General features: G+C 37.9%; 1 pseudogene; it reads right to left on the reverse strand.

The window, feature by feature from the left end:
- Window positions 1-22,377: 22,377 nt before the first annotated feature.
- On the reverse strand, window positions 22,378-40,744 carry LOC140699557 (cyclin-dependent kinase 16-like; annotated as a pseudogene).
- Window positions 40,745-72,089: the final 31,345 nt, after the last annotated feature.

A 72,089-nucleotide genomic window follows, 5' to 3' on the forward strand; every position in this document is an offset into this window, starting at 1 on the left:
TGATCACATGGTTTTTGTCCTTTCTCTTGTTGAAGTGGTGTATTACATTGATTGATTTGTGTATGTTGAGCCATCCTTGTGCTCCTAGGTTGAACCCAACTTAAATGGATAAAGCACATTTACAAAAAACCTACAATTAAAACCATTTCTTATGATCAAAGACTGAAAGCTTTCTCCCTAAGACTGGGAGCAAGGCAAGGATGTTTACTCTCATAATGCTTATTCTTTATAGTACTGGAAATTATCGATGCTGCAAAAGGCAAGGAAAAGTCACACCAGTTCTAATGGAAGAAGTAAAATAAAATTATTGCTATTACAGGTGACATGAGTATCTATGTAGATGGAGATAATCCAAAAAAAAATCTACAAAAAACTTCTAGAACTGATAAGTGAGTTCAGTAACATTGCAATAATAACATTCAAAAATCAACTGCACTTGTAAATAATAAAAACAAATATTCATAACACATAGTTTAAAAATGAAACACCAGTTGTAATTACTGAACCAAATGAAGTACTTAGGTGTAAATCTAATAAAATACTTATAGAATTTGTATGCTAAAAACTATTAAGTGCTGATAAAAGAGACCAAGAGGTTCTAAAGAAATGAAAGTCACTGTTTTTATGATTTGGAAGACTCAACAGAGTAAAGATGCCTGTTTTCCTTAAACTAATCATAGATTCAAAGCAATTCTTATGGAAATCTCAGCAAGCTTTCTCATTTTGTTTTGTTTTGTTTATATGTATATTACTAATAGGATTTACTTTTTTAGAGCAGTTTCATTTTCACACCAGAATTGAGCAGAAAATACAGAGAGTTCCCACATAGCCCTCCCCACCCACACGTGTATACTTCCCTACCCTCAAGATCCCTCATCAGTGTGGCATATTCGGTGCAATCAATGAACCAACATGCACACATTATTATCAACCAAAGTCCACAGTTTACATTAGGGCTCACTCTTGATGGGGTACGTTTTATGGATTTTGACAGATGCATAATGACATGTAGCCACCACTGTAGTATCACACAGAATAATTCCATTGCCCTAGAAATCCCTTGTGCTCCATCTGTTCATCCCTCCCTCCCTCTCCCCAAACCCCTGGAAACCACCATCTTTTTATTGTTTCTGTATCTGTGCCTTTTCCAGAATGTCATTTGGTTGGAATCGTACAGTTGGTAGCCTTTTCAGACTGGCTTCTTTCATTTAGTAATATGTCTTTTAAGTTTCTTCCATGTCTTCCATGGCTTGATAGCTCATTTCTTTTTTTTTTTTTCCCTGCACATATATTTCTTTAATTTACATGTATGTACTGTTCATTGTTTCTAAGAATGTGTAAAGCATTAGCTTTTTTAACTTCCATAGTTATTAGAGGAATAAAGCCAATGAGAAAATAAGAATTAATTCAGAAAGATACATACACCCTACCATTAACAGCAGCATTATTTATAGTTGCCAAGATGAGGAAGCATCTTAAGTGCACACCAATATTTGAACAGATAATGAAGATGCAACATATATATATGTAATGGAATACAGCTCACCCATAAGGAAGAAGGATATTTTGCCATTTGTGGCCCTTCATTCCCCTTTTTTTTTTTTTTTTGGTTCAAAAACCAGAATTTTATGACTGGCATAAACATTTCCATTACATCACAAACAATAAAATACCTAGAAATAAACTTAACCAAGGGGGTTACCTATACTCCAAAAACTGAAATGACACAAGGAAATGTAAAGATTTCTTGTGCTCTTGGATTGGAAGAATCAACACTATCTAAATGGCCACACTACCCAAAGCAACCCACAGATTCAACGCAACCCCCATCAAAATACTCGTGACATTCCTCACAGAACTAGAACAAATAATTCCAAAATTTTTATGGAACCGCAAAATCCCTGAACAGACAAAGCAATCTTTTGTAGGTCAGTTTTTTTTTCTCTTTCTTTTTGTTCTCTTTTCTTATGGTTTAATGTCTAGAGAAGGTCCTTTAACATTTTTTTGTAAAGTTGGTTTAGTGATGCTGAAATGTTTTAGCTTTTACTTATCTGTGAAGCTTGTGATTTCTCCATCAATGTACACTTAAACTTTAAAAAATTAAAAAAAAGAGAGAGAAAGAATGGATTTCAGATAATAATGTGTCACTATTGGTCACCAGTTGTGACAAATGGGCCATAGTAATATAAGATCTTAATATTAGGGGAAACTGGTTGAAGGGGATAGGGGACCTCTTTGCATTGTCTTTGCTACTTTTTCATAAATGTAAAATGATTCTAAAATAAAAATTTTATTTAAATAAAAACAAAGAAATAAAATGTACTGAAAATCATTGTATTGTCCCTTGTAGTAAGTGAACTTCATAGTATATAAATCATACCTCAATAAGCTGTTTAAAAAGTTAATAAAGTCAGAATGGGATCAGGGCTGGGCTCAGGCAGGGTCAAAGCCAGGGTCAGGGAAGGGTCAGGGCCCAGGCTCAGGGGCCAGACTCAGGGCTGGGTCAGGCCAGGGTCAGGCCAGGGTCAGGTGGGGGTCAGCAGCCTTGGAAATGGGCACGGAAGCGTGGATCCCCAAAGGCTGAGGCCAGCTTGGGGCCCTCCTCTGGCTGCTGCTGCTGCCGCCCACGGCCGCCCTGGAGCTGTGGGGGCCCACCCCCAGGGGTCCGGGGCGCAGCCCTGCCCTCCCAAGTGGGGGTCCTAGAGCCAGGGCTGTCTTCATTAGCCCTCTCCCACTTTTAGAAATGGAGGGTCCTGAGTCAGAGAGGGGGAGTGACTTTCCTCAGGCCACACAGAAACACAGACTTCTGCCTGTGAGCCTATTTCCCTGAGATACTGGGATGACATGGAGGGGGCATGAGCCCTTAGCAGCCATGACCTTGAGCAAGAAATACTGGCAACCTATGAGGCCTGTAGTTCATTGACCTGCAGAGCAGGCCCTGAGGTGTGCCGAGTGAGGGATGCAATGGTTGTGATGGTCCAGCCCTTGGCAGGCTCCCTCAGGGATGTCTGTCACCCTGGATATGCTGCTGTCACCTGCTGTGGCTGCCCTTGGTCCCCCTGCCCTGCCCACCGGGCCACTGAGCCCTCATCCCCACAGGGCTTAATCAGTTGTGCTCTGCTGTCCAGTTCTCAGTGGCACCCTGGCATTGTGGCCAGGCCTCTGGATGCTTGGCCTTGGTTTCCCATCTATGAAGCGGACAGGGCCTCCCCGGTAGTGGTACCTGGGGCACTACCAGTGTCTCTGTCATAGGAGACAGGGGCATCCCCACAGTGTGCGGGAAGCCCAAGGTGACAGGGAGGATGCACGGCGGCCGGGTCACGGCGGTGGGCCCGAGGCCGTGGCAAGCCCACCTGCTGGGCCCAGTCTCGCGTGTCTGTGGGGCCGCCCCCATCGGCTCCCGCTGGCTGGTTGCTGCCGCCCACTGCCTCCTCAAGTGTGTCCTCCTGCGGTGCTAGCGGAGGTGCTGGCAGGGGAGGGGTGTGCGGGGGAAGGGGAGGAAGGGGGTGATGGTCACCCCATAGCAGTCCTCTGGGGCAGTCTGTGGCCTTCACATGCACGTCATCCCTGCCTTTGCCCTGTGTGCCCTCCACCTGGACTATGCACGCCGCTCACTCGTCTGATCCTCCTCATGCTGTGCCCTCAGCCCTCGTGCCTGTCCCCCCACACAGATGTGCCCGAGGAGAGTGGCAGTGTCGGTCCTGGCTGCCATGTGGTGTGGACCAACCTCAGACCACAGCTTCTTCTCAGTGTCCCCACATTCCTGGCTGTCAGCCTCTAGGCGGGGGACTGGAACTGCGTGTATGGCCAGCAGCTGGGCCACTCTACTTGCTTGTGCAAAGTGACTTCCCAGGAGGAGCTGTGGTCACTGGTGTGAGTGGGGGGACCCCTGCTGCCAGGCTGCATAGGCGGGAGATGGGGCTCCCTGGAGAGTGACAGGAGTCTAACTCACTGCCCCTCCTGGGCCTGGCTCCGTGCTCAGCTTCTGAATGGATGAGGAGCGGTCTCCAGGGAGCAGGGGCATCACAGCCCAGGTCCAGGTGCTGGAGCTTTGACAACCCAGAGTCCTGTCACACCTAGTCTGTGCCACGCCCCATGGACACCTCTCTGTGGCATTGCGGGCAGCAAGACCCCACCTCACCCTGTCTCTACCCTGTCAGAAGAGAAAGCCCAACATGGGTGAGAAGGACAGACCACACGGTGGGGGGGAGGTCAGGAGAAGCCCTGCGTGCCAGTGGAGAGGGAGGGGCTTGCTGGAGTTGGGCACGGGGGAGGGTGTCCGGGTGGAGGAGCCACGCATGCAAGCTCAGGGAGGTGGGAAGTTTCACCACCTGTGTTCAGGGAACAAGGCAAGGTTCCTTTTCCTGTCTTCATTTGCTCATTTAACAAATCTTTTGTGAGTGCTTATAACTAGTGGACAAGCAGCCCTTGGGCAGGAAGATGTTTAAAGAAAGGACGGGTCGGGAAAAGTGCGGGCCCAGAAGGTGGAATGTGGGGAGCCCTGGGAAGGGTGAAGTCAGAGCTGAGACTGAACCAGAACTCCTCCTGTGTACAAGCACAGGGCCTTCATTTGACGACCCCCCTTCCCCGCCATCCAGCCCTAAGATTATATGCTCCTCCAATTCTAGGGTGTGATGAAGAAGCCATATGCTGAGGTTGTAAGCAGAGTATCAAGTAGCCTCAAGAAAGAAGGGCTCCTGACCATTAAAAATGGGGAGGCAAAAGCTGCCTGGCATGTGGGTTAGAGGGGTCCAGAGGCATGTGGGCAGTTAGAAGAGGACTCAGGGATAGAGAACTAGCTCACACTCAGACATGATGGTGACAATGCGTCTTTCCTCCTCCAGAAAATCTCACATCCTGGAGAATTACCAGGTTTTGTTAGGAAACCCCCAGCTGTACCAGCACACCAGGCACACCCAGAAGATATCTGTGAGCCGTATTATCATATACCCAGACTCTGATAAGTGTCATCCCTTTGGGAATGACATAGGCATGTTGCAGCTGCTCTTTCTTGTGAACTTAACCCCCTGCGTCATACATAGTACTGGAATTCCTAGCCACAGCAATCAGACAAGAAAAGGAAAAGACATAGAAATTGAAAGGGATGAAGTAAAACTGTCCTTATTTTCAAATGACATCACAATATATAGAGAAAACCCTAAAGTATCTATCAAAATATTAGAACTAATAAACAAATTCAGTAAAGTTTTCAGGATACAAGATTAATATACAGAAATCTGTTGCTTTTCACTAATAATGAGCTCTCAGGAAGAGAAATTAAGGAAAATGTATGATTACATTTGCATCAAAAATAATAAAATACATAAGAATAAAGTAGAAAAGTGAAAGACCTATGCTCTCAGAACTTTAAAATATTGATGAAGGAATTTGAAAATGATAACAGAGAAATGGAAAGATATCCTATGCTCTTGGAATGGAAGAATTTTTGTTAAAATATCCATTCTACCCAAAGCAATCTACAGATTGAATGTAATCTCTGTTAAAACACCCATGATATTTTTCACATAACTAGAACAAATAATTCTAAAATGTATACAGAACCATAAAAGGTCACAAATTGCCAAAGCAATTTTGAAAAACAGAAAGTGCAAAGCTAGGGCTATCATTCTCCCTGACTTCAGACTATAATACAAAGCTACAGTAATCAAAAGAACATGGTACTGGCACAAAAACAGACACAAATCAATGAAACAGAAATAAATCCAGGCAGTGATGATCAATTAATCAACAACAAAGGAAGCAAGAATGTACAACGAAGAAAAGATAGTTTCTTCAATAAGTAGTGCTGGGAAAACTGGAAAGGGGCATATAAAGGAATGAGATTAGGCCACTACCCCCACACCATGTACAAAAAATAAACTCAAAATGGATTAAAGACCTAAATGTAAGAACTCAAATAATAAAATTCCTAAAAGACAACATATACAGAACATATACATACTCTGAAATAAATTTAGAGCAATAATTTTTTGGATCTGTCTCCTAAGGCAAAATAAATAAAAGCAAAATAAACCAATGGGATCTAATCAAATTTGAAAGTTTTTGCACAGTAAAGAAAAATGTTAACAAAAAAACACAACCTATTGAATGAGAGAAAATATTTGCAAACAATTTGCCTGATAAGGGGTTAATTTCTAACATATATAAACAGCTCATAAAACCCAATATAAAAAAAAAACCCACTTAAAAGAATGAGCAAAAGATTTGAATATACTTTTTTCAAAGAAGAAATGCAGATGGTCAACAGGCACATGAAAAGATTCTCAGCATCATAGAGCATCAATCATCTGTCAGAATGGCTATCATCAAAAACAATAAATTAATGCTGGTGAAGATGTGAAGAAAAGGAAACGTGTACACTCTTAGAAGGAATGTAAATTGGTGCAGCAACTGTGGAAAACAGCATAGAGGTTCCTCAGAAAACTGAAAGTAGAACTAATACACGGTCCAGCAATTCCTCTCCTGGGTATATATCCAATGAAAACAAAACAGCTAATTGCAGAAGATACATGCACCTCCATGTTTACAGCAGCATTACTTAAGGGAGCCAAGATACAGAAGCTCTCCAAACACCCCTCTACTCATGACTGTGTGGAGAAGCTGTAACAGCAATGCAGTTCTGCCATTTGCAGCAACATGGACGGACCTAGGGAGTGTTGCGCTTAGTGAGATAAGTCAGACAGAGAAACATGAATTCCCTATGTTATCATTTATGTGTGGAATCTAAATACCAAATGAATACATATAACAAAACAGAAATGGACTCAGATATATGGAGAATACACTAGTGGTAACCAGTGGGGTGAAGGAAGGCGGGTGAGGCAAGGTTGGAATATGAGATAAAGAGATATTGATTACTATGTATAAAATACATAAATAACACGGTTATATTGATCACCACATGGAAATATATCCATTATTTTGTAATAATTCTTAATGGATATAATATGTAAAATATTGAATCACTATGCTGTACACTTTAATATAATATTGCAAATCAACTATATTTTAATTAAAAAATAAAACAAAGTTCACCTTAAAAAGGCAGGAAAACACGGGTTCTCTATTAGTTTCTTAGGGTTACTGTAGTAAAGTACCATAAACTAGGTGACTTTCAACAACAGAAATTTATTTTTTCACATTTCTGGAGGCTAGAAATCTGAAATTAGGATGTGCACATGGCCATGTTCTTGCTCTGAGGGCTCTGGGGGAGAGTTTTTTTGCATCCTTTCTCTTAGGTTCTGTTGTAGCTGACAGTCCTTGGTCTTTTAGGCTTGTAGATATATCACTCCAAACTTTGCACCCATCTTGACATGGGCTTCTCCCTGTGTGTCTGTGTCTCCTTTCTTTTCATAAGAACACCGGCCATAATGGATTAAAAGTCTGCTTTGCTTCAGTATGACTTCATCTTAACTAAACCTGCAATGATCCTACTTCCAAATAAGGTCACATTCTGAGGTTCTGAGGACATGAACTTTGGCAGGATATTAAGAACAACTTGTATCTCTCAACCTGTTTGTTGACTCAAAATCATTGAGAAAAGCAGGTACCACAAATTTAGTGGCTTAAAACAATACAATTCTATTGACCAGAAGTCAGCATGGGCTCAACAAGGTTTACTGCTTAGGGTCTCACAAGACCAAATTCAGGTTGTCATCCAGTCCGGGCTATTATATGGAGGGTCTGGGAAAGAATCTTCTTTCAAGTCATTTATGTTGTTAGCAAATACTGCAGAGTAGTGGAAAGGAAATTCTCTCCTGGAATTAAAAAGGAAGATTAAACTTAATTTCACTTGGGGTATTGTCAAAAGCAGAGATTGAGTAAGAACATGTATATAGGTAATTTGCTGGAAAAAAATCCCAGATAATGGAAAGGAGGCCTCTGGGAGATCTGCTATGGAATGAATCTTTGTGTCCCCTCAAAATTCATACTCTAAAGCCAAATATCCAATGTGATACTATTTGCAGTTAGGTCCCCTGGCAGATGATTATGTCATAGAGCAGAACTCTCATGAGTGGGACCAGTGCCCTCTTTAAAGAGACCCACATTATCTCTCTGGTCCTTTCCACCATGTGAGGGCACAAGAGATGATTATCTATGAGGCAGGAAGTGGGTTCTCACCAAATACAAAATCTTCCAGTGCCTTGATTTTGGTCTTTCCAGCCTCCAGAGCTGTGAGAAATAAATGTTTGTCATTTAAGCCGCCCAGCCGAATCAGACTTCAGACAAGAATGATGGAAGGAGTAAAGACTGAGGGCAACTAAGACTTGATCCCATGGGAAACTTCAGAGGAACTTATAGAGTGTCTCTTCCAGTTGCTTGTGTGAGAGCCACCAGGAGAGGTGTTCACCCATTGGCTCTGATAGGGCTGCTGCCCAGGGGAGTAAATCTCCCCACTACCGCTTCCAGATCATGGTGGTGCTTCTGTGCTTGACCGTGGGCTGCGGTCTCTGATATCAGTCTTTCTTTGTAATCTATTTTGCATCTATCTTTGTTTCTAGCAATCTATCAATGTTTCTAGAAACATACAGTTTTATTAATCCATAAAATATTTAACCTTGGCTTTGTTATATTTTTCTAATTTTATTTTTAAAATTATGAATTCATGTCTTTAGGACAGTTTTAGGTCCACACAGGGAAAATGAGGAGAATGTACAGATACTTCCCATATACCCCCACAGATGCATAACATATTGTTATCAGTATTCCTCACCAGGGCGGTACAATTGTTACTGTTGATGAACCTGCACTGAAACCTTAAAACCACTCAAAGTTCATAGTTCACATTACCATATACTCTTGGTGTTGTATATTCTATGGCTTTGCACAAATGTATAGTTAAATATGTCATACAGAGTATTTTCAATGCCCTAAAAATCCTCTATTCTCCACCTAGTCATCCCTTCCCTCTGCCGAGCCCTGGAGCCCACTGGTATTTTTACTGTCTCCATAGTTTTGCCTTTTCCAAAATGTCATATAGTTGGAATTGTGGGGTAAGTAGCCTTTTTAGATTGGCTTTTTTCACTTAGTAATATGCATTTAAGGTCCTTGCATGGCTTGGCATCCCCATTTGTTTAGTGTTGAATAATATTCCACTGTCTGGATATAGCATAGTTTATTATTTATTCACCTATTAGAAGACATCTTGGTTGCTTCCAAGTTTTGGGAGTTATGAATAAAGCTGCTTTAAATGTCTGCATGTAAGTTTTTGTGTAGATATAAGTTTTCAAATTCTTTGGGTAAATACAATTTCTGGATTGGATAAGAGTGTTTAGTTTTATAAGAAACTGTCAGACTGTCTTCCAAAGTGGCTACAGCAGTTTACACTCCCACCAGCAATGGATGAGATTTCATGTTACTCTACATCATCTTGGTTAATATTTAATATTGTCAGTGTTACAGATTTTGGCCATTTTAATAGATGTGTAGTGTCTCTAATTGATGTTTTAATTTGCATTTCCATAATGACTTATGATGTGGAGCATATTTTCATATGTTATTTGTCATCTGTTCACTTCCTTTAGTGAGTTATCTCTTTAGGTCTTTGGCCCATTTTAAAAATTGTGTTATTTGTTTCTGTATTTTAGGATTTTAAGTGTTCTTTGTATATTTTGGATAACAGTCCTTTATCAGATATGTCTTTTACAAATATTTTCTCCCAATCTGTGGCTTGTTTTCTCATTCTCTTGATCTTCCCTATTTCAAAATAGAAGTTTCTCAACCGTAGATAGTTAATACAGGCAGTTATACAATTGAAAGAAAAAAGAATATGCTTGTTGAAATGAGGGATTTCTTCCCAATTCCTGATGCTTCTTTCTATGCAGTCTCCTGTAGTTGTAACACATTTCTTTCTTTCAACCTCATTCACTCTTCTCCCATAGAGATGAAGGTTGGGGATGAACTTATGTTATTGGTGAGTTTTGAAGGAAAAGCTGAGCAGGTATGTCCCAATTCCTTTCTTTTCCCTTCCTCTTAGAAGTAATCTGCCCCACAGTTCTTCTCTGTTTCTCCAGTGGCAGGTCCCCTCCATAGGGTCACTTGTGCCCCCAACTACAAAGCAGTGCATTATAAAGCCCATTTTTCTGCACCCTCATCAGTACTGGATACTAGTGCACATCTGGGACTTTGCCATGGTATAGGCAACATCTGGGTCTTTCTCTTCTAGATAATTTAGAATGAATTGGATTTATCATGTGTGTATTATTGCTTAAAATTCTTCTTTTGTCATTATCTATTCCTATCCTTTGACCATTTTTTTAGTGTTTATATTTCACTTGTTGACTTGGATGAATTTTTTTACATATTAATAATATTAATTCTTTCTCTCGTATGCTCCCAAGAATTTTCAATATACAGAAGTTTAACATTTTATGTAGTTAAATCTATCATCTCACTATTTCTCCTTTTCCTTCACTTCCTTCTTATTCTTCACTTTTGTGTTTAAATTATTTGCCATTAAGAGATGAATTAGTCATCACACTTTTCTAGGATCTCATTGTCATATTTGACTCTAATTCAACAAGAATTTATTTTATGATATATTGTGAGCTGAGTATTTTTCTAAATACTTCAAATAACAACACTTTTTGTAAAGCTATATTTACTACATGTTAGTTTATTTCAAAACTATTTTTTCTATTATGTTCAATTATAATAATGTTATTTGAAAACGTTATCCAGATGATAAATCCCAGTATGCCAGCTTTCAAAATCATAGCCTTTATCTCAAAGGTAAAGGGAATAAAGATGTGCTAGCCTCCTCTGTGGTTTCAAGCTTCTTCACATGAGACAGACTTCAGAGGCAAAGCCACTGAACACAGTGACACAAAGACAAAAAGTGATAGAGAAGTGTCCTCTGTTGTCCTACTCCACATCCACTGCGTCTCTCTGCCTCTCTGTACAGACACAGGCTCTAATAAAATTAACTCCAGCACAGTTCAGTTTATCTCACCTCATGTCACTAACTTCATTGCATTTTCTCTAGCTTTAGGTTTTTCAAAGGGCCATGTCATCCTCATAGCGAGAGAAGTGGTGGAGAGAGATGGGAGATGGAATAAGATGCATAAATGTTACATGAGAGTTGTGGAGTAAGGCCTGATAAGCTCTACACATCTCCAATTAATCAACAGCGTGTACTATAAGTCTGCAAACCAGGCTCTTGCAAAAGCCTGCTCACTAACCTGGGGCATCGTTAGCACAAAGGCATATAGTTCCCCGAGCGGACAGTCCTCTGGGGCCTCCACTTCCCCTGGCATGCCCTCATTCAGCCTGTAGATTTTTCTCTTAGTTAACATAATTCCCTTGGAACCCACCTGTCTCTGACCTACTATGGGATGTTTAAAAAGGATCCTAGAATAATCTATGGCTAGAATTGGTTCCTGAAAACTTGTTCCTGAGTCTCCTAGCTCCCTAGAAGCACTCACTGAGAGACCTGCTTCCATGAGATAAAAAGCCCCTAGAGACAGGCAGGTAATGGCCAAAGCCCAGGATCCCTGAGGACACAGCCAGGGCTCAGTCTCCATCTCCAAGATACAGAGAATTTTTTTTCTTTTTTTGCTCTTACCCCTCACTTTCTGGGGTTAATTAATACTCAGAAGAAAAATCAGTAAATTACTGAGCCAGAGTTCCAGGAGGTAGCCCTCCAGGGTGACTCCATTCTGGGCTGAGGAAGCACAGGCCCCTCCCCTTGACTGTCACATCTGTCTCTGCTGTTTCCCTTGCTCCTCCTGCTGAGTGCTGGGCTGTGACAAACACCAAGTGCAGAGGATGACGTGTGAGGAATCAGGGTAGTCAATCTGAAGTCCTCTTTTGGAAATCTTAGTGTTTCCACATTGCCATGTGTTTTAATATTGATAACTAATTGGCAAAATGAATTTCTTATATATTAGCTTTCATCCCCACAATGGCCTCAAGAAACATGCATCATGATCAACAATTTACTAGTGTGGACGCTGTGCCTGGGACACAAATCTCTGCACATAGATTCCTATGTACTGGGCCTTACGTTCTGTAGGAAGCATCTCCCAAGTGCAATTGCTCAATCAAAGGCTATGCCTGCTTTAACTGTCACTGGGTACTGTTCCAAAGTCTACTCTACTCTTAGTGTAGACAACAATAAAACAGAGAGAGGACAACATGCGTGTGATGTCTTCCCTCCAGTGAGTAATCTCAGAAATCGCTCCTCACCTCCCAGATGCAAGAGCATTCTAAAGGTTCTGACAGTATTTTTATATAGAGTCATCCTCAGTAGATCATAGTCTCCATGGCTCTGGCCTTGAGAGCCACTAGAGTCACAGAGGGCAATACTGGTGGACAATGACAGGCCCACCTGATCGACTGCATCCCTTACCACTTTGCCTTTACCTCTTTCCTGTAGGAGATTCTCATCCCAATTCTGGGTTTGCACTCAGCTGTGGCAGATCTTTCCCATTCATGTTTCCCACCTCAAGCATGTGTATCTCTTTCCTTCTCTACCCGAACTCTTTCTCTGGTATTCTAGGAAATTGCTCATCCCAGTGGAAAAGTCTGTGAATGATTTAACACATCACCACCCCACCACGCCCCATGTCCAGGGAGCAACCCTCAATCAAGGAGGAATTGGAGTCAATAGATAAATATTGTATATCTAAGATCTCTGCCTAACCCTAAGAATTTAAGAATTTCTCCTTGGTTTTCCTCTAAAAGATTTATAGCTTTGCATTTACATTTAGAATGACAATCCATTTTGACTGACTTGAATTAGGTTTAAGGTTATTTTCCTTTTTCATATGGATACCCAGTTGCCTCAGTTCCATTTGTTGAAAGTTTATCATTTCTCCATTGAACAGTCTTTGCAGCTTTTCACAAAATCAATAGACTATATTTGAATGAGTCCATCTCTGGACTCACTATTCTGTTCCATTGATGTATGTCTATATGTTTACCAATACCATGATGTCTTTATTACTCTCGCTTTTTAGTAATTCTTATAATCAAGTAGTATGTCCAATTTTATTTTTCTTTTTCAAAATTGTTTAAACTGTTCTAATCCTTTGCATTATAATGTTTTGCATTGTAGAATCAGTCTATATCTAGTATAAATCTTGCTGAGATTTTTATTGAAATTGAATTAAATTTTAAGAATTGACACCTTTACAGTATTGATTCTTCCAATCCATGGACACAGTGTTTATTTAGGTCTTCTTTTCTTTCATCATCAATTTGTGATTTTCAACAAACAAACCCTGCACATATTATGTTGTATTTATTCCTGGGTATTTGATAACTTAAAATAATGTAAATGGCATTTAAAAAAATCTGCTTCCAAATACATATTGCTAGTATGTAGAAATATGTTTGATTTTTGTGTGTTGAACTTGTATACTGTGGCTTGTTGAACTTATCAGTTCTAGGAAGCTTTCAGTAGTGTAGGTTCCTTGGGTTTTGTATGAATACACTCATCTCATCTGCTTATAGGCATAGTTTCATTTCTCCCTTTACAATCTGTATGCCTTTCATTTATCTTTGTAACATTATTAATACTGGTGGCTGCTTATAGTATGATATTGAATAGGATTGGTGAGAGAAGACATCCTTGATTTGTTGAACACAATGAAAATATACTCAGCCTTTCACCATTAAATATGTCAAGTGAAAGTATTTAAAATACTCTTTTTTCAGATTGAGGAAGATTACTAAGAAATGTTCACCATGAATGGATGTCGAGTTCTATCATACCCTTGTTCTGCAGCAATTGGTGTTATGATGTGGCTTTTCTTTTGTCTGCTAATATTGTGCATTATGTTTATCAGTTTTCAAAATTGAACTGTGTGAATTTCTTAGATAAACCCTGGTTTAATAGTCTTAATATAGTCTTGGATTTAATTTGCTAATATTTTATTGAAGTTTTTGTATTTATATTCATGAAAGATATACATCTGTAGTTATTTTAACACCTTTATTGTGGCATGATTCCTGTACAGGAAACTACACATATTTCAGATGTACAATTTGATGAATTTTGATAGAGGTATACACCAATGAAACCACTACCACAATTAAGATAGCTAATATGTCCATCACTCCCCAAGAGGGGCAAATTTTGAATTCCCAATATGTCCCTTCCCAAAAGCTTTATCCTCTGATAACCATAAATTTGTTCTCTATGTCTGTGAGTCTGTTTCTGTTTTGTAGATGAGTTCATTTGGGTCCTTTAATATTCCACATATAAGTGCTATCATATGGCATTTTTCTTTCTGTTTCTGGCATACTTCACTTAGAGTTGTGTTCTCCAGGTCCAGCCATGCTGCTACACATGGCATTATTTTATTCATTATTATGGCTTAGTAGTATTCCATTGTGTGTATGTATGTATGTATATGTATATAAATGCATACCATATCTTCTTTATCCAGTCATCTGTCAATGGGTATTTGGGTTGTTTTCATGTCTTGGCTACTGTAAATAGTGCTGCTGTGAACATTGGGGGTGCATGCATCTTTTCAACATATACTTTTCTCCAGATATACACCCGTGAGTGGGATTGCTTGATCATATGGCAAGTCTTTTTTAATTTTTTTGACTACTCCCAATACTGTCCTCCATAATGGCTGCACCAGTTTACATTCCCACCGACAGTGTGATGGTTCCTTTTTCTCCACTTCCTCTCCAGCATTTATCATCGGTGGAATTTTTAAAGGTGCTCATTCTGACTGACGTGAGGTGATACCTCATCGTAGTTTTGATTTGCATTTCTCTTACAATTAGTGATATTGAACATTTTTTCATGGGATTGTTGGCCATCTGGATGTCTTCTTTGGAGAAATGATTACTTAGGTCCTCTGTCCATTTTTTGATGGGGTTGCTTATTTTTTTATATTAAGCTGTATGTGTTGGTTGTATGTTTTGGAAATTAGTCCCTTGTCAGTCACATCATTTGCAATTTATTTTCTTCCATTCTGTAGGTTGTCTTTTCATGTTATTTATGATATCCTTAACTGTAAAAAACATTTTAAGTCTAATTAGATCCCATTTATTTATTTTTCACTTTTATTTCCATTACTCTAGGAGCTGGTCATAAAAAATATTGCTGTGATTTATGGCAAAGAGTGTTCTGCCTATGTTTTCCTCTAGAAATGTCATAGTATATGGTGTTACATTCAGGTGTGTAATCCATTTTCAGTTTACATTTGTACATGGTGAAGAGAATGTTCTAATTTCAGTCTTTTATAGGTAGCTGCCCAGTTTTCCCAGCACCATTTGTTGAAGACTGTCTTTTCTCCATTGTGTGTTGTTGCTTCCTTTGTCATAGATTGATTGACTGTAGGTGCAAGGGTTTATTTCTGGACTTTGTATTCTATTCCATTAATCTAGGTGTCTGTTTTTGTGCCAGTACCATACTGTTTTGATTTCTGTAGCTTTGTATTATAGCCTGAAGCCAGGGAGGGTGATTCTCCCAGCTCCATTCTCCTCTTTTAAGACTGTTTTTGCTATTTGGCATTTTTTGTGTTTCCATATAATTTTTAACATTTTTTTTTGCTCCAACTCTGTGAAAAATGTCATTCGTAATTTGATAGGGATTGCACTGAATCTGTATATTGCCTTGGGAATTATGGCCATTTCAACAATATTGATTTTTCCAATCCAAGAACATGCTATATCTTTCCATCACTTAAGTGAATTCAATTTCTTTCCTCAGTGTCTTACAGTTTTCAGAATACAGGTCCTTTGTCTAGTTGGTTAGGTTTAGTCCTAAGTATTTTATATGTTTTAGTACAATGGTAAATGGTATTATTTCCTTAATTCCTTTTTTCCCATTTTTCAGTATTATTAGGTAGAATTGTTACAATTTGACTGCACATGTACAATGTATTGCATGTAAATATATATACCCAAAATACTGCACATTGTTTTTAAATTTGCATATATATTTTTTTCATTGTTTCTAAGAAGGTTTAGAGCTTTAGCTATTTAAACTTACATTGTTATCAAAGGAATAAAGCTATCCACAAAATAAAAATTAATTGAAAAAGATAAATACACCTGCTATTGACAGCAACATTATTTTTATAATTGCCAATTATAACTACCAAGGTATGAAAGCATTATAAATGCACATCAATAGATGAAAGGAAAAGAAGATGCAGCATGTATATGTAATGGAATACAACTCACCCATAAGAATGAAAGATATTTTGCCATTTGCAGCCCTTCATTCACTTTTTTTCCACTTCAAAAACCAGAATTTTATAAGTGGCATAAACATTTCCATTGCATCAAAAGTACCTAGAAATAAACTTAACCAAGGAGATTGCCTATACTTTGAAAACTATAAAACATTGATGAAGGGAATTGAAGATGATACAAAGAAATGGAAAGATATCTTATACTCCTGGATTGGAAGAATCAACATTATCAAGATGGCTGTACTACCCCAAACAATCTACAGATTCAACGCAACCCCTGTCAAAGTGCTCACAATATTTTTCACAGAACTAAAGCAACAATTCCAAAATGTATATGAAACCATAAAAGACTCTAAACTGACAAAGTAATCTTTTGAAGATCTTTTTTTTCCCCCCTTCTTCTTTTTGTCCTTTTCTTATAGTTTGATGACTAGAGAAGTTTCTTTAACATTTGTTGTAAAGCTGGTTTGGTGGTGCTGAATTCTTTTAGCTTTTGCTTATCTGTGAAGCTTTTGAATTTGCCATCAAATCTGAATAAGAGCCTCCCTGGGCAGAGTATTCTTGGTTGTAGGTTTCTCCCTTTCACCACTTTGCATATATCTTGCCACTCTCTCCTGGCCTGTAGATTTTCTGCTGAAAAATCAGCTTATAACCTTATGGGAGTTCCCTTGTATGTTATTTGTTGCTTTTCTCTTGCTAATTTTAATATTTTCTCCTTCTCCTTAATTTTTTTCAGTTTGATGACTATGTGCCTTGGTGTATTCCTCTTTGGGTTTAGTATCTCTTCAAAAAATATCTCAGGTTCTTTCTCTCTCTCTTCTCTTTCTGGTACCCCTATAATGAGAATATTAGTAAGCTTCATGTTGTTCCAGAGTTCTCTTAAATAATTTCTTTTTCTGCTATTTGGTTATTAGTGGATAGAAATGCCACTGATTTCTGTATATTAATTTTGTATCCTGCAACATTACCAGATTCATTGATGAGCTCTAGTAGTTTTCTGGTTGCTTCTTTAGGGTTGTCCATGTATAGTACCATGTCATCCACAAACAATGACAGTTTTACTTCTTCTTTACCGATTTGGATTCCCTTTATTTCTTTTTCTTCTCTGATTGCTATGGCTCAGGCTTCCAAAACTACGTTGAATATAAGTGGTGAGAGTGGGCATCATTGTCCTGTTTCTGATGTTACAGGAAATGCTTTGACCTTTTCATCATTAAGTGTGATATTAGCTGTGTGTTTGTCATATATGGCCTTGATTATGTTGAGGTATGTTTCATCTGCACCCCATTTCTGGATAGTTTTCATCATAAATGGATATTGACTTTAATCAAACGCTTTTTTGCACCTATTGAGATGATCACACAGTTGTTATTCTTCAGTTTGTTAATGTGATGCATCACATTGATTGATTTGTGGATATTGAAAAATCTTTGTATCCCAGGGATAAATCTCATTTGATCATGGCATATGATCCTCTTAGTGCATTGTTGGAGTCCATTTGCTAGTTTTTATTGAGGATTTTTGCATCTATACTCATAAGTTATATTGGCCTGTGATTTTCTTGTTTTTTGATATCTGTCTTGTTTTGGTATCAGGGTGAGTGTGGCCTCATAGGATGAATTTGAAATTTTTCCTTCCACTTTAATTTTTTGGAATAGTTTCAGAAGGTTAGATGTTAACTCTTCTGTAAATTTATGTTAGAATTCACCCGTGAAGCCAACTAGTCCTGGACCTTTGCTTGTGGATATTTTAAAATTACTGACTTAATTCAGTACTGGTAATTGGTCTACTCATATTTTCTATTTCTGATTCAGCCTTGGCAAATTGCACCTTTGTAAGAAATTGTCCATTTCTCCTAGGTTGTCCTTTTTGTTGGCATATAGTTGATCATAGTAGCCTCTTATGATCCCTTGTATTTCTGTGATATTGATTGTGATTTCTCCTTTTTTATTTTATTAATTTGGGCCCTCTCCCTTTTTTCTTGATGAGTCTAACTAAAGGTTTATCAATTTTATTCATCTTTTCAGAGAACCCACTTTTAGTTTCATTGATTTTTTTGTCTTAATTTCATTCATTTCTGCTATGAAATTTATGATTTCTTTTCTTCTACTAGCTTTGGGTTTTCTTTGCTCCTCTTTCTCTAGCTGCTTTACATTTAAGTTTAGGTTGTTTATTTGAGATTTTTCTTGTTTCCTGAGGTAGACTTGTATTGCTATAATCTTGCCTCTTAGAACTGTTTTTGCTGCATCTCAAAACTTGTGTATTGTTGTGTTTTCATTTTCATTGATCTCAAAGTATTTTCCAATTTTCTCTTTGATTTCTACAGTGATTCATTGATTGTGTAGTGGCATATTGTTTAGCCTCCACGTATTTGCAGTTTTTGCATTTATTTTTCTTGTAGTTGATTTTTGACCTTATAGCTTGTGATCAGAAAAGGTTCTTGGTATGATTTCAATTTTCTTAAATTACTGAGGCTTGCTTTGTGATCCAATATGTGATAGATTCTGGAGTTTATTCCATGTGCATTTGAGAAGAATGTGTGTTACGTTGCTTTCAATTAGAATGCTCTTAGATATTAATTAAGTCCATCTGGTCTAATGTGTCATTTAGGGTCTGTATTTCCTTATTGGTTTCTGTCTGGATGTCCATTTATATAAGTAGATGTTAAGGTTCCTCATAATTATTGTGTTATTGTTGATTTCTCCTTTTATGTTTGTTAAAAATTGCCTTATATATTGAGGTGTTCCTTTGTTGCGTGTGTATATATTTACAGTTGTTATACCTTCTTGGACCGGTACCTTGAGTATTATGTAGAATCCTTTTGTGACTCTCATAACAGTCTTTATTTTAAGATCAATATTGTTAGATATATGTATTGCTACTCCAGCTTTCTTTTGGTTTCTGTTTGTATGGAATTTTTGTTTTTCCATCCCCTCACTTTCAGCTTGCATGTGTCTCTAGGTCTGAAGTGGGTCTCTTGTAGACAGCATATACATCCGTCTTCTTTTTGTATCCAGTCCGTCACTCTATATTTTTTGGTCAGAGCAGTTAATCCCATTATATTTAATGTAATTATCAGTATGTATATTCTTATTACCATTTTGTTAATTGTGTTGGGTTAATCTCACAGATTCCACTCATATCAAAATTTCTTAGGTCTTTTTGCCTTCAGCCAGGTTTTACATACCTTTGTATATAGTTAGATTCTTTAGTCACATTCTACATTCTATTCTGGGATACACTGATCTCCTAGCTATTTTTAACTTTTATACATCAATATTTGGTTTTTGTGCTGTAAAGTTCTGTGGGTTTTGACACACATATAACATGTACCTGTTTTTAAATTATGCAGATGGTTTCACCAAGCTAAAAAATCCTCAAAGCTTCACCTAGGAAACTGATCCCTTCCTCTTGTTCCCTGAACTCCTGGCAACCACTGATCTGTTTATAATATATATCATTTTGCTTTATTCAGAATGCTATATAACTAGAATTGTACAATATGTAGCCTTTTCTGATGGGTTTCTTTAACTTAGTGATATTCATTCAAGATACATTTGTGTATTTTCGTGTCTTGATGGCTCATTCTCTTATTCAGTAATATTCCATTGTATGGATGTACCACTGTTTGCTTACCCATTCATGTACTCAAGGACATCCTGGTTGCTTTTAGTTTTTGGTAGTATTGAGTAAAGCAGTTGTAAACATTTATGTGTTGAATTTTATATGTATATAGCTTTGTAATATTTAAATACCTAGGAGTGCAGTTGCTGGATTTTATGGTAATACTATGAACTTTGTAAAACACAGCTAAATTGTCTTCCAAAGTGGCTCTACCATTTTCCATTCCCAGCAGCCTTGCATGAGAGTTCCTGTTACTCTGCATCCTCACCAGCAACTGGTACTGTCAGGTTTTAGTTTAGTCTCTTTGAAAGCTGTGTAGAGATAACCCATCGCTTTGTTAATTTTCATTCAACAAATGGTGTTGAACAATTTTTTACATGCTGATTTACTGTCTGAAAATCTTCAGTAGTTGTCTGTTCAGATCTCTTGTTCATTTTAAATCAGATTGTGTTCTCTTATTGTTGAATTTTTTTGTATATTTTGAATACAATATATATAATGTATATTCTGCTACTGTTCAGTAAAGCATTCTGTAATTGTAAATTTTACCTTTTTAGTTAATGGTGATGCTCAGTTCTTCCACATCCCTGCTGGCTTTCTTTTTCCTAGTTGAATCCAGTACTAATAGAGGAGGGTTGAAGTCTCTAATTATATTTGTAGGTTTCTTTATTTCTCCTTAACTTCACCCTCTTTATTCTGTGCATTTTAAAACTCTTTTTTTAGGTATATGTACATTTAGGAATCTACATCTTCTTGGTAAACTGATAAGTTTATTATGCAATGTTCTTATTCTTGGTAATTTTCATTCTTTGAAGTATACTTCTTTGTATTAATATATTCACTTGAGTATTACTTTGATTAGTGTTTGTATGCTATATCATTTATCATTCTTTCATTTATAACCACTGATATTATATTTGACATTGGTTTCTCAAAAACCACATATAGTTTGACTATGCTTTATTTATTTGTTTGGATGTTTCTTTTATTTTGACAACTTCAGTATGTTTTATTGTGTTATAGATACATAAAGTTTATCCTCTTAACCATTTTAAGTGTACAGTGTAAAAGTGTTAACCAAATGCATATTGTTATGTAACACATCTCTAGAATTTTTTCATCCTACAAAACTCAAATTCTATATTCCTTAGGAAGCTAACTTTCCTCTCCTGACAACCACCATTCTACTTTCTTTTTCTAAGAGTTTGGCTGCTCTAGATAACTCTTATAAGTAGAATCTTACCATATTTATTGTGAGAGTGTGTCTTTTAAATGATGAGTTTAGGTCATTTAAAATTAATGTAATTATTGATATGTTTGGATTTAGATCTACCATTTTATTAAGTGATTTATGTGTTTTTCCTCTGTTTTTCCTTTGTTTTCCCAAATCCTGCCTTCATTTTGAGTTATTTGAATACTTTTATCATTTAACTTTATTGACTGTGTTTTTTTAGTATGTCTTGTATAAATAGTTTTTGATGGTTTCTTTGAAAATTACAGTTTACATATTTAACTTTTCACAGTCACATTGAAATGAATACTTTCATCCTTAAGTGGAATTTTGTCTTAAAACCATGTGAATCTCTTTAACCGCTTTAGGTTGTAGTTGTATTATATATTACATCTGTACACATTAAAAAACCTGCAGATAGTGTTATTATTTTTTCTGGTTTCAACCATCAACTGCATTTTTAAGAACTTAAGAGAATAGCCTATTATATATACCATGACAATTACCATTTCTCTTGCTTACTATCCCTAAGATACTATTATTTTCTGGTATCATTTCCCTTCAATCTGAACTTCCTTTAGCAATTCCTTTACAGCAAATCTGCTGGCAACAAATTCTCTTAGTTTTCCTTCATCTGAGAACACTTTCATTTCGCCTTCATGCCTAGGGTCTTTTTTACTAAATATAGATTTTCAAGCTGACAGTTCTGTTCTTTCAGCAACTGAAAAATATCATGCCTCTTCCTTCTGTAGTTTCTGGTTAGTCATTCAAATTGTTCTTCTCTTACAGGTAATATGCCATTTTTTCTGATTGATTTCAGTTTTTTATGTTATATCTTGAATTATATTTTTTCAGTACTGAACTTCTGCTGTCCTTCTGGGACTCTGATGGCAGGGATGTTATGCCTTTTGTTATTTTCTCACAGGTTCCTCTGGCTGTGTTAATTTGTCTTAAATATCTTTTTCCAGGTTAAATAATTTCTATTGATCTATTTTCAGTTTCACTGACAATTTCATCTGTTATGCACCTTATACTTTTGAGCTCATTTAGTGAGTTTTATACTTCAGTTATTAAATTTTTCAGTTCAAATATTTCCTTTTGATTTTCTTTTTAATTTAAGGAGTGATGAGAGCTTTGTTAGCACTCAGCAGACTGGCCAATGGGTGGGCTCACAGGCCAATGGTCAGGTGTATGCACAGGCAGCAGGGGACACATGGGAAGGTGAGCATGCGTCAGGCAGGTAGGCAGGCAGCAAGCAGGAAGGATGCAGCTGGGGGCTGCCCTGTGAGGGGTGTGGCATCCCTCCAGCTGCTGCCTGCTGGGGCCTCGGTCTGTGGCTTAGAACTCGGTGCCCATCACCCAGAAAGCTGGCCTGCCTTAGGCAGGCATTGATGAAGACTGAAGCCTGGCCTCCTTTTGTAGCTGGACCTCCTTTAGTGCAAATATGGAAGTAGTGTCAGGAAGTTTGTGGATCCGCTTCCACAGACTGAGCAAGAAAAGAAGTTTCATGGCATCCTCTGCGGAGATCCAATTGCGAACTTCAAGCTGCAGCAGCTTGGTGAGGAGGTCAGCCCCGCCACTGTCAAGTCTACAGCAAGGACAAGGGGACTGGGGATAGCAGTATGTCTTGAACTCTTCACTGGACAGGATGCCTGGCCACGTCTCCTCAGTTGGGGCTCCCAAGACGCGGAAGATGAGGTGCAGCTGTTCCTCCACCGTGGAGCCCAGGAAGAGGGGCTGGCCCGTGGCCATCTCATAGAAGATGCAGCCCACACCCGACATGCCAATCTGAGAGTAGTCGTCCGTGGACCCGAGCAGGATGTTGGGGGCTGGTACACAGCATTACAACCTAATTGGAGTAGGTCCTCATTGGAACTGACTCGGACCGGGCCAGGCCGAAGTCGGCCAGCTTGAGCTCTCCTCTCTCGTTGATGGGCAGGTTCTGGGGCTTGACGTCTCGGTGTAGCACCTTCTGCCGGTGGCAGCAGCCCAGGCCACGGATCAGCTGGAACAGGAAGAGTTTTGCATTGTGCATGTTGATGACGTTCCCACAGCCATCCAGGTACTGCGTCAGGTCCTTGTCCAGGTAGTCAAAAGACAAGTGTGAGCGACCTCTCTGAGGATAATGTCGTGTAGTGGGATGATGCTGGCGTGTTTGAGTTCCTTGAGCAGGGACGCTTCCCACATGGCGGTGTAGGGCGCCCCCTCTTTGTGTTCAGTCTGATCTCCCTGGGCGCCACAAGGTTGTCTGTGAGCTTGCTTTTGCCTTTGCAGACGGTGGCATATGTACCCTGTCCCAGCTTGTCCAACTTGATGTAGGTCTCCAGTTTCCCAAAGTCGATCTCAGGCAGGCTGACACGGCGGAGGTGGCAGCCGAGGGGCTTGTCAAAGACGGGGATATTGGGGTCAACTTCTCAAGGGAGCCATCGGGCAGCCGGATGGGGGCTGGTAGTGATGGGCGCTTGTTGACGTCCTCCGTGGAGATCTTGCACGGGGGTGCGGGTGTGAGGGGGTGAAGGGGGTGAGGGGTGGGGGGGTTGCACATGCGCACCCTCCCTGGTGCCTGCCCCTCACGCGAGGGCGCGGCGGAAGCCTGCCCCCTCTCCCCGGCGACCCCACCTTCCAGTCCCCGTGTACAACCTCTGGTGCGGAGCTGGGCGGGCCGCGTCCAGAGCGGGGCTCCCCAGGGGCAGCACGTGTGGGGGCCCCTCCACGGTCACCGCCGCCGCTCTCACCCAGGCCTGTCTGTTCAGGGGCACCACTGGTCTTGTCTACACCTCGGCCCCCTCGGTGTGTCACTGACAGCCGCCTTTTGATCTTCTTCAGCCGATCCGCGGCGCCCGGCGGGGACGCGCGAGCCACCTCAGCGCCGCGGGGCCGGCAGGACGGGCTGAGGCCGCGCGATCTCCTGCCCCTCCTTCCCCTCCTGTTCGCCGCAGGCGCACGTCCCAGGGGTCTTAGGCGTGGCTGCCGGCCCGGGCCGCCGCCTGCTGAGGAGGAGGAGGAGGAGGCGGCGTCCCGCTCAGCCGGCCCTGCGCTCGGCCGCTGCGGGCAGCGGCCCCGGGCTCCTCGGCGCCGGCTCGAGTCCGAGAGCTCCCGGCGGCGCGCGCTTCAGGGCCGACCGCTGGCGGAGACGCGGCGGACCCCCTTCTGATCCTTCTTTATACCTCATTTCTGAGTCCTCCAACCTATTAATTTTAGGAGTGCTTGCAATTTCTCGTTAGAATATTTTAAATAACTTACTATTTTAAAATCTTTGCCAGGTAATTCTAATAACTTTGTCATGTCAATGTTGATGTTTCTTAATCGTCTTTTCCCGTAAGAATTGAGAGTCTCCTGTTTCTTCATATTCTGAGGAATTTTGGACTGCTATATCATGCTTTCATACACGGAGGTTTTTTTTTTTAATCCTTTGAATAAAGTTGGTATGTTTGTTTTGGCAGGAAATTTATGTGGTTAAATTCAGGCCACAGGTTTCAGCCCGTCTTCTTTGGCTCTGGGTTGAATGTCAATTCAATTTCAACGCTTTTGCAGAGCTATTCAGATCTGTCCCACAAGTGCACGTCCAGCGGCCTTCTGGGTCTGACCAGAAGTCTTTCTGATAATCAGGTTTAACAAGTCTTTATTATACTGATTAGTATCAGGTCCAGACATGCACACAAAGTTTGGGATTAAATTTTCTAAGATTGTTTAAAAATTTACTGAGATTTCTTTCATGAGGTCTCCCCTCATCGTAACCTCCCCAGTACACTTCATGTCCCTGGAGTACTTCTTTCAGGTTCTGTATTCAGAAGAACAGGGCCGTAGTTATTCTGTGCTGCTTACTTTTGTGACCAAGAGGTGACAGGACCACAGGATAAAAAACAGGGTAACTTTACCAGAGATTTGGTGGTACTTTAAATTCTGGTCTTCTTTCCAGTTGTCCTGCTGTTACTCAGTTTGCAGAGTCCTCTAACAGCTGCTCTGTGCATTCTGTCTCAGGGCTGCACTCAGTGGTACAGACAGGGTGGAAGATGTTTCTCCAGCTTACCTGAAACTGACTCCCAGAATTATTTATTTACTTTTTATTTCTGCATATTACCTGCACCCAATCTTGGCCTTCTAGTTTCTGAATACTTCTGGTCTTGACTCATTTTCCTTCTTCCCCATTCAATGCCTAATACTCAGTCACTGTGTTATTAAATGACATTAATTCCTTTTATTTTGTAACTGCTTTGCCTAGCCTCACTCCAAGTTCAAAGGGCAGACTCACTGAGATTTGGGGGAAATGCCTGGTAACTACTGTCCTGCGTTGGTTAATTAGAACATCAACAAGATTACAATGCAATATTTTATGATTTCCCATTGGCATGTTTCACAGAAAACATTTTCAAGTTGAAGTAAATAATGGAAAGAAGTACTCGCTAACAAATTAATTACCTGTTAGTTTATCACTAGAGTGACTGGCAAGCTAGAAAATAAATTTATTACTTTTTATCTTAAGCTGAAGTAGACAGAGAATTTCTGTGTGCAGCTCCTTACATGTGGTGTTCAAGGATGACAAGTTCCCTATGTAGAAGCCCTGGGAACTTCTCTGAAAATGTTCCATCACAGTTCCCACTAGCTAGTTCTGCTCGTGGCCCTCAGAGCCAGCTACACACAAAGAAGGGAAATGTGAATAAACTTCCTCTTTCCTCTCTCTTCTGCCTCTTCAGAATTTCTATCTCCAATTCCTACAAACATCTCAATTCTAACAAGCCCTTCTCTTGAGCCTACTTCCTGCTAGATTTATTTAATTATATTCCACTTCATTTCTGGATGTAAACCAGACTATTATTTCCTCAGCTTCTTTTCCCTCACTGCTAATCTTCTTGAAAGATTGACATACTCTTCCCAGAAGAGAACTGGAATGATGTCAAAGGAATGAAATATTACATTGGTTCTCGAAGTGTGGTCCCTATACCAGTAGCAATACAGCACCTAGTAACTTGTTATAAAGGCAAATTCCTGAGTCCCACCTATAGAATCAGAAACTCTTCAGGTGCAGTCCCACAATCTGTGTTTTAACAAGTCCCCTAGGTGATACTGATGTATGCAAAATTTGGGAACCATTGTAAATAGAGAGTTAATAATTGCCTGGTACTGGTAGAATGAAGGGGAAGGGTGTGGTCCGCATGTGAGTTGCTTGTCAAATTGTGAGGACTTATTGAATTGGTTATTCCATGCTTGAAATAAGTCTTGTCACTAGCACCCTGAGTGGCTGTGCGAAGTGCAGGAAGGGAAAGCAAAGTATAAATAGTGGGTGTGAAGGGCTGACAGCATCCAAAGTGTCTTTCATCTCTGCATTCTCCATCTGGTGGCCTGCAGAGTGTTCTCCCCAGCTACTGTGAACACTTTGGCAATTATTCCAAGGGGCATTTTTCTAATAAAAACCCACTCATTGTTCCTCCAGGGTTTTTTCTCCTTCAGTGGCCCTGGAAGCACTAGGCAAACACATTTTTAATGACCAGAATTCACAGATACGGTATTATCCTCCTCACCATGTATGAATTCAGTAATCCACTGAGACTTCTTGGCTGGCTTTTTACAGTCCTTAACGTCACATAAATTTTGATTCAGCCAAATAGGTTTCCTTAACATAATACAATTATTTCAGTATTGTAAGATAATCTTAAATCTGAATCATTATGTCTTGTGATGGACACAGAATTATATATTGTGTCATAATTTATAATTGAACAAAGTTGGTCCTTCTTAATAAAGCATTTTTTGATATCACTGAAATCATCAAGAGAAAGAAGGAAATGGTGATTGGCTAAACAAAACTTCTATTGTAAGAAAAAATCTTTCTTCAGAGAGATATTGAGCAAGTGGAATATATGTTCATGACAGTACTGAAATTGACCCCAGCGATCCTACATTGGCATTTCCATCTAAACATCATGAAAATACAGGATATAAAAGTGTGTGTGTGTGTGTGTATATATATATATATATATATATATATACACGTATATATATACACACACACATATATAAATAAATACACTACAATTCACTATCAATAGAAACACCAACCCCTGGAAAACACTCAATACTTTCTGGAAGTTTCCTCACTGTTATCAAACAAGAGATAAATTTATCTGAACATTAGAGTCAGGGAGAAATTTCTGTAGTTAGCTTGTAAGTATCTATGCACTGTGCACTGTTCCTCCCATTAGAGTAGCAGGAAGAGTTTTACAATGGGTAATTTTTTTTCACAAACATATGCTCACAACTCAAAAGTTGATTATAATTAACCCTCGAATAATGCAGGAGTTAGGGGCACTAATCCTCCTTGCAGCCAAAAGTCTGTGTGTAACTCAGAGTTGGCCCTCCATATACTCGGTTCCTCCACATATGTGGTCCCGCTTTGGTAGACTCAAGCAACCTCAGGTCATTTGGTAATGTACTATTTAATACTGAAAAAAATCCCTGAATAAGTGGACTCATGCAGTTAAAATCCACAGTGTTCAAGGACTGACTGAATACTGCTTTGTTTTAGAAGATTGTCTTTATAAATAACAAGCTTTGATTTCAGTTTTTGTAAGTACTTTATATTTTTAGAAAAATTATGTATTTGCTCATAATTTATATTAACATTTTCAGCTTGTTTTATCCTTTATTTTTTCCATTTCTCTTTTTTGGGGGCTGTGATTTACCTTTACTGAAAAAACACAGTTGGTAAGTTTAAAGTTTGATGGGTTTGACAAATGTATACACCAATGTAACCACCACCTTAATTAAGACACACAGCATTTCTACAACAAAAACTGTTCGCCTCTCTCTTTTCCCAGTTACTGCCTTGCACCCAGAGAGAAAAACCGCTGTTCTGGTTTTCATTATCATATATTAATCTTGTCTGTATTCAAATTTTATATAACTGGAATTATGTAATACATACTCTTTGTGTCTAGCTTGTTTAACTCTGCACTTTTTGAGATTCCTCTGTTATTGTATGTGTCAGTAGTTGATTTCACTTTATTACTAAGTAGCAATTAATTTCCATGACTAATGATTTTACCCACCTTTTCATATATATTTTGACATTCATTTATTTTCTATGTTGAAGTGTTGACAGAAAAATATCCCCCATCTCTTTACTGGGCTGAGTGGTTTCTTACTGAATTATCAGTGTTTTTATATGTTTTGGATATAAGTTCTTTATCAGATATGTGTTTTGGAAATATTCTCATGAAATCTCTGGCTTATCTTTATTTTCTTAAGAATTATTTGAAACAGGCTTAAAACAACAAAGATTTATTACTTCTCTATTCTGTGGTTTTAAAATGTTGGTGATTTTCCTCCTGGTCTTGCCTAGGGTCACTTCTGTGGCTTGAATGGAAATGAAACACCCAAAACAACCTACTCAATGTACCTAGAAGTTGACGCCATCACCGTGTGTGCTCCAAGGAGGCCTCTCCTCTTCTAGAAAGCTAGTGTGAATTTCTGCAAAACTTGGAGGCCTCAAGATCCTAAGAGAGTGAAAGCAGGTGTGATGCTTCTTAAGTCCCAGTATCAGAAGAAATGTAATATTAGCTGTGTTGCATTCCATATTTACTCCTTTTATGATTCCTTCTTCATTCATGGTATTTCAAGTTTCCTTCTGGTGTCATTTCCCTTCTGCCTGAAGAACTTCTTTTGGGAATTTTTAAGAGCAGCTCTATTGGCAACAAAATTACTTAGTTTTCATTCATCTGAGAATGTCTTGTTTCACCTTTATTCTGGAAGGACAGCCTTGCTGGATGTAGAAATCTGGAGTAATATATATTTTTTCTTTCATTGCTTTAAAAGTGTGCCACTTCCTTCTGGGTTCCGTAGTTTCAATTGAGATAGCTACTGTTCCTCCTTGTAATTAGTTTACCTTTTCTCTTTTACTACTTTTGAGAGTTTCCCTTTATCTGTAGTTCTCAGAACTTTATTTCTGTTGTGTCTTGATATGTATTTCTGTTTGGGGTCCACACAGCTCCTTGTACCTATAAATTTATGTCTATTATTTCTTTGAAAACTATTTCAGTCCCACATTTTTCCCTTTTCCTTTTGGGACTCTGCTGATACAAATGTTAAATTTTTTGTTAATTTTCTACAGGTGGTTCCCTGTGATTCTATTAACTTCTTTCAGTCTATTTTCTCTCTGTTGTTCAGTTTGGGTTATTTTCACTGTTCTGTTCTGTCTTCAAGTTCCGTTATTTGCCCTGAGATAGTAATTCTGAATATTGATCATTGGCCTCTCTGGTGGCTTTTTTATTTTGGTTAGTGTATTTTTCAGTTCTATAATTTCTATTTGATTTTTTATATCCTCCATTTCTTTGCTTAGTTTTTCTATGATAGATTAGAAAATCACTATTTATGTTAATTGATTCAGGAAAGATCATCAGGAGATGCTAAAATTAGTGGATAAATGCTTGAGGAAACAGGGTTTATACATAGTGTCAGAGTTTTGCCCCAGAAAACAATGATTAATTACTTATTAATTGATAAAGTACTTACACATATCAGTTAATAAATAAAAATACTTATTAACTAACTTTAAAGTGGAATAACCTCACTGACATCATCTTAGCCAAGTGACAAAAGTTAACATCATCAGAGACACATGAATATCATGGGTCTTTTGTTATGTTGCACTGAAAAGACCACAGGTTGACTTCTCCAGTATTCTGGCCAAAAATGCATATGCTGAATCTGATCATACAAAAATATAAAACAAACCTAAATCAAAGGAAATTATATGGGATGAATGACCAGAACTCTAAAGATGTTAAGATCATAAAAGCTAATTAAATATTAGGGAAATCATTCCTAATTAAAGGTAACTAAAAACATATGACAAATAGATCAATATATGATCCTGAATTGGATCCTGGAATGGAAACAGAAGGATGAAAAGAGAAGCCCATTTTGTTTGTTTTATTTGCTTTGTTTAATTGTTTTGTTTTTGCTATAAAGATCAAGGCTGGGAAATCAGAAAATCTGAATGGGTCTGGATTAGATGGTGGTATTGTATGAATACTAAAAATGTCTTGATGTTAATGGCTGTGCTGTAATAGGGGAGTGTGTTAGTCTCCTGGTACTGTCATAATTTTCTGTCAAAATATTACAAAAATATTACAAATTTTTAAACAATAAAATTTTTTTTCAGAGGAAATGCTTCATTTTATTTCCACTCACAATTCCCCAAAAAGGGTCAGTCCCTGCCCCTCCCTCACCTTGATGCGGCCCCTCCTCCAACACCTTCACAAAACACTGACTTCCTCCCAGAGCTAAAATGAACACCCAGTCACCAATTACGGCTGTTCTCCACCCCGCCCACCTCCCCATCTGCCTGTATATCCACCTGCTCTGCGAACTTGCCCACCTTTTGGCTCCATCCCCCAAATGTAGTTCCCCAAGGTCACCTGGCTTGTTTGGCTTACATTCTATGGGCACCATTCTTAGAACTTTTCTTGGCTTAGTCCCCAGATGATTCCCCTGTCCTCCTATGCATCGTCATTCTGCAGAGCTTCCTGGCCTCATTTCCTGTTTGGGAGACTAAGTTTCCAAGCTCTACCCTGTTCCCCAGGTTTCCTGTGGGGCTCTGTTCCTCAGCTGTTACATATGGATGTACATGTTGACTGAGGCCAAACATGCCTTGGTTCTGGGGAGAGAAGAGGGGAGCCAATTAAGAATGGACAGGAGAGGAGACAAGGATCAAAGGGGAGAGAGAAAGGAGGGGTGGGAGGAGGGAGGGAGGGGTTTGACAGGAAGCTGGATGCATGGGGATGACAGCGGGATGGACCCTCCCACCTCAGCCCCAGAAAGACAAGGGAGCCAGAGCGGAAGACAAGCTCCCCCTACCGCACAAAGCCCCTGCCTGGCTAGCTGTTCCGGGACCCCTTGCTTCAAGCGTTGTACACTTAGATGAGCAGCCCCTTGACATACTGGATTTCCCACTCCGCCTACTCAGACTTCTCCCTCAGCTCCCGGTTCCGCGCCTCCAGCCCCTGGCACCCGCCGTCCAGGGCCTCGCCCTCTGGGCGCATCCTCGGCAGGTACCTCAGAGACGCTGATTTGTTCTGGTCCCTCTCCTTTTGCTCGTGGTCCCCGTGGGCGGTGGCACTGTGTGCCCTGTAGGACTTATATTAGAGAGCCACGGATGGCTATGAGGAGACTAAGCCCAGTATCAAAAAGGCAAATTGAGAGAGGAGGTAGTTTGGACAAGGGTTATGGCCATGGAAATGGAGGGAAGTAAGTGAACTGGAGAATTAGTGATGTGTCAGATGCTGAGGCTAAGTAGGGAGGGATGTTTAGATGACTCTCAGGTTTGTGGCTGGGTGACTAGTTTCCAGTTTCCAGTAATCAGGATCACTGAATATTTAGGGGAAGAAAATTGAGTTTATTTTTAGATTTTCATGTGATCCAAGATGCTTCTTGGAAATGTTGACAAAGTAGTTGCCTGTGTGGATATGAAGGGGAAACAAAGGCTTATAATGGAAACAAGGGCTTCAGCCTGGGCAGTGAAGACTGAGGAGGTCGGCAGAGGGGTGGAAGGAAATCCAGGACAGAGGGTATAGTACTGTCATCAAAGGGGACAGTATTAGGAGGCAAGCCTAAGAGTGAGAGGCATGGCGGTGTTTGAGGACAGAGGCAAAGATTTAAAGATTAGATTTAGAGTAGAAATAGAATGAACATTGTAGAAACTGAATTAAGGAACTGGTGAAAGTCTGGCCCGGCACAGTGTTTTCACCTGTATCCCTTAGAGCACTGGGTCCTTGGGAGTGTTACTGACATGTTCTCTCTCTGTCTCTGTCTCTGTCTTTCTCTTTTTCTGTCTCTCACACACAAACATGTTTCATGATGGAGATAGTATGGGGATCACTGTTAAGATGAAACAGTTTGTCAACGATATAACTTCTAAGAGTGTTTGTCTAGCACCGTGAGTCTCAAGGTGGACGGCCCATGCAGCAGTACTTACCGACTCTCGGGGATCTAAGTCCGCGTTCTCTGGAACAGCACAGGAGAGACACCTGCTGGGTGTCATTAACAGACTGGGCCACAGAACTGTGCATCTGTCCCTCTCAGCATCCTCCCCTCCCTCTCCACCCCTGCTCCCTAACCCCCTCCCTGGGAAAGGTACAGTTTTTCTCAGGCATTGAAATATCAGGGTTCAGTGTCAGGTGCTGTGTGTTTAGGGCAGTGGAGGTCAAAATACTTGGTGAAACCAGAGATGACAGCCAGGAATCTGGATCCATTCCAGCCAGTGTTTGGGTGAATAGCGTGTCTGGGTGTTGGGTGGGATGAATCTTTGGTAACCAGTGAAAGACTCCAACTTAGCAGCAGGGCTCTAGTTCATTTACAGGCAAACAGGAAACCCTGAGAAAAGGATGTTCTGGAAGAAACCTTCTGCAGGGGTGGGTGTGGGACAGGGTGAACAGAAAAGAAAGAAAATAACCAAAAGATAGCCCCTGTCCTGGAGACTGAAATGATTTAAACTTAGAAGGTATGTGCCTGGGATTTGAAGATGGAAGGTTTGTTATTTAAATGTTTAGAACTTGGAAGTTCCTTTGTGTTGGTAATCAATGTGTTAGCGTGTAGCTACTTTGCACATAGCTTTGGCCATAAGGAAAAATGAACCTATTTCAATAAGTAACTCTCATCACCACTGGTATGGCAGTGAGATCACCAACATCCTCTTCATAGAGGGTTATATACAGTTTTAAAAAGCAGAGGAAGAAGATCACTATAGAAGGTTTAAGCAAACAAGAGTGGTATTATGTGCAAATGGATATTTTGTGACGTGGGGTTTTGCTGGAATCTGAAGCCCAGCATTTATCTTGCAATCTCCAGTGCCTAGTTTAATGCCTGGTAAACAGTCAGCTTTTGATTGAGTGGGTGGATGAATAAATAATCCCTAAAATTCATTTTTTTAAAAGAAGAACCAGGGGAGAACACTTGAGATTATATTAACTTTGAAGGTCAAAGCCAAAAGTATCGAGATGACCTCTAAGTTGTGGTATGAATTTGTAGCACTAGTTTAACATAGCTGATAGTTGCTGATAAGATTGAGAAATTGGAGTTCTTAACAGGTAGAAAATTACTGAGTTTTGCTTGATACCATATGTTTTGGAAGGAAAAAACCAAGATGTCATGCAAGAAGAAACAGCTGGTCTTGCTGTAGCAATGAATAGCAGAATATTGCAGATTTGATTAACATAAAGTTTTAGTTCTAATTTTTGTAACTTCCTACACATACATATTCCTGCATAAGACATGAATGACATGTACACGAGAGCGTTGTGTTGAATGAATGTATAGATGAGTGAATTCACATGTAGCATTGCTGGACGCAGCCTTCTTATTTTTTTAATCTATCTATTTGTATCTTAGTGTTTGACATAACCAGTTCTGTCTCAAGCATGCATAGGTATCTATTTGGGTTTCAAATTACCTCATAAAGACCCTCATTTTACTCTAGGATGATGGTAAACAGTTGGCATTATCTGTATATCATTATGTCAGCAATATTTCTTATTTTGATTGTCATGTCATTAACTTTCCTCATCTTACCTGTCCCATCTCCAAGGATGGAGGCCTTCTTTTTTCCTATTCAATTACTGATTCAATTTTTCTGTCTTTAAAAACAATTAATGACTTCTAACTACATACAGTCATCTCTTGGTATCTGCAAGGGATTGCTACCAAAATCCCTAGAGGCTCAATCCCTTAAATAAAATTGTTCCTATTTTGCATATAACCCACACACATCCTCCTGTATACTTTAAATCACCTCTTGAGTATGTATAATTTCTAATACAACATAAATGCTATCGGAATTGTTACTGGAGCATAGAAAATTCAAGTTTGCTTTTTGGAACTTTATGGAATTTTTTGCCCTGAATATTTTGGACCTGTGTTTGGTTGAATCCACAAATGCAGACCCCGTGGATACAGAGGGCAGGACTGTACCATGAATCATAATGGTCACTAGGACCACAGAGATACACAGGACATAGCCCTTCTCTCCAAAAAGCTCCAGTCAGTAGAAGAAGTAGACATCCATGTGTAGCACCAGTAAGACATTGTAGTAAGTACAGAACAGAACAAATATAAGGTTCTGTGTTATCATGGACAGAGACTTGTTATAATGAGGATCAAGGTGGGCAAGGCAGGCTTTTTAGTGTAGGTTATACTGAAGCCAAATCATCTCCTTTACTTCTCTGTATCCTTTTGTTGTATTACCTTCCAAAAGCCAAATGGATCAAGCCCTCAGAAGATCTATTGGTCTGTCATTAAATCTTCTTTTCCTGCTGAGAGAAGCTTCCTTTGAGGAGCTAGTCTTTGCTAAGTAATCCCATTAACAGAAAAGCCTGCATTTCAAATCAGTCAGTGAATAGAAAACACAAAATAGCTTTGTTAGAAATCTCTCAGGTTCTATCATTTACAACAGTTTATGGCTGAGCTGCCTTTATGTTCAAACAACAGAAAATGTTGAAGGGATTTTGACTTCTGGGGACTAAACTCAAAGGCAAGATATGGTGGTCTACTGACTTCTTAATACACTTAGAAAGTGTAGAAAATATTTTGAAACATCTTTGTGAATTATAGAGATAAGACTGCAAATAAAAATCATCTAAATTCTGTATTAAGAATAAAATTTGTGTTGTTTGAAACGTATAAAATATTCTGCTTTAGGTTAAAATGCAGAGGATCCTCTCCTGTAAAGAACCAAACTTAGGACAACAAATTTTTAGCTTGGGTTTTAAAGGGTGAAATAGGACAGTTAAAAATAAAAGAAGCCTGGAGCCATTTTTGTGTTGAAAGAATTTTTGACAGAATCAAAATCTTTTATTTTTGTTCCATGACTTAATAATTAAATTGTACTTTTCCCAAAACAAAGAGGCAGAAAGAATGATTGCAATAGTTAAATATATTTTTTTTCTTTAAAAATGTTATAACACCTTTAGGATCAAATTACTTTCAAATTTAACTTGATTAATTTCTGAGAGGAATACCAATTTAAAATGAAAGTCTTGCATTCCAGAGAGCATTATAAACAGCTAAAAACAAGGGAGGAAAACTGTACTGTTTTATAGCATGCTGAAATAAATTAAAATATATATTATTTATATGGGAACATCACTAATAGCCAATAGCATTTGGAAGATTTGGAGATGATCTGGTCAGCATTAAACATATTTAAACATTTTAAAATGCATCATGAATTAAGTCAAATTTTACCTCAAACAGATGATAAAAATATCAAGATATATAGAATTTTCCTGTATTTAAGATCATGATTATCTAACAACCACTTGGCTTTTGTTTTTCCACAGAGCACAATGAGATGAACTGGAAATAATGGAAAAGCATGGCCAGTCCTCCAAAGACAAGGAAAATGCCAGATTTCTGGACAAACATGAGCAGTGAGCACACCATAGGACCCTGTAGATGGCATCCAGGCTATGGGTGAGCTCTTTCCATTCAGAAAATGCAGTATCTTCTGTGCACTCATGTCATGAATAAATGTGAGGATAACTGTGCTTTTCTGCATTGTATTTTTCCTCTTAACTTGGCTTTCATCGGGCTTCTATGAAATGCCAGTCAGTGGGCTTTCCCAAAATTCGGGAGAACATTCTTGCTTAGAACATCAACAGCATGCATTTTTTTGTGATTTTTTATGGCTATATTTGTTCAAATGCTGTTTATTTGTATGATGCACACTTTCATAGGAACCTCCACTTTGGCAACCTGATAAATCACATTTCTTCAAAAAAAAAAAAAAACACTTTCTTCTAAACATATGCTAGCCCTTGAATAGTTTTTAACAACTGATTTTTGGATTGAAACAAGTCATTTTTGTAAATGTTACTTATAAAAATGAATCTGAAACAGAGTCTGAGAATGATAACTGTATATGAATGAGAGGTTTTTTTGTATTGGTAAATATATCTTAATCCTCCAATAAGTTAAATTTCATTAATTTAAATAAATAAGAAGTAATCTGGATAAAAGCAATGAAGCAAGAAGCAAGATTTTTTTATAATTTCACAAGAGCTATGCAAAGTCTTACTGATTTCATTCTTTCTCTATAAAACATAACTATATTTATATAGTTCTACATGTATATAGTTAGTGCTATTTGTATATCCACATGGATCTGATCACTCGGAATTAATTTTGCTCTGTGTGCCTATCAGCAGGCATTTAATACATGTTCTGTTAATTGATTCAGGTATTGCTAGTCATTTCACTGATTTATAAGTTAGGAAAGACAAAGGAATCCAGTTGCTTAAATCATTTTACAGACAATCCTGTTTCTTATAAATATATCACTTTTATTATCATAACTGTGCATATTCTGTATATAGATACGTTAGTAGTATGGAATATATTACTATATGGGTAATCTAATAGATTCATTATCATGTCATGTCAAACTTGATTATAAAGCGATGTTGCTCTTTTTATCAATGGGGGAAAGAATCCTGACTGATTGAATATTATAGGAAACAAAGCTTGTATTAAAGTGGGTGTTTTGAAATATGTTTTAGGTTTCACACATCCAGATTTTGAGCAATGAAAAAAAAATAAAAATTAATATCTCTAAATGTGCCAGAAAAAAGGCGAACAGCTTCTTCTTTGTTAGATACGAAACAATTTTACTTTTTTTCTTTAGAACTACACACATTTTGCGTTACATATAGCTGCCTGGATGTTAATTTTGACATCTCAATTGCTAACACAATTAATAATATGTATTTGCATTTTTAAAGCTCCAGCTTACTTGAAATAATAATTAACTTTAAAATTTTCTTAATCTACATACTAACAAGCCTCGGTCAGACTCAGTTTTGGAGTGGCACTGTTGGTCCAGCTGTGCAGAAATGCTGGAGAGAGTTTGCCTTTTCAGTTTAGATGGTATGTATACTTTTAATAATAAAACATAAAAATTGATGAGCTAATTTTCTGATCAAGGAGGGTGAAAACAGGAAAGTGTACACAGTTGAGACTCCACCCTGAAACCGCTGTGCTTCCACTTGGAGATTAGGTTGGAACAGTGGGGAACACAAGGTCTTCTGTGCTATTAAGCTAAAGTAATGTGAAACACAGAATTTCACCTTTCATTCTAAATATTCTCATCTAAATATGTGGATTTACTGGAATTAATTTTATTTGACACTGTATATGTAATAATTTGCAAAATCTATTTCTACTTACTTTGATCTTTCTGCCTAGGACAATTGCAGAAGCCTTTTGTTGTATTTTGTTTCCTATTATCTGCACAATTTTGGTGAGGTCAGACGGTTTTCACAGAGTCATGTTGTGTTGTTCTTTACTGGTGAGCAATTTGACAGTGTGTGTCATTGTTTTGTCACTGCTGCTGTTGTATTCTTCTCAGTTATATGAACACTCTGGGCTTCTCGCTGATTAGGATGCTGGAAAAGGAGCAGTGTGTGTTTCCACTGCCTGAACCCCAGGACCTTCTTCAGACCTCACAGATGAAGTTTGAAGATTTTCCAAAAGACCTCAGAAAACTAAAGAGAGACCTGAGAGGTAATGTACAGTGTTAAAGCAACTCATGATTGATATTTATGCATTTTCAGTGAGAGGACAGACTTCCGTCACGTCGTTGTTAAAAGATAAATATTCCCCCCCACCCCGCCCTTGGTGCACCTGCCCAGGAACTTGTGGCTCGTGAACTTGCCTGGGAAGAAAATATTTTCTTTCACATATTTGATCAAAAAACACATGCATGTGTAATGATTTATTGTTAGTTGAGAAGCCTTATATCAAATCATTTTGAAGAGAGTTTGAAATTCTTTGAACTTGTAAATTAAAAGTAATACATAAAAGCAAATTGTTTACAATTTTTTTTTTTGGTGAAAAATTCCCTTTCATCCCATCCCTGCTTTTGATGTAGTACACTTGGCCTACAGTATTATGTTAGTTTCAGGTGCACAACTTAGTGAGTCAGTTTTTTCATATATTACATACCATACAAATTTATTACAATATTATTAACTGTATTCCCTATGCTGTACCTTACATCCCTGTGACTTATTAATTTTATAACTGGCAGATTGTACCTCTTAATTCCCTTCACCTTTTTTATTCATCCCTTTTATCTTCTTTTCATGAGGCTTCTTCTTGTTATAGAGTTGAGAAACCTCACCTATCTATTTAAGCCTCTTTGTATCTTTTTAAGTACAGACAGGGAGTGACTAAGTTTATGTGAGATTTTCATTTCATGTCTCACTAGATGAGAAGAAGAGGCTTGGTTATTGCTGCCCAGAAACCAAAAAGATGATAAAATATTTTAAGTGATACAGTCTCAGTGCTAAAGTGTTTATCCAAAGATACTGATCTATATATCAAATTTATGGAGTTGTTATATTCCAGTTACAGATGCTTTTATATGGATTTAAATCAAAGTAGTAACATTATGTAGTTTGCCTGTAGTTCTTAAACACTAAGCATTTATTATGCGCCTGATGCTGGATAGGCATCTGCTAGGTGATGTGGGTACCCAAAGTTACAGTCAACTGTCCAGGGAGGGTGAAGTCTTGTCATTAAGATACTCTTCCTTAGAGCCTCTAATACAAGTGCTCATTGATTGAGTCCAGGAATGATTGCCTTGCTTTTTTTAAAAATAACAATTAAAACTGTGTTATGTTTATGTAATGCTACATCACTATGCATTTAAGTATGATTCCTTAAAGCAATATGAATCCCAACAATTCATGTGTAGTATTTATCATACGTCAAAATTTTGCCAGTTATCTTGATTTCCTTCTGAAATTCCTCTCTCTCCCTCTCTCTCTCTTCCTGCACCGCCACCTCTGATGTAGTGCTGGACATTTCTGGGGTATCTGGAGAATATTTAACACTTTCATCAATTCAGTCTTGCAAAGCAGGATTTCATAGCTCACAAATGATTTTATAAACAAGTGTCATGGTGAGCTCATTAACAGGGGATTTATGTTTACTTTGGTTGGTGCTGCACTTTGGAATGTTACCTCATTTACTTTCCATATCTACATGCTTTCTTGCTATAGTTACATAAGGTCATGAAAATGCTCACATTTCTAACTCACAAGAATCAGAGCTAAAGGAGGAGGACTAACAGCCACTGGGAAAAGGATGTGGAAAGGATGAGTAGGCAGCACCGATGAGAGCTATTTCCTCCTGCACGTCTGTCTTCTCGAGCAATGATCGCTTATTGAAGGAGCATCTTAGCAATTTCTGAGCACCTCAGAGGGTTAAGAAGGTGATGATTTTAACCCCAAGAGTTCATACTTTATATTGGGATAAGAAGAACTTTTCTGAATGGTCCGTTCCCTCAACTAGCACCTGCTACATGAACTCAGCACTGCATTTCTCAAGTTTGTCCATAGGCTGTTACAATTTGGTGCCCTAGAAATGGGGTATTTCATGGCTAAATGAGTATGAGAACTGCTGGGCTAAGATAAGCTTGAAGGAATTTCCAGGGCCCTCTGGACAAAGGGTAGCAGCAGTTCCCAGCTCACTTGACTGCAGAGCACTTTTCCCAGTGTGTCTGGTAGGTGCTGTAGTCGGAGGAACTCACTTCAAGAAATGCAGGCCTGCTGCCCTGTGAGTAACAGAAGCATGGTGTGTGCCTCAGAGGGGCTTACAGTAAAGGTGGGGAAATGAAATTTTAGATCATGAAATAGTCTCATTACATGTTACTGTTCTTGTAAAATGAGAGCAGCTTGAATGGCTGTTGACAAGGCTGTCAAACTCTGAGGGATCTTTTGAAAAACTGACAAAAATCAGAACAACTTATGCCTCTTAATTTTTGCTTTTCCAAAATGTTTTTGTTTTTGTTTTTGTATTTCATAAAAATGAGATGTTTTGTGACACAAGGAAGGAAATCTTGTGATCTGGAATTTAAATCCCATTTCTAGGAAACATCTAGCATGAAGGCAGCATTTCATATCAACAAGGCATAGAATAAAACTGCCTTATGTCCCTTTGTGGAATGAGATAGGTATAAATACACATTGATTTGAGTAAATGGGAGTCAAATAGGAGGTTATTTGGGATACAATTACTTTACATTAATATCTACCTTGATATATGTACCCTAATAATGATCCCTTTTAAGTGATCAAATTAGATAATTCATTTCCGAAGATTCAAATAGCCTGAGCATTCTTTTTTTCAGAAGCAACATTTTTAAAGAAGATTTAGAAAATTAGATGATATATGTAGAGAATTTATCCCAATATTTTCCATATAATAAATATCTCAAAGACATTGGCTATTTATGATAAGGAAAATAGAATAAAGAGTGTGATTATTTTGATAAAGACAGATAAGCTGTCAGCCCTTAGTCACCCATCTTCTGGCTCTGTCACTGTTTCTGCTTCCAGACTTAATTTTTATTTATAAGGAAAGACCAAGAAGTAATGTGTCATGGCTCTGGCATTTTAATAAGACAACTGAATCTCATTTTAGCACTTTATATGAGCATCCGCTGTGTTTGGTATGTATATTGTTGCCATGCTTTCTCCAGCTCCTCAGGGAGTTCCCTGGCTTCCTGAGCTCAGTGACGTGTAGTTGGTTTACCAGCCTGGTCAGCTTGTGCCTCTTCTGACTGTGAGCAGCTCTTCTTGATGCCGTCGTGCCCCATGCTGGCTTCTGTTCCCATTCCTTTCTTGGGTAGAAATCGTTCCACTTGCCACATGACTTAACATGAACAGAGCACAGAGTAATTAAGTTACTGGAACTGGGCATGAATGTTCTCATGCACATACTTCCCTGTATCCTCTGCTCTCCCCCACCTTCAGTATCTGACTTGAAAATATTTAAAATTCATTATCTATATGTTCAAGTTGAAATAATGTCTTTGCCCAGACATATACAGGAAAAATCAGCCATAGATTTATTTGTATTGATTTATATTTGTTTGGAACACTTATATTTATAATTGTAGATGTCTGATTTTATTTATTTTTGTTTGAGGAAAAAAGATGTTATAAACTTAATTCAAATGCAACCAGTAGCTTTTTTAAAAATATTTTTTTATTATGATTTTAGAATGAGTAACCTTTTAGTATGGAACATCAGACAACATGGAAAAATGTAGAGAAGAAAATATATTTATTTTTATCAATGGAAATAATCAATAAACAATTTGTAGTAGGAACAGAGAACAGTTTTATTTGAGCCAATCTGAGGATTGTATCCTGGGAGACAAAGAGTCAAGGAGCACTTGGATTGTATTCTGCCAAACCACAAATGGGGAAGTATTATACAGGCAAAAACTGCAAAATTACATATGTTGTTTGTCAAGAATTAGAATTGGAGCTGACAAGAAGTAAAGGTATTTGTTAAGCAAAGATTGGTCCAAAATAGTTGCATAGTTACAAGGGGAGACCTTGAGACCATGTGGTAATAGCTAGCAACTACTAGCAGATATTGTTCTGAGAGTGACTGGTGGTGTCCTTGAGTTTGCTACAGTGCAGAAAATTCAAGTTTTTGGTAATACAGGAACATATCTATAATGACTCTGATGAAAGAATTTGAAGACAACACAAATGGGTGGAAAGGTATACCATGTTCTGGGATTGGAAGAATTAGTATTGTTAAAATGACCATACTACACAAGGCGGTCTACAGATTCAATGCAATCCCTATCAAAATACCAAGGGCATTTTTCACAGACCTAGAATAAATTATTAAAATTTGTGTGGAAACACAAAAGCATACAAATAGACAAAACAATCTTAAGAAAGTGGAACAGAACTAAGGGAATCATGCTCCCGGACTTCAGAGTATACTACAAAGCTATAGTAATTAAAACAGTATGGTACTGATCCATTTTGATTCTTGAATGCATTCTTTCCTTTAATAGTTAAAGCAGATGTACAGTGCATGTTTGAAAGCCTCACAACAGTCTGTTGTATCTAGCATAAACTTTAAGCCAAATCATGTGTAAACCAGAATGACTTACCCATATCTCAGCATGTGAAAATTTCTTCCATCATCTGTCATCCTGTAGTCCAACAACATAAGATTAATATTTTGTTATGTTTTTATCTAGTGTATGTATATGTTGCACATGCACGAATTATTCCATTGACACCATGATGCTTACAATTTTTGTAATTTTTGTCCATTCTTACATTCTCTGCTCTATAGATGGAAAATACATTTCTGTTTACATTATGTCTTTTTTCTGGCTTTCTGTTGTCTTAAAATTTTGTCAACATTCTCTCCTGACTCCTGCAATACATTTTGAAGGCTATAGACAGTATTACTATTAATTTGTTGGCTGATCTTAATTATTAACATATTTTCTTAAAGTGTATAGTTTTAAAACATGTCATAAATTTATTCATGATATTTATCTTCCCAAATAAGATGAAACTTTTAGAACATTCTAACTAATACTTACTCTTTTCTTTCTTCTGATGTTTTTCCTGACTTTTACTACTATCATTTTTCTTTTAAAAATTACTGATATTTTATAATCCTTAAATAATAACATTTACCAATATATTTAGTGACTCTACCACAAATGTTGTATCCTATTTTTCCCTTCTCATTTGGTTATTTGCTCAGTGAGGCTTGGTAGGTAATAAGTTCTGATTCTGGAAATAACTGTAAAAATTTTTCTTTCTTATTTTTGAATGATTAGTCTGCTGGACATAGAATTGTAGACTGACACATTTTCATCAATATTTTGAAGATTTTTTTTTTCTTCTGCCATCTCTTATCACTGATAAATCTGTGTTTGAATCTGTTTTAGATAATCTGTCTTTGATTTTTGTTGACTTTTGTAATTTTCTCATCCTTACTCATCTTTGGCTCTGCTTTAATATATGTAGTATGACATTATTTATTTATCTGTTTATTTATTTATTTATTATCTTGCGCTGTACTTAGAACTTTTGATTTATAGGCTGATGTCTATCTAAATGTTTTTAAGAATTCTTGACATTTACCTTTTCATGTATTCATCACTTTCTCTGCTTTTCCTGAAATTCCTCTTAGATGTATATTGGAGCCACTTGGTCCAACACTCTATGTCTCCTAAATTGTCTTTTATATTTTTAAAATCTACCCCACTCCTTTTGCTATAACCTTCGTGCTTTTCTCCACAATGTCTTCCAGTTCATTAATTCTCTTTCTGACTCTGTCCAACCTGGTGTTTATATTATCAATGCAATTGTCTTAAAATTGTGATAATTTTTTTGTTTCTTATTATTTATAATATGGTTTTTACCATATCTATGTTTACTTTTAAAATAATTTCAAGTTCTTATTTTGAATATTATCTTTTCTTTATCTCTTTGATGTTTATAAAAATACATTAAAATTTTACTTGGATTTTCTATAGTTTTTGTTTCATCTTTCATTTGTTAATAGCTGTAAGCTTTGTTTCTACTCATTAGTTTTCTTTAAGGTATTAGAATGTTGATTTAAAACAGATGTCAGAAGATGTCAGAAGTTTACAGCCTGCAGGCTGTTTGTAAAGTTCAATTGGAACATAGCCATATACATCCAATCATTTTTAAATTATCTATGATTGCTTTTGTGTTACAACTGAAGAGTTGAGGAGTTTTGACAGATACTGTCCATCTGTTTGTCCCTTGCTCTCTCCTACCCCCTGACCCCACACATCTGCACTCTCTTAATTTTTTCAATTATTTTGACTTAGCCTGCCTGAAAGTCCTGCCATGTGGACATGTTAGGTTATTGCAGTTTCAGACATCAAGCTAGTGAATGACTTGGCTCAGGTATTGCCTGGAAAGCTGTATCTGTCTGCTGTTGCTGCCCTAGATGCACAGCTGTGTATGGACCATAGCTCTTTTTAGCCTCCTTTCATGAGTGGAGCCCAGTCACAGCTCTGGGTTTCCAGTGGTGAGACCAGTTCCAGTCCTTGCTGTGTGACCTCTCACTCTACCAGTTTCCACATTAAGCAAGATCTTTACCTTCTCCTCCATGTGCACACTCCAGTGACCTCTCACCTCCACATTATTTATTAACTTAGGCTTCTCTGCTATTTCTGGACCATAGAGATATTAACATTTTTTGTAAAGCACATTGTGTTGGTTTGATTTTCTCTTTTATGTTCCCATTCATTGCTATGTGTTTTCAGCAGAAGAAAGGCTCAGCCTATGAATTCATCATTCCATTTGACTGGGCATCTGTATTCACTTTTATACATGGTTTCCCACTGAAAGTTATACCATGAGTATTGCCTATGTCATTTACTATAATTCAAGAACTGTTTAAGATGGTTTCATAATAATCCATCTTATGATTGTGCTGTAATTTAGTAAGTCATTAGATTGTTGTAGGAAATTAGGCTCCAATTTTCCCTGCTGTTAAGAAATATTGTGTTGAACATCATATTGATAGCTTTTTTTTTCTGTATTTTTGATTATTCCCTTACTATAGATTATTTGAATTATAAATACTGGATCAGATTTGATGGGCATTTTTTAATATTCCTGATACTTTTATTACCAAAATGCTTTCTAGAAAGGCAACTTATGAATTTACAGGGTGGTTTGTCTCCTAAAATATAATTGAATAATAAAAATTTATGACATTTATATCAGTAAGGAATCTCAGAGATATTATAGTTTAATACTTATCATTCAATAAGTGTTTTTATTAAATTAATAGAAAATAAAAAATACAAACTTAGACCCTTCCTTCATAGTTCATAGACTAGTAGAGACTAATGGCTATATGAGTAACCAGTACCCAGTATAAAGGTATTTTGTTAGTGATATAAATAAGATACTATAGAAACACAGGAGAGGAATGATTAAATATACTTGTAGAATTATATTTAAATTGGATTTTGAAAAGTAAACAATAAAGTGACAAGAAATGGATGGTGAAATCTGATATAGCTAGAACATAAGGTTCTGAGGGACATGGAATCAGAAGATGGCAAGCCATCTTTGCAAAGGGTCTTAAGGGCCTGCTAAAGTGTTTGGACTCCATTGGGGAGGCCCTGCTTAGCCACGGGAATGCTTCTAGGCCAGGACCAAGTGCACTCAGATAGGCTTTTCTGAAAGGCCATCATGAGGCACTTGTGAATGATGGTTTAGAGGGGAGACTTGAAGCCGGAGACCTGCTAGTCAGATATTATGGTACAAGCTAAGGACCCTGGGTTAGGATGAAGAGGAGAGAGGGCTCTGGGAGTCCTTGTAGATGCACTGAAGCAAGATTCTAACCAAACAGATACACAGGGTAAGGAAGAAGGAGAGGTAAGATGACTCTTTAGTAGCCCGCATAGCTGGTTGGATTTCCCAGAAGGGAATCCAGGAGGAATGAATAGTCCAGATATACCCCTGTATTCATGGAATGCCGTACACATAGATGAGAAGGTTTTCTGATCATGCAGACCACACAAGTTTATATGCTTTAGAAGGGGTTAACATTTTATTCCAAATCAATATCCAGCCACTAAGGAATTCTGTTCAGGGAACTGGAGTGATATGGTTTGTGTCTTGAAAATATTGCTTTGGCAAGCATAGAATTTCAGAGACCAGTTAGTAATGAACTCAAATAAAAGATGATAGTGGGAAAAAAAAGATGATAGTGATTTTGACAAAGAAGGGAGACAAAAGTGATGCAAAGAACTTTAAAAAAAAATGATTCTAATTTGAGGGCCAGTGAGGTTGGTATAAAGTAACTATTTAAATGTACAAAGTAATATATTAGTACTTCTTAAAATTTTTTTATCACTCCATAATTTCCTCCAGGTGAAAGACTTGAGGTTACTATAAAGTTTTTCTGTTTGAGATGTTTAAATAACTTTACATAGGCTTTGAAATATACATTTTAATTTGTCATACTTTTTCCAAAGTTAGTAAACTTTAATCATCTTTCTCTCTCTCCTGAATTTCCCTCCCCTTCCCTGTACCAATATGCACATGTTCTCAATTCAGATAAACATTTTCTGGATGTTTAGACTTTTCATGCTGTAAATCTCTTGACTCTCCATTGCTTTCAGTGGTAACTTTGCTAGTAGAAGGGAGAGTTAATGAGAAGAAAATCAAGTCATTGGTCATTTAATTTTAAGATTTATGCCATTTATTCCCATTAGAAAAAAATAGTAAAGTTGCATTTCCTCATTTTCACTCATCACTTGCTTTTCTGACACGACTGCCTTGAGAAAACCACAGTAATTAAAGGTGGTTATTTGACATTTCAAGTAAAGATTTATTTTATTTTAGAAATTATCCCTGATTGTGTTACAGTGTGTACTTTGCAAAAATGTTTTCTTTTCATGCAATGATCAACTTAGATTAATTCATACCCATAAGATGCTGTCTCACACAGGAACTCAATAAACAAATTATCAGATGAATATAGTCTTCACATATGTAGTAAACTGTCACCATGGGATTCAAGTCATTTACAGTAATCTCTTTGTGAATGTTTCATTCTCTGTGACTGAGGTGCTGTGATTATTTCTTTTTCCATTTTCAGTTTGCAAACACCTGTTCACCCTTTGTACACAGCTAGAGAGACTCTTCAGTAAAGCTGTCTGGATGAACTTGCCCTGCAGGAGAACACTGATAAAAATACACTGGTAGCTTTATAAGTAGACATTTACAGAGGTAAATGACAGCATGTTAACAGTGAGGGTGTAAGTATCAATACCTATTCAAATTACACCAAAATACTACCGATTAATATCTTTTTAAAAATTTTAAAAAGTCAGAGAGTGTGAAATATTTTAAAAAATATGGATTAGTGAGATCTCTTTTGCATTGATAGGGGAAATATAAATTAACACACTTTCTTGGAAAAATATCTGGCAATATTTCACTAACTTTTTAAAATCCATATTCTCTGACCCAGCTTTTGGTCCCTAGATGTATATACCAGTGCAGAGGTGACCAAGCTAACTACATTTATAGCAGGAGCAACCAAACCCCTCAGATACTTTTCAATAAAATAATTGCTAAGTAAATTAGTATCTTCTCTCAAAGAGCATCTATTGAAGAGTGAAACTAATTGCACTACATTTATCTGCATTAAAAATAGATAACTCTTATTAATACAATCTAAGAAAAAACAAGGCATGGAAAATACAAACAGTATGATTTCAATTTTCAAAGTTTATGTATCTATATGTGTATGTGTGCGTGTGTATATATATATTATATATATATTAATATATATACACACACACATATAAAATAACTTATTTAGGGATAGCAAGGGGATGAAAAAGACAACCTTGAAGGTAGGGGTTGCCTCTGGGCCTTAGGGTGGGGTGTAAGGAGCATATGGGACCCTTCCAAAATACTAGTTCTGTTTTGTGTCTTAAGTTGGAAATTGGGTGTATGTTATATACATGGTATATATGCTCTTCTGTTCATATATATCTTTAATCATTGTATTTAAGAAGAAATAAAAATAGGTAACCATCCAAGAATCTATCTGAATTAGAGTTGAGATGTAATCATCTGGACTTACTAATTTAAAATGTGTGACAATACAGCCTTTTTTTATTGTTTATGACGAAATTATATAGCTTAGCAAATTCAAGCGTAAACACAATTAAGGACCATGTGAAATTTAATTAAAAGAACAAACTATGTTTAAGAAGACTTCAAATATGTGTTTGCAGATGAACAGTACTATATATAAAACCGTTTTTGGGGAAAGAGTAACTTGAAAAACTAGCATGTTATCTGTGAACAGTTAAAATAGATACTATGTATAAGCAATAAATAAAAACAAAAATTTTAAATATTGGTGCCAGAAAGCTGTTACGTACTTAGAAAAATATAATCCATTAAATTAATAGATTAATGTTTCTACTAGTAGTAAGTGAAGTCAGGGAAACAGAAACCATATTTGTTAGTGTAATGGAAATCATTTTACACAGGTAATTAGGTTAAGACATGTTAGAGCAAAAAGGGACTCTCAGGTAAATATTGGGAGCAGCCATTATGCCTAGGGCTAGAGGAGTGAGATGAAGAGGTTGGAGTTGTCCAAGAACCTAGCATGAGAGGGAGAGAGTTCTGTGGGTCTCAGACCCAGACGTCTGTGGAGACGATGCTGCCAGTGCAAACAGTGCCCCAGGAGCTCAGAGAATGAGCTTCGCAGAGCTGAGACTGGGAGCTTTGAGGAGGTGGTACTGACTGGGCTGGTACTTTGGAGGGTGCTTTGATGCTGGGTTTGGGCCTGTAAAACCAAGCCAGGAACCGGAACCACCTGCTGATTTGTGACAAGTGTCTGGGGGCAGAGCTCACCAGAGCAGCACATCCCCTAGCTTCCCATCCCCTCCTCCAATCCCTCTCTTCCCTCCTCCTTGGTGAAACCTGTCAGGGAGCCAGATGGCAAAGGACAAAGGTAACTGGTTGACTCCCAGCACCAGCATCCCAGGCCTTAGTACAGAAAGGGAGTTAGGGACTGAGACAAAATCTTAATAACTTATTACTTATTTCATGCTTTTTTTCTTTTTTATTGAAGTGTAGTTGATTTACAATGTTGGGTTTGTTTCTAGTGTACAGCATAGTGATTCAGTTATACACACACACGTATATATGTTCTTTTTCATTAGAGGTTACTGCAAATTATTGAGTACAGCTACCTGTGCTCTACAGTAGGGCTATGTTGTTCATTTATTCTGTATATAGTAGTTTGTATCTGCTAATCCCAGACTCCCAAAGGATTCCTTCTCCCTCCCTTTCCTCTTTGGTAACCATAAGTTTGTTTTCTATGTCTGTGAGTCTCTTTCTATTTTTAATTCTTTAATTTACATTTTTATTTCCATTATTCTAATGTAACCCCACCTGTCTCTCTTATGGTTCTTAAAGTTAAGAATAAATGGAAGAAATGCATCACTTGTAGAGATTCTTAAACCATACTGTACCTTGTCTTCTCCTGGTTAACATTTCTTCGTGTTATCTTTACACTTTATTTAGTCCTTTCATTGTTGCTTTGTAGACAGCCTCACAGATGACCATACACATTGCTAAAACTCTGAAAAGTAAAAGTCAGAACAGAGCATGGGTGGAGGATTCTGACAGTGTCTGGAGCAGTAGAAAGGCGTTGAGCTTGTTTGAGTAGCACACCTCATGTAGCCAAAACCCACATCCTCTTCAGTTTTAATAATAGCTACTTGTTAACTCAATTATCCATGTGATTTGCAGGTCATTCTTATTATACCTCTGCCACCTTTCTGTGCTACCCGTGGTCTTGGTTTCTATATCTTAAAACTGTGACACAACATTGTAAAATGACTATAACTCAATTAAACTGTTACAAAAAAAAACCTTTGAATGTATATATGTTGGAACTCATGGTTTCTGATAAGCCTTATCAATTTTCCTAAGAAATCAATAATTTCACAAAAACATCTAAAGTTCTTGTGCAGTGTTCTAAAAGTTGCAACTTCACTGAGGTTTCTTTTTTTCCAATTTTTTACTCAATTAACATTGGTCTACAACATTATATAAGTTTCATGTATACAACATTGTACATCTAATTCTTAGTGCCCTACAGTGACCTCATCACCAAAAATACTTTCCATGTGTCACTATCCAGTTGTCCCACCGTTACCTATTTTGTCCTTCCCCTCTGGTAACCACTACTCTGTTCTCAGTAGCTACGTGTTTATTTTTAGTTGGTTTGGTTTATTCATATATTTTGCTTTTGTGTTTGCTAGTTTCTTTTTTATATCCACATATGAGTGAAATCATACAGTATTTGTTTTTCTGCACTGACTTATTTCACTTCACATAACACCCTCAGGGTCCATCCATGTTGTTGACTAGGGTGAAATTTCATCTTTTTATGGCTGAATGATACTGCATTGTGTATATATGTACCATATCTTCTATATCCATTCATCTATTGATGGGCAATTAGGTTGCATCCATATCTTGGCTGTTATAAGTAATGCTAGTGAACATAAGGGTGCATGTATCTTTTTGAATTAGTGTTTTAGTATTCTTAGGATAAAGACCCAGTAGTAGAAAAGGTGAGTCATGTGGTAATTCTATTCTTAATTTTTTGAAGAGACTCCCTGCTGTTTCCATAGCAGCTGCATGAATTTTCATTCCCAGAAACAGTGCGTGAGGTTTTTCTTTTCTCCACATTCTTACCAACACTTGTTATTTCCTATTTATTTGATAATCACCATTCCAATAGGAGTGAGGTAATTGTGGTTTAGATTTTCATTTCTCTAATAATTAGTGATGTTGAACATCTTTTCAAGAGTCCATTGGCCACTTGTATCTTTTCTTTGGAAAAATGTCTTCAGGTCTTCTGCCCATTTTTAATTGGACTGTTTGGTTTTTCATGTCGAGTTGTATGAATTCTTTGTATATTTTGGATACTAACCCCTTATCAGATATGTCATTTGCAAATATATTCTGCCATTCAGTAAGCTGCTTTTTGTTTTATTAATATTTTTCTTTATTGTGCAAAAGCCTTTGAGTTTAATGAAGTCCAATTCATTTATTTTTGCTTTTGTTTCCCTTGCTTGGTATTACCAAAAGAATATTGGAATACCAATGCTCAAAGCATAGTGCCTATGCTTTCTTTTAGAAGTTGTATGGTTTCAGGTCTTACATTGAAGTTTTTAACCCATTTTGGGTTGATTTTTGTGTATGGTGTGAGATAGTGGTCTGGCTTTCCTTTTTTTTTTTTTTTTAAACCTGGCTATCCAGTTTTTCCAACACCATTTGTTGAAGAGACTCTGCTTTCTCCATTGTATGTTCTTTTCTTCTTTGTCAGAAATTAATTGCACATACAAGTGTGAGTTTCATTGTGGGCTTTCAATTCTGTTACACTGATGTATGTTTCCATTTTTCTGCCAATACCATGCTCTTTTGATTACTATGTCTTTGTAATATGATTTGAAATCAGGGCATGTGAAGCAAGTAACAGTGGTGTCTCTTTCAGTTGATGGGTGTTGCTCATTGCCACTTGCTTGTGTGCAACATTCACTAAACTCCTTTATGTCTGTGAAAACCCACTGGATCCAATACTTATTCCAGTTCCAGCACTGGTGCATTTCAGAATTGGAAGATATTGGGAACTGTAGTGACAGAACTACTCCAGAAGCTCTGAAGGAGTGTCTGAGGTTTCTAGGCCAGTCAGAGATGCCTGCAGTTACACTTCAAGGCATTATTTAATGACACTTTTAGGGGCAGTATGTGGTCTAGCCCCTGGCCAGTATTATAATGATCCTGTAAAAGTTTCTGGGATAGTCATGTCTGCCCTTGGTAAGCATTATCAGCTAGTCCTAGAAGTATGATTTTACTATACCCTTAGAAAATGTCAGAAGCTTCACTTTGAATAAGTTAGTATTTGTAGTGTATTGGTGTACATTGCATAATATTTTCAGTTTTATGTAAATTGAAACTTTGATACTTCAGGCATTGTACTATTTTATGTGTAGATTTTAATCAAAGTATTCATTTGTACAAGTCCTAAATGTTAAAGCAACTTTTTAATTTTTAAAAATATTATGGTTAAGGATGGACATATTTGAAGAATTCTAGAACCATATGTGAAATATTATGAGCATTTTCATAGTAAGAATGTTTTAATTTTATTGTAAGATATTGTATCTGTCATCTTAAATATGGCTTAAATCAGTGAAGCAATAACTTTTTACAATCACTTTAGGAAAGTTGAATTTTTTACTTACTTAGAAGAGTAGAGCTTGTAAATCATCTTTCATAATATGCATTCCCAGTGTGTCTGCTGTCGCTCTGAAGTGGCAGCCACACCATCAGTTAAAGAGATACTTGTGTCCGCAGCTACAGTGCCCTCAGCCTGTAAAACTTACGTCAGATGCAGTAGAAAGCCAAGCCTTACACTGTCTGTGAGGCGTATTTGACTGCCCTTAACTCAAAACCAGGAGTTCTGTAGCAGCACCCTGGCCTCAGGTCCTTTGGTTAGAATTAGTACAATTCCAGGTTAGACAAACTGGGACTCCTTATTATTTACTATTATTATTGTTTGTATATTCCTTTTCATTTTGATGGAACTCAAGCGTACAGGAAAGTTGCAAGGTGGGACTTGGAAATCCTGCATTTGGTTTACCTGGACAACCAGTTGCCTAATTTTCCTATTTCTCATTTTTTCTACCATTCCCTCCTTCCTGCCCCTCACATACAGGCATGTATGTATGCGTGCTTCTATGTACATATGCAGGTGTGCATGATTTTCTTCCTGAACAAACCGCCAGCAAGTCAGAGATATCACAGTCCTTTACCCCAAATATTTTAGTGTATATGTTTGCCAATCTAAGATCACACATCGTGTTTAGTTGTCACGTCTCCTGAGGCCTCTTGAACCTGTGGCAGCTCCACAGTCTTTGTCTTTCTGACCTTGCCATCAGGGCGCACACAGCGGCTTGTTTTGTACACACACGTCTCTTCTTCTGGGTTTGTCTGCTGAGCAATCCGTGTCCTGTCCATTGGCAGACTTGTGTCTGAGGGCTGTCGGTCTCATAATTGCTAATGAGAATAAACAATTTGGTCACTTTGTCTAGGTGGTGTCTGCCTGTTCCTCCACTATGAAGTTATTTTTTTTTCCATTTAGAATCAGTAAGTCATTTGTGTGGTGATTCTTTGAGGGTATCTATGTATTCTGTCCTCATCCTCCTTCACCCACTAGACTGAGCATCTGTTAAAACTTCTAACTTCCTTATTCCTTCTCTGTTGGTTGAAGCTTGTCATTCCTGTGTATACATTTCTTTAAAACAAGCTTGGTATAACTTTAATTCCATTTTAAGCTGCTTTGGTCTTTAATGTTTTATGAGAGGCATTCATCAGTATTAACTAATTAATTATAGTTATTGCTTATAGGAAAGGTTAAGTTTATTGGAAAACCCAGTTTACCTTTCCTTGTAGTCTCTCAGTGTCATCTTTAGTATTCCTGTAAACTTCTACAATTTATTTTGCTTTCCTATGAGTTCTGAGCTAATAGTAATGTTTATTTAACAATTTGTTTATTCTCAGAAATCAAAAGTTGTTCCCATGAAGACCCATATGATTTGGAAAGGGAAATGGCTAGAAATAGTCCTATCCCATTTTCAGTAGGAAACAGTCTTTAATAAGTGACACATTATGTCATGATTTATCACATGAATGTATTCAAAAAGCAGCATTATTTTAAAAAATTAAGTTGAATTTATGCACGGACTTAGGTATAGAGCTCTATTATTGAGTATCAAAATTCCTTAAGACCTTTCCTTTGGCTAGTTTGCTGATGGCTGTAATTCAGAACAGGCACAGTGATGGAAATATAAATAGAACAGTTTTGATTTTGTAGATGCTTTTTTTCATTTCTTTTCTCATAGTATAGGTGATGCATGATCCATTCTAGTGGCAGAAGTATGTGAATATCTTATATATGTATCTTTGAAGGAAACATGTGGCAAAATATCTATTTTTAAGTGGGACCACGTTCCCTTCTGACATTAAGGAAAAGCAAATGTCCAATGCCGAGAAGTGTTGTGTTTTGTGATGCTTTTACCTTTTTGATTGCATTGTTGACCATTAAAAAGATAAATATTTAGGAAATGGGAGAATATAAATATATTTTTATTGAAGTATACTCAATTTACAATGTTGTATTAATTTTTGATATACAGCATAATGATTCATTTATATGTGTGGTATATATATAAATATATATATAAAATCCTTTCCATATTCTTTTCCATTATGCATTACTACAAGATATTGAATATAGCTCCCTGTGTTATACAGAAGAAATGTGTTGTTTATCTACTTTATATATAGTACTTAGTGAGTGCAAACCTCGAACTCCCAATTTATCCCTTCTTTTACCCCCTGGTAACCATAAATATGTCTGAATCAGTTTCTGTTTTGTAAATAAGTTCATTTGTATCTTTTTTTAAGATTCTACGTATAAGCGACACCCTGTGGTATTTTTCTTTCTCTTTCTGGCTTACGTCACTTCGAATGACAATCTCCAAGTCTGTCCATATTGCTGCAAATGGCATTTTATTCTTTTTATGGCTGAGAAGTATTCCATTGTATAAATATACCACAAATTCTTTATCCATTCATCTTTCAAGGACATTTGGGTTGTTTTCATGTCTTGGCTGTTGTAAAGAGTGCTGCTATGAATATTGGGGTGCATGTATATTTTCAAATTAGAGTTTCCTCTGTATGTATGTCCAGGACTGGGATTGCTGGATCATGTGCTAAGTCTATTTTTACTCTTTTGAGGAATCTCTATACTATTTTCCATGGTTGCACCAAACTACATTCCCACCAAAAGGGTAGGAGAGTTCCCTTTTCTCCACACCCTCTCCAGCATATATCATTTGTGGACTTTTGAATGGTGGCCATTCTGACTGGTGTGAGTTCATACCTCATTGTAGTTTTGATTTGCATTTCTCTGATCATTAGCAATACTGAGTATTTCTTCATGTGCCTGTGGGCCATTTTATGTCTTCATTGGAGAATTGCTTGTTTAGGTCTTCTGCCCATGTTTGGATTGGGTTGTTTGTTTTTTCCTTATTAAGTTGTATGAGCTCTTTATATACTATGAAAATTAAGCCCTTGTCAGTCTCATCTTTTTCAAGTATTGTCTCTGAATCCATATGTTGTCTTTTTGTTTTGCTTATGTTTTTGTTTCCTGTGCAAAAGCTTATTAAGTTAATTAGGTTCCATTTGTTTATTGTTGCTTTTATTTCTATTGCCTGGGTAGACTGCCCTAGGAGAACATCGCTGAGATTTATATTGAGAATGTTTGCCAATGTTTTCTTCTAGGAGATTTAGGGTGTCTTATGTTTTCATCTTTAAGCTGTTTTGAGTTCATTTTTGTGTATGGAGTGAGGGAGTGTTCTGACTTTATTGATTTACATGCAGTTGCCCAGCTTTCCCAATACCATTTCTCAGGAGATGATTTTCACTTAATTTGCCCCCTTTGTGGAAGATTCATTGACCGTAAGTCTATGGATATATTTCTGGGCTCTCTATTCTGTTCCATTGATCCATATGTCTGTCTTTGTGCCAGTACCACATTGTTTTGATGACTGTAGCTCTGTAGTATTATATGATGTCTGGGAGGGTTATTTCTCCAGCACCGTTCTTTTTCTACAGTACTGTTTTGGCAATTCTGTGTCTTCTGTGATTCCATATAAATTTTAGGATAATCTGTTCTAGTTCTGTGAAAACTATCCTGGGTCATTTGTCAGGGATCACATTAAATCTGTACATTGCTTTGGGTAGTATGGCCATTTCAACAAAAATTCTTCTAATCTAAGAGCATGGGGTATCTTTCCATTCCTTTAAGTACTCTTTAATTTCCTAATCAATGTTTTGTAGTTCTCTGTGTACAAGTCTTTCACCAGCTTAATCAAACTTGTTCCTAAAGTATTTTATTTTTTGGATATGATTTTAAAAAGATTGTTTCTTTTCTTTTGTGTTGTTTCATTGTAAGTGTAAAGAAATGTGACTGATTGGTGTATGTTAATCTTGTGTCCTGCTACCTTGCCAAATTCTTTTATTAGCTCTAGTAGTTTCTGTGTGGAGTCTTGAGGGTTATTTATATATAGTATCATGTGATCTGCAGATAGTGGCAGTTTTACATTTTCTCTTCCAATTTGGATCCCTTTTATTTCTTTTTCTTGTCCGGCTGCTATGCCTAGGAATTCCAGTGCTGTGTTGAATAGAAGCAGTGAGAATGGGCATTCTCTTCTTGTGCAGATTTTAATGGGAAAACTTTGAACTTTTCACCATCGAGTATTATATTGCCTGTGGGTTTGTCATAAATAACTTATATTATGTTGAGATATGTTCTCTTTATACATACTTTGGTAAGAGTTTTTATCATAAATGGGTGTTGAATTTTATCAAATGCTATTTCCACATTGATTTAGATGATCATGTAAATTTTCCCTTTTCTTTTGTTGATGTGGTGTGTCATGAGGATTGATTTGCATAAGTTGAGCCATCTTTGTGTCCCTTAGATGACTCCAACTTGATCATAGTGTGTGATTTTTTTAGGTATTGTTGGATTCTCTTTGGTGATATTTTGTTGAAAAGTTTTGCATCTGTGTTCACCAGTAATACTAGTTTATAGTTTTCTTTTTGGGTAGAGACTTTGGTTTTCGTATCAGGGTGATGGTGGCTTCATGGAATGAAGTGTTTGGCAGTGTTCCCTCCTTCAGTGTTTTGGAAGAGCTTAAGGATTGGTATGAGTTATTTGTATGTTTGGTAGAACTCCACAGTGAAGCCATCTAGTCCTGGACTTTTGTTTGCAGGGAGGTTTTTTTATTGCTGATTTGATTTCACCTCTAGTGATCTGTCTGTTCAAATTATCCTATAACTATTTTGGTGAGAATAATTATTATGATTTTTTTAAATTGATGTATATTTAATTTAGAATGATGTACTAGTTTCTGGTATACAGCAAAGGGATTCAATTATATATATACACACTCTCATAAATATGTATATATATATTCTTTTTCAAATCTTTTCCACTATTTGTTATTATGAAATATTTAACATAGTTCCATATGCTAAAGAGCAGGCCCTTTTGTTTATATACTTTATTTACAGTAGTGTGTATATATTAATCCCAAAATTCTAGTTTATTCCTCCCCCCACCATTTTTCCCTTTGGTAACCATTATTTTTTTCTGTGTCTGTGAGTTTAGTTCTGGTTTGTAAACAAGTTCACTTTTATCATTTTGTTTTAGATAGCACTAATCATATCATGATATAACATTTGTCTTTCTCTGTCAGACTGATTTCATTTAACCATAATAATCTCTAGGTCCAATTTTGTTGCTGCAAATGGCAGAGTCTCATTCTTTTTATGCTTGAGTAATATTCCATTGTGTATGTGTGTGTGTGTGTGTGTATAACATCTTTATCCACTTATCTGTTGATGGACATTTAGGTTCCCCGCATATCTTGGCTATTGTAAAGAGCGATGCTATGAACACTGGGGTACATGTGTCTATTTGGGTTATAGATTTACCCAGATATATCCCCAGGAGTGAGGTTGCTCAGTCATGTAGTAACACGATTTTTAGTTTTTTTGTGGGGGGAACCTCCATACTCTTCTCCAAAATGACTGAACCAATTTACATTACCACCAACAGTGTAGGAGGATCCCCTTTTCTCCACACTCTCTCCAGCATTTATTCTTTATAGACTTTTTTAGGATGGCCATTCTGACTGGTGTGAGGTGACACCTCATTGTAGTTTTGATATGTATTTCCCTAATAATTAGCGATATTTTGAATCTTTTCATGTGCCTGTTGGCCATCTGTGTGTCTTCTTAGTGAACTGTCTATTTAGGTCTTCTACCTACTTTTTCATTGGGTTGGTTGTTTCCTTTTATATTAAGTCATATGAGCTGTTCATAAAATTTGGATTTAATCCCTTGTCAGTCTCAACATTTGCAAATGTTTTCTACCATTCTGCCAGTTGTCTTTTCACTTTGTTTATGGTTTCCTTTGCTATGCAAAGATTTTAGGTTTAATTAGGTCCCATTTGCTTATTTTTGCTTTTATTTCCATTACTCTAGGCACTGTTGGAAAAGAAATTATTGCTGTGATTTACTTGAAACTGTTCTTTGCCTATGTTTTCCTCTAGGAATTTTAGAGTATCTTGTCTTATGCTTAGGTCTTTAACCCATTTTGAGTTTATGTTTGTATATGGTGTTAAGAGATGCTCTAGTTTCATTTTTTACAAGGAGCTGTCCAGTTTTCCCAGCAGAGCATTTATTAAAGAGACTGTCTTTTCTCCATGATATATTCTTACCTCTTTGTCACAGGTTAATTGATCAAATGTGTGCACTTATTGCTGGGCTTTCTCTTGCATTCCATTGGTTTTTGTGGCTGACTGTGTGCCATGATCATCCTGTTTGATTGGTGACAATTATTTTTTGAATGTTTTCAGAATTCTTCCATGAACGTTCTGGACCGGGGCTTTTCTTGTTGGGAAGTTTTTTTATTCTGATTTCACTCTTCTTCTTTCTTATTGGGCTGTTTAGCCTCTCTGTTTTTCTTTATTCAGAAAAAGAAAGGATGGTAGGATGTATGAGATGAAGATTTTATCCATGTCTTATACGTTCTCTAATTTGTTCTTATATAACTGTTCACTTTTTTCAGGCATCTGTTGTAATTTCTCTTTTTCTGATTTCTGATTTTTTTTGAGACTTTTCACTTTTTCAAATTCTAGCTAAAGTCTTCTCTGTGTTGTTTATTTTCCAAAATAATAATAATAATAATAATAATAATAATAATAATAATAATAATAACCTCTTAATTTTGTTGATTTTTTTGACATTTTGATTTGTCTATTTTCTTTGTCTTTGTTCTCATCTTCACATTTTCCTTCATTCTAACTTCAGGTATATTTTGTTCTCATTTTCTAGTGCATAAGTGTAAAGCTTCGTCATTTATTTGAGACATTTCTCCTTTTTATAATATAAGAAATTATCCATATAAACATCCTGCTTTTGCTGTATCCCATACCTTTTGGTAAGTAGTGTTTTCATCTTCTTTAGTCTGTGGGCATTTTTAAGTTTCCTTTTTGATTTTGTCTTTGACCCTTTGTTGTTCAAGGCTGTGTTTTTAAGTTTCCATGTTTTGGTAATTTTTTATCAGTTTCCTTGCTGCTATCAATTTCTGCTTTGTCTCTGTTGTGGCCAAAATAGATATTTGGAATGGTTTAACCTTCATAAAATGGTTACATCTTGTTTTGTGACCTGGCATATATTTTATCTTGGGGAACATTCTGTGTGTGTTTGATAAACATGTGTATTTTTCTGCTATTGGGCAGAAATTCCATATATGTTAGTCAGTCTTGTTTGCACTATAGTGTAGTTCAAGTCCACTGTTTCTTTATGAACTTGCTATCTGGATAAACTATCAATGATTCAAAGTCAGGCATTGAAGTCTCCTATTATTGTTATATTGCAGACAGTTTTTCCTTTCTGATTTGTCAGCATTTGTTTTAAATATGTATTTGCCCTGATATTTAGTGTATATATATGTACAACTGTTTATCTTCCTGTTGAATTGACCCATTTATCTTTATGTAATGGCATTATTTTCTTTTGGAGGCAGTTTTTCATGTAAAGCTGATATTTTCTGATATAAATATATCCACTTCTGCTTTCTCTCAGTTACACATGCATAGTATATAAATTTCTCTCACTTCACTTTTGGTCTGTTTGTCCCTAAATCTAAAGTGAGTTTCTTGAAGACAGGGTTCAGTTGGCTCTTTTTTTTCCTATCCATTTAGCTGTGCTTTATCTTTCTATTGGGGAGTTGAATTCACTACCATTTAAAGTAAGTGTTTATAGGAAAGGTTTTACTCTTGCTGTTTTGCTAACTGTTCCCTGTCCTGCATTCTTTATATATCTTCCCTTTTGCTGTCTTATTTTGTATTTAATGACTGTTTTTGCATGGATAGGTTTTTATTTCACCTATCTACTTTTATTTATTTTTTTAACATTTTTTATTGATTTATAATCATTTTACAATGTTGTGTCAAATTCCAGTGTTCAGCACAATTTTTCAGTCATTCATGGACATATACACACTCATTGTCACAATTTTTTCTCTGTGATTTATCATAACATTTTGTGTATATTTCCCTGTGCTATACAGGGTAATCTTGTTTATCTATTCTACAGTTTTGAAATCCCAGTCTATCCCTTCCCACCCTCTACCCCCCGGTAACCACAAGTCTGTATTCTCTGTCCATGAGTCTTTAGATTCCACATATGAGCAATCTCATATGGTATTTTTCTTTCTCTTTCTGGCTTACTTCACTTAGAATGACATTCTCTACGAGCATCCATGTTGCTGCATGCATAGGTTTTGATTCCTGTATATTTTTCAGTTGTAAAAATGATGTAGGCAGTTATATTGGAATTACCAAGGTTCTTATATAAAATGTCTTGTAACAATGGCTTATTTTAAGCTGGTAACATCTGAATATCACTTGCATAAAATAATGATAAAGTTTACCTTTTCACCCCTCATATTATATGATATTGCATATAAATTTTAAACATCTATGTTATATATAACACATTTATATCTATTTTCATGATGTTTCCATTAATCTACACATGAGTGATCTTATATACCAGTTGTCTTTTATTTCCAAATTATCTCATTTACATAATGTGCTTAAACTCCATTTATGTTTTAGCAAATTGGAAAATATCCTTCTTTCTCTTGGATGCATACTGTCCATTTGTGCACATTCCACATACTTTTATTCATTCATCTGCTGATGAATGGCATTTGGGTTTCCATAATTTGGCTGTTGTACATAATGCTATAAACATAGGCATGCATACACTTCACCAAAATGCACATCAAAGATCTCATACTCTTTGGGTATATATATGCAGAAATGGAAATGTTAGATTGTATGGTAGATCTGTTCTTAATTTTTTTGCTACAGTCATACTGTTTTCCAAAGTGTTTAGGCCATTTTACATTCCAAACAACAATTTGAAAGGGTTCTCTTTTAACCACATTCTTGCCCCAGCTGTTGTGTCTTCTTGATGATAGATATTCTAACAGGTGTGAGGTTATATTCCATTTTGGCTTTGGTTTGCATTTCTCTGTTCAATAGAGATATTGAGCATCTTTTCATGTGACTTTTGGAGCTTTTTGCAAAAATATCTGTTTATTTATTCTGTCTATTTTTTCATTGAATTTGTGGGTTTGTTCCTTGTTCTTGTTTTTCTGCTCTATGAGTTTTTATATATTTTGGATATTAACCTCTGCTTGAATACACATTTCCAAAATTTTCTCAAATTCTATAGATTATCTTTTTTAAATTTTTACTTGTTCTTTTGTGGTGCAAAACCTTTTGAGTTTGATATGGTCACGCATATTGATTTTTGCTTTTGCTGTTTGTGTTTTTGTCATTATGTCAAGACAAATCCTTGCAAAAAGCAATATTAATGCGGTTCTTTAGGATGTGTCTAGGAGTCTCACGATACCAGTGCTTAATCCATTTTGAGTTAATTGTTTGCGAATGGTGTGGGACAGTTGTTCAATATTTTTATTGCATGCATTTGTGTAGTTTCCCCTGCACCTTTGTTGAAGTGACTATCTTGCCTCATTGGGTGTTCTGGGTTTTCTTGTATAATATTAGTTCACTATATATAGCTGGTTTTAATTCTGGTGTCTCGTATTCCATTTGTCCATGCGACAATTTTTTTTGACAGTACCATATTGTTTTCAGTAGTTTGGGTTTGTAGTATAGTTTGAAGTCAGGAAGCATGATACCTCCATGCTTCCTTTTCTTCTAAGCATTGCTTTGGCTGTTCAGGGACTTTCGCATTTACACACAAATTTTAAAACTCTTTCCACTATTTCTTTAATGATTGCCTTTTCTATGTTGATTTGGATTGCAGTGAATTTGTAGATAGCTTTGGGTATTAAGGCCATTTTAATAGTACTAATTCTCCAGATCTACATACATAGAGGATGTTGTATTTTTTTTACATTTTTCTACTTCTTTCAGAAAGTTTGTAGTTTTTGTTGTATAGATCTTTCACTTCCTTGATTAAATTTACCCCTATGATACTTAATCTCTTAAAGTAATCTCTCTACTCATTACTGGTTTTGTTTGTTTGTTTTGCTTTCTTTTCATTTGCTATTCTGAATGAGATCATTTCCTTTCTTTCTTTTTCAGCTGCTGCATAATTAATACAAAACAATACATCTGGTTTCTGTATGTTGATGTTTGTATCCAGCCGCTTTTTTGAAATCGTTAGGCTATTCCAACAGTGCTTCATTTCACTCATTGGGATGTAACATTGTATCAGCAAATAGTGATGATTTTATTTCTTTGTTTCTGACTTGGATGCCTTTTATTTCTTCATCGTGCCTAATTACTCTGTTTAGGACTTTCAGTACTATATTTATTGATGTGAAGTGGTGAGAGTAGGCATCCTTTTTTTTTTTTCATGTCATTCGAGGACCCACTTTCAATTTTTCTTCACTGAGTATATTGCTAGCTCTGTGTTTGATATATATTCCCTTTATGATTTTGAGATATCCTTAATTTGTTAAGGGTTTTTATTGTGAAAGCCTGTTGCATTTTGTCAAATGCTTTTTCTGCATCAACTGAGATGGTTTTTTTAACTCTTCAGTTATTGATACAATATTTTACATTTATTGGTTTGCATATGTTGAACCATCCCTGGATCCCAGGGTGAAATCCCACTTGGATAATGTGTACAATCCTATTAAGATGTACTTGAATTTGATTTGCTACTATTTTGTTAAGAAATTTTGTATCTACATTCCTCAGTGATACTGGTCTATAGTTTACTTGTGGTACCCTTATTTACTTTTGGTATTCAAGTAATTCTTGCTTCGTAGAATTAGATTGGATGTGTTCCTTGTCCCTTGATATTTTTGAGGAATTTGACCAGAATGTGTATAATTCTTCTTAAAATGTTTGGAAGAATTCCCAGTGAAGCCGTCTGATACTGGGATTTTGTGTTTTGCTAATGAATATTTCCCCCGACCTTTTTTTCCCAAAGTCTCACTGTAGCATACATTTCTGGCTTCTCTTACTAGAAGTGATTTGTTACTAAGAGTGGGAACATGCCAAAAAAAAAAAAAGGCTCATGCAGGAAAACAAAAAGGAGGGGGTGCTACCCAGTAGTAGGAAGATGTGTGTTTGGGGCTTGGGTTTTGGATGTGCCCACATACCAATAGGTAAATTCTAGTTTGGGGATGTGGTCCCAGAAGCCAATGGGATGAACTTTGGGATGATCCAAGGGTGAACAGCAGGGTATTCATTCAGTTTTTTTGTCTGCCTTCTTTCCTTTCACTACTCTCCCAGTGTGGTGCAATCTCTCCTATGGAGAGAAACAGATCCTTCCAGCTGCAGCATGCACAGGTGACCTCTGACTCACCAGCTTCCCCTTCCAACTGCTTTCCTGGAAAGGCTGAGCTGTCCCAATGCCTCCTGCTGCTTCCACTTGTGCTGCTGCCACTGTCACTGCCACGCCCCTTCTCTCCCATACATGCTGAGATGCCATCCAACTCTTTGAGGATCTATAGGTGAGTGGCTCCCTTGTATGCTGTGTGGAGGCACATTTTTTGGTTATGGATGTCCCATGCTTTTTATATCATAGGAGAAAGAAGAAAATGTACAAATCTCACTGCCATGATGTTTATGTAACTTTTCTGTTTGGTCTTTTAAAAGTATCTTCTTTCTACATTTGAACTTCTCACTTTGCTTATGCATTGATCTCATGATTCTGATGAACATCTTTATGACCATTATGTTGAATTCTCTTTTGGATAAATCAGTTATGACCACTTTTATTAGAATTTGGTTCTGAATATTGACTTTATGCTTTTCTTTGGGCCATATTTCCTTGTTTCTTCATTTTCCGTAAATCTCTGTTTTGGTTTCTGTACAATTGACAAATAACCACCTCTCAAATGTTCACAGACTGACCTCATATGGCAGATAAACCTCACTAATCAGCTAGTCCATAAATTTTGCTTTCCTCAAAGCTTTGTGCTTGTCCAAATGGCCACCTATGTTCACAGTGTGCACAGGGTACTAGGTTGTGCCAAGTCCTGTAAGTATCGTTAGCAAATGAGATAGAAACCTCTCTGTTCAGTAGCAGCCAGAAAAGTTGATGCCCTGTGTGCCATCCATCCTCTCTTCTCCTCAGGTAGAGGCAGGGGAGTGGGATTTTTCTCCTATACGTTCTACAATAAATTGGGGGCAGGACCTATGGAAAATGCCTGCACTTTTGTTCAGACCACATACTCTTTCAAGACGTTTCTTTGAACTTTGTCACTGCCAGGAATCTGGTGGCTGCTGGGTTCTGTATGCTCTCAGAGGTGGGTGAGGCAGCTGGAGGCTTGAGTTAATCTGTGGAGCTGGGTGGGGAAGGAGCTGCATTAAGTATTCACCTACCCATAAAAATTAGCAAAGGACTGGGGGTTGTCTTTTTCATCACTTGCAGAGAGAGACTATATAGGAGAGACCCCTTTGTTCAGTAGCTGGACGCTACTGCATCAGTGGTGAAGGGAAACTTCTTCCCAGAAAGGGCAGTGATCTTTGAGTCACTTCAGACTTCAGCTGGGGAAGGGAGTCACAGGAGAGGGCATGAGGCTGGTAGGGACCGCTGACTTGTTCTCTGTACACGCTGAGCAGCCTAGTGAGTGCAGGGCCTCATGAGCTCACAGTGAAAAAAATAGGTGAGTTAGAAGTCAGACCCTCAGGTGGCAGCCAAAACAATCAGAGTAATATATAGTTCTCCTCCTCCTAGGAAAAAACTCAAAGCCTGATTCCAGCCTGTACACACACACACACACACATGCACACACGCAAACTCCCATGCGCGCGTGCACGCACACAAACACGCAAACTGGAGGAAGGATTAACAGGAAGCGCTCCCATGTGCAAGGTCATTTGAAGTCTGACTTTCAGGCAGCATTTCTAAACATTGCACTTAAGTATGTAGTCTACACCCTGCACTGGAGAAAATGGGAGCTGTGTTTTTGCCCGCTTCCTCTGTTCTGAGATAGGAGAAATAACCTCTGAAGTCCTTGTGCACCTGTTTTAAATCACCGCTTTATTGTCTGTGGTCCCTGGGTGACTCATGAATATTCAGCCCTCTGACCTCCAAGATCAAGGTGATCTAGGGACCTCAGAAGGCATCCATAAATGTTAGTGCCCTAGATGTCTTGTCCGAACCCTATGTTTCTTAGAATGAAGATGAGAGCCAAGGTTTACATCCTGAATGCAAGGTCCAGTACTGGGCCTTGTGTTTATGGTCCTCATGTATGTCGGCTTTTCCTAACATTTGAGTATTTTGCCCGTAATCCAGTGTGCAGGAGAACCAAATCATTTTTAGATTCCTCTCACAGAAAATTGATTCTTGTGTCGCTGTTTATTTAGTACATCATGGGAGGAGGGAGTCAGGAGCCTCCAGTTCTGCTTTGCCTTGATGTCCAAATTGAATACTTTAAAATAGTTAATATATTGAATTTCATAAAAAAAATGATAATTAAAAAGAAACCTTGAAACCACTTTTGCCAGTAATGGACATGAGCTTATTGCCTCTAAATGCAGCAAAACCCCAGAAACAGGAAATTAGCAGTGAAGAGTAAAATTAAGAAGACAGAGAGTCAACCAATTGCTTTTTGTTCTTTGGACTCACCTTGGAGAACCAAAAAGTAACCCATCTGGGCTTCAGCCCTGCTCATGGGGCACTTTCTTGTCATCAAGACTTCCCTGATCCCGGGAGATGAATCAATGGGCAGTGTTTTTCCTTGGGAAAAACACAATAAAAGCAAAAGTAACATACTGATTTTTATGTTAAACTAGAGTAACAACACGATTCATTATAACAGCTAAGAACGAAAATACCAAGCATTGGGAATGGTATGGGGCAATTTCAGTTTTTGTATTGGTGATGAGATGTTTTAATGGTACAAACATGTTGGAAAAATCAATTTAAGCACATAAACTCCGCATCAACAAGCAACTCTGTACCCAGGAATTTGCTTAAGGAAAAACTAGGTAAACAATAAATGTGTTCATTGATATTTATAGTAGATATTATTTCATTCCCTCCCAAACTGGAGACACACTAAATATCCTACAATGGGGGATACATAGACATTGTACAGCCGTGTAAAGTTTTAAACTGGAATACACATGATTAATATGTTCACAGCTTTATAATACAACAAAATGGTACAATCTCATTAAAATCATGCTGAGAGCAATGGTGAGGTAGCCGGATATGCTGTCCAGTTGAAAATAAGAGCCTTCATTACAGATTGTAAACTGAATTCTCACCTCTCCTTTCCATGATCAGCCTACAGGATCCTGGCAGACTCTCTCGACCCTGCCACGGAAGGTCACAAAACACTTGCTGAGACACCTGGGGCCATCCAAGGCACAGCCACACAGTTCCGTGTGCTGGACGTAAGTAACGCAGGGAGGAACAGTGAGAGATGCAGGCCATTATCCAGGTGCACAGAAGTCATGTGCAGCTAATTTCTACTCATCTCATAAACATGGAAGTTCAGGGTAGGACTATGTGATATGAGAAGATGTCTTCTAACATGAAAAATGGAGGAAAATACTACATTGAAGGGAGGTAACAAAGGAACAGAAAACAATGAAAAGATCATAGGAAAACATGAAATAAATGATCTGTTAATATATCTCAAGCAAATAGAGCAGACATTTTATACAGGGACATTGATATCTACATACAAAACTGTATATGACATATATATGTATATATTTATGTACAGATATATATATATATACACATAATATGTATATGAATATGTGTATAAGTATATACACATAATATGTATATGAATAAGGTTTGCCCAACCACCCAGAAATTTTCACCAACAGGCTTGTTACACTCAGTTGAGCTCTCCATCCCTGCATTGAAAGAAATTTCCTGGCCTATTGGGAGAATTTGAACACAGCAACCTGGATGTACGCTCCCTAAAAGGATTCCCCAAATGCACTCTCAGTACATATATCATTTTCAGTTACCAAATCAACATAACCACAAATGCTTCTAATGTCAACTTTACTTTTCAAGACAGTTTAGAAAATCTCTCACTGCTTCTATTTCCATTGGCTCCCACTGGATACATGAGTTCAGAATTCACAAGCAGAGTATTCATCACACAGCCCTGTGAATATCAGCCCTTTCTTGGTTAGTTAGGAGTGAGTGAACTTTTCTGTATCTCAGTTTCCACCAGAGTGTTATAAGGCCAAAACAGATACTGCCTTGTTTTGTCCTCATGAGGGTGGAATGGGATAATGCAAATAATGAGCATGTTTTTAATCTGTTCTCACTGCAAGGCTAGGCAGTTTCTGGCTAAGTGCTAGGCAGATGTGGTAGACTCCTGTGGCTTGCAAGGGCTCTGACATTCTGGCTAAAGAGCACTGAACCCCAGCTCTGAAGTGGGAGGTGATGGTGTCAATGGTTCATAGGATGATAGTGCCTGAATCCATGGTCCTGAAGCACAAGGGTAGTTAGGATCTCTTAGGGTGTGAAGTTCACTTGTTAGAGAGGGGAACAGGGTACCTGGAGGCAGATCCCAGAGTTCAAAAGCAATCAATGGCTGAGCCTCCAGCTCAAAAACAGGTTGGCATCATTTTACAAGAGCCAAAGACAAGAGAAGCACCCTGTGTACCATGGCTCTTGTGTGATGGTTCCAGCCATGTTCCTCATTTCTCTTCAGAGCCCTGTGACTATGTGAGGTGTCCCATCCCTTGTGGTGAAAAGGGACCAGTAGGGGATCATGCACAACTCAAGCCCCAACATGCGTACAGACTGAAGAAGACCACCATTGTGGTCATTACTTTATTTTTGATCCTGGGAAACCTAAGTTAACCTGTGAACACAAACAGCCCCAAGGAGTTTATCCAGTGAAGTCAACCCATTGCTTGGACTCCATCTCTGCTAAAGTAACTTCACTCCCCAATGACCCTTCACATTTATAGCTGCCTCTCTGGTTACGCTGTAGCCCCAAGACCCTTGCATCCCCATTAGCACATCTTATTTCTATTCTGGTGTCATGGAACCTTGTCAAAAGTCTCATTCCAAACTCTCAGATTTCAATTTCCCTTCCAAATACACCCCTCTGAATTCATCCACATTTCACTGGAAGACACTGGTTCTGATCCTGATGCTCAAATAAGAATTCTGTCTTCATCCCCACTCCTCTCTTCCTTCAAACTCACAACCATCATCCGTCACATGTTCTCTGCCTGCAGGGACCCTGGTTAATTGGATTCCATCTCTCCATCTCTACTTCTTTTGCTTCCACTGGGTCCAGACTTCTCTGTCACGTTCTCACACCCGGTTTATCCTTTTTCCAGAGTGGCAGCCAAAGCCCAATTTACTTGAAATCAAGCTATTTATTGTGGTGACAGTTCCCTCCATCTTCTGATGCCTGGTCACATTTACCCCATTTCTGCCATTCCCTCACTGCATTCTGGCCAGCCTACATTTTGACAGCTCTTCACACCCAGCATGATCAGCACTGTATCTCCTGTTTGTGCCTTCATCGCACAGGGCTTCTCTCCTGGTGTCCTCCATGCTGAGGTGTCCCCTCCTCGGAGAGGCCTTCCAGCCCCACTTCTGCCAAGACCACCAGACCCCACTCCACCGCTGCCTCTTTCCCTGTTTCTATTTCTTACACAACTTATGCCATCCTGACCGTCAGTATCTTCTCTTTAATTTTCCTCTGTAGAATCTTTCTTTCCTCCCTTCAGTGTCAGCACCACAAAGAAATGGACTTAGTTTTTAGTTTTAATTAATCTTCCCGAGACCAAGCATCATACATTTATGAATTTGAGTAAATGTCACATATCTTGTGATGCTACCTGTGTCATTTATTCATATGACTCTTTCCAGTTACAAAAGTATTTTGTCTCCTTCACTTCTGACATGGTAAAAACCAGTTTGTGCTCATTGCCTTATAAGAATGCATGATGTGTAAACAAAGATGGTAATTGTGGGCCTCAGACTAAATTTTGTATGAAAAAAACTTCCCCATCCTAGTTTTCCCCCAATATTTGAGTGCAGGATGGTGAATGAGAGATTAGTGGCAGTGATGTGATGATTTTTCCAAATTGTCCAATTATATTTCTTCTTGATCAGAAACTTATGCTGCAGGTTTCTTGCAGGGAGACAAAGGAAACAATCTCATATAATTATCAAATTTATTTTTAATATGGATATTGTTATAGCAGAATATAAATTTTAAATAATAAAAGTTTCTTCTAAGAGTACAATTTAACTTCATCTTAAAGAATAATTATATTTTTTTAAATTACACATACTAAGGTGAAAAAAAGCCTCCTTGACTTAAACTTATGACTTCAGAATATAAGTCTAGAAATAAATGCTATGGCCATCTAAAACTTTATATTGACAATTTGCATACAATTTCAAATTATAATGTAACATTTGTGCAAAGAATAACTCTATGTATACCTCACTTACATGGCTGATATATGACAGTTACCCAAACTGTCTTGAGAAATGAGGCTTAATGTAGATTCCAACTAAGTAGAAGATCACTCTCAGTTACAACATTTCTTTCAGAACGAATAAGAGAGAATCCATACCTTTGCTGAATATAGAGAAAGCCTCATGCTTCATGCTGTGTTCTGGGAATTCGAGTATATTTTAGGTGAGAGATGTTGACCATGAAGGAGTTCACAGCTGTGCTCACTTTCAAAGTTGGAGGGACTCTGGTCCAAAGGAGGGGATTCTCCTCCATCCACTGGCCTCCTTGCAGCACAGGTGGAGATCTGACTAAGTGAGTGCATGCAGCCCGGCAGGTTTGGAGGCCTGGGTGGAGGGCAGGGCACAGCACAGGTTTAACACGAGGGCCCACTCCTGGAAAGGGACCATCAGGGCTTGATGCTCGATCCCCTGGCTGGTTTGTAACAGCCCCTTGTGATGTGCTGATTCTCGTGACCTCTTCCAGGAACATGCGCACTTTCAGCATCTCCGCCACCTCTGCTTGAATAGACTGCAGGGATCTCTCTTTCCTCAGTTCTTCAATTACAAAACTGATTTCCTTCCTCGAACTCAGGTTGGCCGTCATCAAGTGTCTGTAAGCCTTAGCGAGGCTGGGTACGTTTACTGGCTCCTTCTCTAGCCCAGCATTCTTTAAAGTCGTCTCCATGCAGGCACACTCCTGTTTAGCCACATAAAGCTGGTCGATGAGGTGGCACTTCTCTTTGATCTGGGCAGCCAGTGTTTCAGCCCGCTGCTTTTCATAGCTTTGATAAGATGACACTTAACAGACTGAATAAGTTTACAGGTAAATAAGACACCCACCAAAGAGGTGAGAAAAGGGAGACTCAACACTGCCTCCCACTGGAGGCTCTGGAACATGAGCTGAGAACACAGGCCAAAGGGCAGCAGCACCACCAGTACCGCGCTCAGCTCCCTCAGGATCAGCCCAAAGCCAGGCTCCATGGAGGATAGCAGTCCCTCCATGGCACTGACCCACCCAGGACTCTGCCCCTTACTGTGGATCCAACAGCCACAAGCCCACAGGGACAGCCCAACATTCCACCTGGAACTCAGCCAGCAACTGACATCGCAGATTGGTCAGTTACCAGTGTGTGGGGGAGGGGCTGTGCCAGAGGGGAGGGTTGTAACCAAAGTGTCCTTCTCTCCATTACTGTCCAATGGTAATTTTTCTTGCCTCTTTCTTTTTGTGTTTATATCTATATACATTAAAAAATAGAGTAAAATGTATCAATGTTAAGTCACTGATTTCACAAATCTTTTGTTTTCCTAACCCTCAACAGAATATACACCCTCTGTCACATTTCAATTGAAGTACACACACTCTTGCGACATGCATCCGTCAGTTTGATGGTTGCTGAACTTGACAAAAATGAAAAAATCACAATGTATACTTCATTGTCTGTATCATTTGCTCTAAGTAATGTTTTTAGAGCTACATGTTTGTTTGTATTTGAATATGCCTTTCATTCTTTTTTAGGGCTGAATAATGTGATCTTGTAAGATTGTATCACAAAATATTTATCCATTCTCTTAATAATAGACATTTGGTTTAGTTCAAGCATGGGTCATTATGAATAAATATTTTTGTGTATATATGCAAGCATCTTTTTTCTAAATATCTGTTTTTATTTACCCTGTGAGACGAGTACCTGGGAGCAGCTCTGCTGGGTAGATATGTGCTAAGTGCTCCTTCATTTTGAAGGAGATTTCTTGGGGTATATTTCACATGCCATAAACTCACTCATTTAAGCACAAAATTTTTTGGCTTTTGTGTGTGTAACTGTGCAGAGTTGTGTCTCCCTCACAATCCCATTTTAGAACAATCTTATCACAGGAAAAACTTTTCTCATTTCATACTTTTCTTTATTGGCTTCATTTGACACAGTCTCCCTCCCTCTTTGAAATGCTTCCATGATATAGATTCCAGTCCAATACATTCTAACATTTTTATAATTTTTTTGTTGTTGTTTTCTGGGTTTTTTATTTTAAGAACTCACTGGCCTTTCCTTCTGTGACTTCACTGATGGTTTCTACTTTTCTTCCAAACCCTTTAGTGTTAGTTTGACTCAGGAATTAGGTCTTGATCCACTTTTCTTTCCCAGCCACTCACCTCCTTGCTTGCCTCATCCAGACTTGTGGCATACATGACATCTAGACTGTCATGATTTGAAATTCACTTTTTTGTTCCAAACCTTCCCATACATTCTAGATTTATGCCCACCCAGCTGTCTCCATACCATCTGCAGGTGGACATCTAACAAGCCAAAAACATTAACCATCTCCCCTGAACCTGCTCTCCCTCATTCTCCCCATTTTGTGAATGTAACTCCATCCTGACAGGAGCTCAAACCCCAGTTTTGTGGTCTGTCTTGACTTCTCCCCTCTCTCCACCTCATCTCCTCCCCATCAGCAAAGCCTTCATGTTTAACTTCTGACTATGTCCCTCATTGGCCTCCCTCTATTCTACCTGAGCAGAGCTGCCACCACCTCTTGACAGGATGGCAGTGGCTGCCACTAACCATGCTCCTTTCCAGGCCCTCACTCCTATAGGCTGTTCTTCACCCAGAATCAGAGAATCCAGCCAGGTCACTGCTCAGTTCACTCTGCCCACAGCTTTCCATTCCTCACAGATGAAGCCAACATGCACACAGCACCCATGAGTCCTACATCACCTGTCAGGTGGTTTCCTCTCTGATCTAACTGAGCAGTCTGGCTGGGCCGCACTCTGCTGCAGCCTCACAGGCCTCCTTGCAGCTCCTTGATTGTGACGGGGTGCTCCTGCCCCAGTGCCTGGCATTAGCTCTTCCCTCTGCCTTGAATCCTCCCTGGACACACACGTGGTGGTCTCCCTCCTTCCTTCAGGTCTCAGTTCAAATGCCTGCTTGTCAGTAAGATCTCCCCAGATCCCTTGTAGTGATCTTGCAGTGGGAACAGTGATGACAGCCCTGTACATCACCATCTGTCCCACCTGCCTGCCTCACT

The sequence above is a fragment of the Vicugna pacos genome, chromosome 11 (genome assembly GCF_048564905.1).
Source record: "Vicugna pacos chromosome 11, VicPac4, whole genome shotgun sequence".
NCBI lineage: Eukaryota > Metazoa > Chordata > Mammalia > Artiodactyla > Camelidae > Vicugna > Vicugna pacos.